Source organism: Cimex lectularius, unplaced genomic scaffold (assembly GCF_000648675.2).
Source record: "Cimex lectularius strain Harlan isolate CLEC.00 unplaced genomic scaffold, Clec_2.1 scaffold5, whole genome shotgun sequence".
Lineage (NCBI taxonomy): Eukaryota > Metazoa > Arthropoda > Insecta > Hemiptera > Cimicidae > Cimex > Cimex lectularius.
Window position 1 is genome coordinate 1,205,451 of NW_019392993.1, and position 62,565 is coordinate 1,268,015.

A 62,565-nucleotide genomic window follows, 5' to 3' on the forward strand; every position below is an offset into this window, starting at 1 on the left:
CTTGGGAGAGTGAACCATGGTGTAAGAACCGAATCTCATCCAAAATCGAGCACTCCGCCAAAAAGTGAAACACAGTCTCGACGGAATATACCCGATATAAGCTAATCAAGCTAATCAAGATGAGAGTTGATTGACAAGGATACGCAGATGACTCAGTCATAACTAGAGCTCGGTTATATGTGCAATAAAAATCCTCATTTCCTGCTTATCTCCATCACCAAAAATTGTCCTTTAGTTTGTCAAATATTACTCATGAAAATTTTTTAATTTACTCTTTTTATGTAAGGTCTTAGTTGAGATGAAAATGTTAGTGTCAAGAGTGGGATTTGAACCCACGACCTTTGGCTCAATGTGCAACTGCTCTACCACTTGAGCTATTGTGACTTCGATCCTCTCAGACACCACTTCTCCATCACCAAAAATTGTCCTTTAGTTTGTCAAAAATATTACTCATGAACATTTTTTAATTTACTCTTTTTATGTAAGGTCTTGGTTGAGATGAAAATGTTAGTGTCAAGAGTGGGATTTGAACCCATGACGTTTGGCTCAATATGCAGCTGCTCTACCACTTGACCCACAGTGACTTCGATCCTCTCGGATACCAACTCTCCATCACAACCTACAACCTTTCACATTTTACCTCTCTTTGCCATTTTTCAAATGTTGTGTAATCAGGATGCCATTCTTAGCAACTTATGAAAATGTCCATGGTGAGCTGTTAGTGAAGTGATTACTTCTTTACTATGTTAATCTATTTATGTTCAGTGTTCTAATTGATCATATTAATTATTTCAATTAATTATTATTTTTATGTGAGGTCTTGGTTGAGATGAAAATGTTAGTGTCAAAAGCGGGATTCGGCTCAATATGCAGCAGCTCTAACCACTTGAGCTATCATGACTTCAATCTACTCGGAGACACCAAGGTTGAGATGGGGAATTGGTGCATTGGTATGAATGTATTTATTTGTGCGACTGTATTACAGAATTAGGAATATTTTGTACGTGTTGGGGCTGAAATGACCTAGATATTGAGAAAGTCCTTGTTGGAGCCTAACCCCCAATCTTCTGGGCATCTGGCTTAAGGGGAATACTAGTGACCCAGCAGCACAATGGGGTAGGTGAAATCCTGAGGTATATCCCCTAGGGTCATAACATCAAGAAGTGACAACCCTTCATAGTGAAATTACAACAAAACAAAAACCAATTATTTTGATGATATTATCATCATTTGGAAATTTAAATATGGAGTTTTCAACATTTATCTGTAAATCTTCTCCAATAATACCACTATACAAACAGAATTTCATTTATAACAGCAATTTGTCAACCTTCAAGTGATTGCACTAAGATAATTTTATTTAGTTATTTTAAAGGTACAAATAGGGCTTTATGCCCCCTTACATGTACTTATATTAGAAATAAATTAAATTTTACAAACATACTAAAATTAGAACAACAGCAACAACAATAATAATAAAACATATAATACAATATACAAAACAATAATGACAATAATGTATTTTTAATATTAATTATTTATAATCAAATGGTGGAACTACATTATGAAAGAAGAGCAGAAAGAAAAAAAAGGAAACAGGAAAAAGAAAAGGAAGAGGGAAGAAAATGAGATGATTCATGTTGGTTTTAAAAACTCAGATGCCGTGGACCTGAAACAAGCCAGCGAGGAAGCACAACATACTTCCCGGGGAAGCAAATTTCATAGGATAAGGCTAAAGGTTCAGAGGAGTGTTGAAGGCTGGGATATGATTGGTGTGGGATAAGAGTTCTCAAAACTGAACTCCCAGTTCTATTACAGAACTAAAGATACGTTTATATCTGACAGTTATTGCATGATATTTATGTCAAACTGATGTAAATTGTGGCTAATGTAAACAGTGAAGAATTTATATCGGGGATACATTTTTCAACCTCTTTGGCTATTTGTCTCTTTTCAAACTGGCTTCAAAAAATTTCATAGATGTGAAACAGATCTTCTCAAAATCTCATATGATAGCCTAGACATTGATGATAAGTGTACTATTATTGTTCTATATGATTTTTCCAAGGCATTCGGCTCCATAAATCATAATTTGCTTTGGAAAATGACGCTACTAATTTCATGTCTTCCTATCTGTCAAACAGAACTCAGAGAGTTAAAGTTTTGCATTCTAACTCTTCTTCTCTATCAATTTCAGCAATTCGATACATTCATGGTAACAGAGTTGGCCAAAGTTATACATCTTTATCCTACACTGGAGAAGAAATTTGTTTACATGCTTATTTAAGCGCAAAGAGATATTTTTTTCTCAGTTCTCCATTGCAAAACAAAACAAATTTAAAAATTCTAGCCAGTAGATATTCAACACAGCTTATACAATACATAGCTTTTGATTGTTTAATTAGCAATAGTTAATTATGTCTATCTCTAATCGAAAAAACTGCAAGAATCTCTTTCTTTTTTCTTTCAGATCAGCCTTTTCAGCCAGAACTTCCAATACATAAAACATATCCATCAAAATGAGCTATTATCGAAACAACTCCAGCCAGAATCTCTTTCTTTATGACATTGAGAAAAAATGATCAGGATCAAAATTGTCATATGGCAACTTTCAGCCTTTTTTAATTTTAGGTTAAAGTCAATTATTGACATATAAATAAAATCTTCATTTTTGAAAAAAAAAAAAAAAATCACTATGTTCATGCCTTTATAAAGGACTGTTGAGTGTAAATATAAGAAAATTTACAGTTGTATTTCTGTTTTTGTTAATGCAAAACTAATAAACTGATTTTTCAGTGCATTCAGAACTAACAGATTTACATAGAAATAATCATAAACACCAATAAAAGTTAGTAGATTAGTAAAAGTTTAGATTTTTTATGGTAGTTATCTTTGTGATTTGGCTTTTTCAGGGCTGACATTACAATTACGCTTATTTATTCAAGAATATTAATAATTTAGTTTTATTATTAATGTTTGGATCGATTTATATTTGGCAAAGTACGTCGAGCAAAAATTCTGAGTTCACCATGAGTTGGTTGACGTTGAGAACCTTTCTCTCTAAGTACCGCCCTTGAGCACCGTTGGGCCATATGGAAGTGACAGCTGGGAAGATACGTAAAGTGACACGAGTCTGTAATGGCCCACTAATTTCGAAAAAAGGTAGAATTTTATTGAAAATAAACAAAAAGTTATTTATTAGTACGTATGCAACAACAAATAATGAATCTCAGCGGGAGCAGTGTCCTAGTTCGGTGTAACGATCAGCAGGGAGAGAAAGTCAGAAGAGTCGGGAGTGTTCAAGCTGTTGGACCTTGTTAGCAAATGTCGTTTTTAGTTTTTTATAAATCCCTGCATCACCGAAATGGATGGTGTATCCTCGAATGAAGGGAATGCGTCGAACGACGAACTCGAGGTAAGGTCTGCGATAAAGGTACAGGTTGATTTAAGGCATGATCCAAGGTTGGTTTTCAGCTACTCGATGAGCTCGATGAACCCTGGACGTCGGAGAAGACTTCTCCGACACCTTGGTCTGACGTCGGTCCACTTTCTGAAGAACTCCGAAGGCTCGACGAAGAACTGAAGCAACAGAACGATGAAGCACGGTACTATAGTCGGTTCGAATCGTTATTGATGAATATAATAAACTGTTTTTATTTTTAGAGCATGGCTCGAGGAGGAATGTGCGGCAGATGAGATTCTCAGGAGCGAGATAAATGAACTGCAAATAGCAAGGCAGAAGACGCAGAATCTGGTATCCCATTACAATAATTGCTGTAAAAAAAGGCTTATGTATTTCATGCCATGATAAAAAATTGTCAAGTTGAGATCCATAAAATTAAATTCTCATCTCATACTCAGAAAGTGCCAACCTCTTGGTTTGTCAAAGACTACTCTATCATTGGTTCGATTCCCATCATAACACCTGGACTTTTTTAAATTCTTCATCCACACCTTTATATAACCTGTACATAAATGAATAGGGATATTTGTAATTTATTCTTATTCTATTAATTTTAATTAAATTAACCGATATATTTTTGTTATTTGGATAAAACAAAATAGAAAATACAAACCAAAAACAAACAATTTGTAAATCCTCATTTTAATAAGGGATTTACGTAAGAATAGTAAATATGAGGATTACTCATTTTGTAAACAAACACTTTTTCTATTTTAATCCAGTTGCATTCTCTTTAAAGACATCAACTTGAACCAGAAGTGTGTGATGATTAGTGACCGTTAGTCAAGATTATTCAGAAATCGTGAGGTGCGGTCTGGTGTGATATAGGTTTCAGAAAAACATTTTCTTTATCGTGCCAACGTTTCGGTCTTTATTGGGATCATCTTCAGTGTCTGGGGTTTATAAACATTGTTTAAGTTTAACAAATACATGTAGGATGTGGAAAAAAGTGAAACAATCCAAAAATTATTACCCACAGTACAAAACAAATATAAACGTAATTTCTTAGAAATGGTTTATATCAACCGAGATAAACACAGCATCAATTATAGAACAGATACATGTAAACTCAGTCACAGCTACACCAATATCATTAATCAAATTCAATATTGATAACATACATATATCATCACATCACACAAAACGTATAATATAACAGTTAATTAAGGTTTTTAGTTGAGATGAAAAAAAGCAAATGGCACGAGAGGGATTCGAACCCACGACCTTCGGCTAGATACGCCGCTGACCTGAGCTATCGTGACCTCGATCCACTCGGACATCAACTCCCCATCTCAACCCCACCTTATGAGTTTTCCCTCCTTTTGCCATTTTTCAAATGTCGTGTAATCGGTTTGGATTCTCGACGACAATTGAAATGGCGATGGAGAGCTTTAGTGAAGTGTACTTCAGTTAATTCATTAAATTCATCGTGGGTTCGAATCCCTCTCATGCCATTTGCTTTTTTTCATCTCAACTAAAAACCTTAATTAATTGTAATGTTTAATTGGTCAAGCGGACCACGAAATTAGTGAATATAATATAACATATAAAACATTCATCACATTCCACATAGCAAACATGTTTACATAGTCTAATTTTTGAACAATTTAGCTTTCCTTTTCTTATTATAGGTCTATATAATCCTGAAAGGATAATCTGGCCAAACCATTACCAATGTTTTTTCCCATCGCCGGTTCTTTTTACCTCAAAGAAGCCGACTCCTTATACAAAAATGTCTTTCTATACCGACTTTCTTCCCCACCCCTTTAAAATCCAATGTATATAAACATAAAACAGCAATATCTCACTAGCTCTCTCAAAACGACACGCAAGAATGGCACACTTATACAGAAAACAACAGAGTTAGTAGAAATACTTTGAAATTCACTTTTTTCCACATCCTACATGTATTTGTTAAATTTAAACAATGTTTGTAAATCCCAGGCCCTGAAGATGATCTCAATAAAGATCGAAATGTTGGAACGATAAAGAAAATGTTTTTCTGAAACCTACGTCACACCAGACCGCACCTCACAATTTCTGAATAATCATTGTACCAGAAGTTTGCAATATTATTGAGTGTGGCAGTTGCATCTCTCAGAGTGTGTTCTCCCTTGCTTTAGCCTGATTCCGAGAGACTGGAAATGCCGATACGAAGCCTGGTAGTGGACCTCAGTGCATTACGACGCTAAGGGAGGACGGAAATATTGTCATTGGTGCAAGATCCCTTTCCATAGTGGCCGCCAGATCCTAAATGAAGTATAAGATGTTTTGGCAAGCCTTTATCAACACCAACGATTCGTGGAAGTTGGCCTTATGCCCCTTTGAGACGACCTGTAGCAACAGTCCTCCACCATCAAGTCAGGAGAATATGGTGCAACGAGCACCTAGAAGCGTTCACCAATTGGAATGCTGTTATTTTTACTGATGAGTCATGTTTCTGTCTGTATAGTGATAGCAGAATAAATTGAAACTTTACACAGAACAGCCCTCACACTTTTTGGTCAATGACAGCACATTGACATGGCCCAAAGTTCGCTAAAAACATAGAAATGTAGTTTAATTCACCAGGTGCAAAATAATCAAAAAAATTAGTCAACATCTCGACTAGGAAAATAAAATTCTCCCTCTATCTCAGCAGGGAAGAATTAAGTATATCAGGCCTTTATACTGGCCATTGTCCATTCAATTATCATTTCAAAAAATGGACAAAACTGTGACAGAAATCTGCTGATTTTCTCATAAAAAAATCAGACATTGTAACATGTTCTTTGTGACTGCAAAGCATTGGCCCGGAAACAGTACAGCCTCTTTTGAAAGATGATAACACCTAAAGAAATAAGAGAATACAAACCCAACTAAACTACCTGGTAGTGCACTTTTTGAGGTTTGGAAATAAAAAAAAGGTAATTTCACATTAGATCTTTTAGGTCATGGTGGAAGATAGGGAGACTAGTTACCAGTGACCCTGAAGAATGAAAAAAAGTCTACCTCAATTAATAGAGAGATATTAAAGAAACTCAATTTGCCAGGCTTTCTTCTTTAAAATTATACCTAAAACATTATCCTTGGAATAGATCTGGTTTGGTCACAATGACACACAAGTTATAAAATCACCTTTCTGGTTCCAATTTATAATTAACATTTTAATCACTTGTACAGGAATAAATTATTATTTATTGTTTTTACAGCTTACATTAGAACTTAATATTCCTCCAGAGGTCAAGGATAAGATCAACAATCTTGAAGTCCAAGTTCGCACTCTTCAGGTGATTTGAAACAGCTTTGAAGGTTCGTCCACATTCTACTTACACATTATGAATTTCAGGATCAACTTCAAGAAAAAAGTGACAAGTTGGCCGAAAGCTATGAGGTCTACTCCGAGGTCCTTTCGAAGCTGAACGAAACGAACGAAAGAGTCATTGCGAATGACAACAAGTTCAAACAGTCGTTGCTCAAGGTCAAAGAGGAGTATTCGGAAGTGGAGTCCATATTGAGAAAAAACTTGGATACTTACAAATCCCTAAATAAAGAATTACAACTGCAGTAAGTCTGTTTTATTTTATTTTTTGTTTTGGCGAATAATTTAAGTCGATCGTTTCTTTGAAGGTTAAATGAAAAGGAGTCTGAACTTGCCGAATTTAAAGAGTCCAAGGGAAATGTCAATGATTTAGAAAATACTGTGAAAGAGCTCGAAGGGAAGTTGGAGGAATTGAAAGCATCGAATGATAATTTAAACAAGGTCAATTTAAAATTGAAGGCTCATTTAAAGAAAATTAAAGAAAGTGAAAAAGAAACACTTGGAAAGGTAAATTAAATAAATATTATTATTTTATATAATATCAATAAAAAAAATTTATTTAAACAGGAAAAGCAATCAATAGATCTTATAGAAAACTTGCAAAAATCCATAGTTCAACTACAGGAGGAAAATGTAAAGCTAAAAGAGGTAAGTTTAATGTAAATAAATTTGAAAATATGTTTATTAAATTTTTCATGCTCATTTTTTAAATTTTTTAAAGCAGTGTTCGGTCAATGAGGAGATTGAAACGCTTAAAAACCAGATAGTACTTCTGGAGGAGGAAAAAGGTAACCTTCAGTTGCAACTCGTAGATCTAGATGAAATTAAAGGTAAAAAGTGTTCAGTACCATTCAACATGGCTTGTTCAACCTTAAAAACTGGTGGTTTGGCTGAGAATCTAGGTGTTAGATGGTTTTAGGAGTAATTTTAATTTATTATTTATGAAACGCTTTTCTAACGTATGCTGAGGGAATTGGAATTTAAACCAAACCCTAGTTGAGTCTGTTATTTGATCATTACTGATTTATCTTGGTCTCCTATTCTCGCTGGATTGGTCTGTCAGACATGTTTCGCCATTTCGCCATCTTCAGTGTGCCTGTTTTTGGCAAAGCCAAGTGTTTTGCTTAAAACAACGCTTAAACACAGTGAAAATAATATTTCAAGATGTGTTTTTGAATAAATACTGACGGTCTGGCGGCAGACTAACCCGACGAGGATAGGAAGACCAAATTAAATGAGAAAAGACTGCACAACTCTTATTTGTACATAATGATTTAAACAAACAGATAAAGATAAAATTTTGAAAACGGAAAAATGAATAGCCATTGTTGTGACTTAATTATTGGACACCTGTAAGTTAATTTTTTATTCACATTTTCTGCTTTTAGCACTGGTGGCAGACAAAAGATGTTGCATGATTCCTTTTGCAATATTTTTTTTAAAAAACGGTCAGAAAATAATATCAGATTTGATATAAATTCTTTATACAAAATGTGACAAAGTTTATTTTATTTTATTTTTTTATTTTTTTTTTTTTGTCATTGTTAAGAGAAATGATGTAAATTTGATTTTTGTCATCTGTCAAGTTTTATTTTCATTATTTCAAATTATTTAGTATTCAAATGATTTTTATTATTATTTCAAATGACATTTACGTTGCAAACAAAAATATCATTAATTTTTTTTTTTAAATAAAAACCATTGACATGACTGCGGGAGACACCTCCTTTGCATTTCAAAGGCTCCCTAATTCATGCTCATGAAGCTCTGCAGACAATGGTGTTAAGAATGAAATACAATGTAATGGTAATAAGATAATTGCTAATATATAAACAAACAAAAATCTTAATAATTAACAAATTTAAGACTAATCTGTTGTTATTTTTTCTGGCTGGCCCAATAAGTTAGATCAACAATGCCCAAAGAAATATCATAATCAAACCATGATTTTTAAGGTTCATAATAGCATTTTGTACAGTCATTAATATATCGGGTTGTAAAATAAGTCTTTAGCATTTTTCAATAATTTGATTTTCCCCTCTTTTATTTTGAAACAATGTTTAGTTAGTCATTATTGTTTACAAACTCTGAAAAGGGATTAGTTATGGTGTTTTTATTTGTTAGTTTCATTCACAAGCTCATATTTTAACAAGGTGTTTTGCTAAATTAAAATTGAGGAAAAATGGTGTATTTTTGTCGTTTAGAAATAGAAGTAGAAATATATTTATCAAAAAATATTTTCACAAACTTGCCACCTTTATAGTGAGTAGACAAATATAAAATAATTAAATAACAAAAAGGTTACAAAATATAATGCAAGGAAAAAATAATTATACAAAAAAAAATTGTATGAATATAACATATTTATAATATATAAATATGAATGAAGGAGAGAAGTAGGCATAAAGGAAAAGTATAAAAGAGAATAACAACAAGATCATATTGAGTTAGTTTGATCAAATCAAGGATTGTTTGCAAAAAAGTTGAAAGCTTCACGCCTGAAAGCACGAAGGAAGGGGGTGGGCTGACCTAATATGCCGCGGAAGAGAATTCCACAGACGTGCCCCAGCAACTCTAAAAAGAATCATTCTTATATTCAGATCCATGATACAAGCTTTTTATAGTATTTAAACTACAGGGAGAATTAAAATTGAATATAATGAATAAGTATGATGGGCAGAGCTTATTTTTAATAAATAAGTGATTGGAGTTGAAGGTAATCAAATAAATTATTACCCAGAATGAACTTGTCATGTGTTGAGATGTGCTCTCTTCTTTGTAAACTTAATACAAATCATGTGCAATTATTAAAAAGTATTCTTATTTTTTTTAGTAGAAATGTGATTAAGTGAAAATCTGAGATAGTACTGCAACAAGTAAACAAAGAACTAGTCTAAGTTTTAGTTTCGGTGAGATAAATTTATATGTTCAAAGTGAATTTAAAGTCCCATTCACCCTTCTAGCAACAAAGCTTAAATAATCATCCTATGATAATATGGTATTAAAAGTCATACCGAGGTTTTTACCTATAGAAGGGTATTAAGATTATTCATTAAGATTTAATGGTTTTTTTGTTTCTACAAAGGTAAAAACCGAGGCTCATACTGCTAGGAACATTTGTGATTTGTATGGTAATGACATTTTAGTAGAAAGAACTCATCGCAAGTGGTTTGCTTAGTTCAGATGTGAAATGATTTGGAAGAGCAAAAGTCCTTAAACTGTTGTTGATGGTGAAATTCTTATTTTTTTCTCAGACAACACGATATTTCTCGTACCAGTGTTCAATGCATTTGAGTGCAGCTGAATAGGTTTATCGGAGCGATATGTGTGTTCCTCACATGTTGACAGAATTTATTGGACAGAAAAATGACCCATTTGTAGAAAAGATAACTGGTCATAAAAAATGGGTTCTTTACAATGGTCAAGAGGAAAACTCCTTGGGAAAACACAGTGACCCACTGTTAATGACTCCAAAAACAAGGATTACATCCCAAGAAAGTTTGTGCGTTCGGTGGGATTGGAAGAGTGCTATATTTTGATCTCACACACAACCAAACCTTTAGTACTACTCTATACTGCACAAAATTGGAGTGATTATTCAGAAATTAACCAAAAATGACCAGCATTGAATAATCGCAAGAGTTGTTTTCCTCTAAGATGACTCTCGCACCACTGTAAAATTATTAGTGATAGACACTGCTTCACTTAAGGACTGCAGAAAACACATTGAAGAGTTAAGAGAGGATGAAATTACAAAATTACATAGTAGTGGAACTAAATGGTTCATTTATTGATTAAATTAAACAACCACCTGAAATTTTCCTTGAATTTCTTATTAAAAAATGCTATGGATTTATCTTACAATTTGTTATATTAATAACATAATATTAACAAATTTTTAACAAAATTTATTCCTAAAAGAAATGTATGTTAAAAAATATTACAATTAATTAAGGGTTTTAGTTGAGATATAAAAGTCAATGGCACGAGCGGGATTCGAACCCACGATCTTCGGCTAGATACGCCGCTGCTCTACCACTTGAGCTATTGTGACCTTGATCCACTCAGACACTAACTTCCCATCTCAACCCCACCCTTTGAATTTTCCCTCCTTTTTGCATTTTTCAAATGTCGTGTAATCTATTTGATTCTCAGCGACAAATGAAATAGCCACGGAGAGCTTTAGTGAAGTATACTTCATTTTAAATCATTAAATTCACTAATTTCGTGGTCCGCTTAACTAATTAATATATTACAATTAATTAAGGTTTTTAGTTGAGATAAAAAAGTCAAAAGTTATAGCTCAAGTAGTAGAGCAGCAGTGTATCTAGCCGAAGATTGTGGGTTCGAATCCTGCTCGTGCCATTGACTTTTTTATCTCAACAAAAACCTTAATTAATTGTAATATATCAATTGGTTAAGCGGACCACGAAATTAGTGAAGTTAAAAAATATTTTGGAAATTTAGTGTACTTTTGTTAAAAGTTTGTTAAAAAATTTATTCTTCCCACTTGCCACATTTATAAATTTTAATTGTTGCTGACTGTTAATGTTGTTTAGTATTGATCATTTAGGTCATCCTATTCTTGTTTGTTTTATCTGTATAGTGTATATCGTCATTTTGTCATATTAAGCGATATCTTACCAGTCAGGGTTATAAGCAGGGAGAGACTGACTCCTTCTATTTATGCGAGTTTTCCCCTTGTCAAATGGAAATGCAGGAGAATTCTCTTGTCCTCACCATGCTTATACCCCTGATCACAGAAGACTGCAAAATGACAAAATATCTGACAGACAAACGAATAGGAACACCAAAATGCTTAGAGAACAATAAAACTAGATAGTTTGGACCAATGACTAGAATAAAAGCCTAATGTTGTTTTTAGAAGCAGCAGATTCCACTTTTGCTAAGTTCAATAAATTAGAAAAGGACAAAGAAAGCCTGGAGAAAAAACTTGAAGATGTCGAGGATGAAAATAAAAATCTGATTCTAAGTAAGTTATACTGAAGTACCTGTTATCTATTTTATTTGTGAAAAAAAAGTTAGAATGAACGGAGGGATTTTTATATACCATTACATTTCTACCATGATAATTTTTTTTTTTTTAAGTTCTTTATTTAAGTAAGTCTATTCTTCTAACTACCCTAGAATTATTTATTTTTTCAAAATTAAGATGTTGATAAAACAAACATTAGTGGAGTTAGTTAGGTCAATAAAAAATTGAGCTGCTTGGAAAGAAAACATTGAACAAACTTGCAAACACAACACAAAAATAATATACTCAAGAAAAAGCGCAATTCATAAAATTTAAAACACATACACACAAAATAAAATAGTAAAATAAACTAAACATATTATTTAACTTAACAGCAAACACACACATTAACACAGAGCTACTGGCAGAAGACGGTGTAGAGCTGAAATGCATGCAAACCATGTTTATTAACAACTTACACTAGTAATTATCCTTATAATTTTTAAGATAATGAAGAATTAAAGAAGAAACTTCAGGATTTGGATGAAACCATCGCCAAGCTTAGGGAGGCGTTACAAGGCCTCACCGAAGAAAAGATATCGGCTGTAATGAAATCTGTAGAAATTGAAGAGCAATTCTGTATAAAAGAACGTGAACTGGTGCAAATCAAGGAACAGCTCGTTTCCCTTCAAGAGTTTCAAGCTTTAAAAGGAGAGACTGATTTTAAGACTGAATGCACCCCTTCACAGAAAGAGCACTTAGAAGGCCAATTGGCAAACGTCACGAAGGAGCTTTCTTCCCAGACTGACTTCGTACAGGCACTTCAAAACAATGTTTCTTCACTGCAGAGTGAAATTGAATATTACAAAACTCAGCACTGTTCGATTTTAGCTGAAGTCGATGAACTGAGAAGGTACAATTCTGATATCGACGCACAGCTTAAAGAGGCGCTGGCTAAAAAAGAAAAAGCGAAACAAGACCTAGTCGGAATTGCTCATCCTGCTTCCTCTGATAATAAAGACTTGACGCAAAAGTATAAACAGCTCGTCTTGAGTTTTAAAAAGAAGAAACAAATGTGTTTAGATTTTGAAGCCAATGTTGAAAAATTAAATAAAGAAATTGCCACGTTTAACGATGAAAAAGCGAGTCTTGTTCAACAACTAAACGACTCACAAAACCAGATAAAACAACTAGAAGATGAATTGAATGTTTCTAAAATGGAATCTGCCAATTTAATAGCTTCTATGCAGAATGCAGACCTTCAAATTCCAACTCTGCTTGAAAATGTAAACCAGTCTCGTGCAATAATCAAAGAGAAGGAAGAAATAATCGCTGATCTGGATGTGGAAAGAAATAAGCTATCAGATGTTGTCAAAGGGTACGAAATGGAATTAGAAATGTTAAGAGAACTTTATGAAAAGGAATCGAAAAAGAATGAAGGTTATTATTCAGATTTAATGAATTTAGAAAAAGAAATGAACGAAAGTAAGAGCGAACTGTTAAACCGGCTCGAACAAGTCACCACCAATTATGATAAAGCCTTAGAAACTTTACAAGAAAAGGACAATTATGTCGTGTTCTGTGAAGAGGAAGTTGAAAGATTGAGATCGAAAGTGATTAGCCTGGAAACTGAATTAGACCAAAAAGAGTCATTCTTTCAAAATAAAATTACCGCATTGGCTGAAAGACTGCAGAAAGCTGAAAACTTGACGCAGACCATGATTAAAGAATACAAACAAAAGGTTGAGAATAAACTGGAGATTTTTCAAAGAAATGAAGAGCTACTAAAAAATAAACTTGTAAATCTTGAAGTAGAATATGAAGACACAAAAGAAATTGCAGATGCCACTAAATTAAGGAATTCAGTTCTTGAAAAAGAGTTGAGCGAGGCCAAGGTGACGGTTGATGGGTTGTCTTTAGAATTGGAAACTCTTCATAGCATTAGAGATGCTTATAACACAGCATTGGGTAAAGTAGAAGTTTTAGACGCAGAACTAAAAGCTAATGTTGAAGCTTATGAAAAAACAAATGAAAAATGTGTTAATTTAGAACAAGAAAGAAATACTCTTTTACTGAAGATAAACACTCTAGAAGCAACATGTAATGATTTAGAAAACAAACTGAAAGACGCAGGTGTCTCCATCGATAGATTAGTAGATGATGTAAAATCGAGGGACAATGTTTTAGCAGAATCTAAACAAACAGTTACCAATCTTCAAATGCAACTGGAACAATCAGTCCGGTCAGAAGAGTTACAAAACCAGATGAGACAACTGTCCGAAGATTATCAGAGGCAAATCAATGAAAGCCACGCGAATAAACAATTTATTGAACAGCTGCAAAGGTTGTTAAATGAAAGAGTAAATGAAATAATGTACATTCAGAATTCTTATCAAAACCTTGAACTTCAATTAGCAAACATCAAAGAAACGTCAGAAAAAGAAATTGAACATCTTAAAAACGAAAAGACACTCTTAGAAACTCAATCTACACAATTGGCAAAAGACTTGGAAAATTTAAAAGTACAATTTGAAGAACTTCAAAAGAAACAGAGTAACAAGGAGTTATATGATTCGAACAAATTGGCAAATCTGTTTGAAAGGTCCGTCTCAGAGGAGGTAGATAAAGTAGTCACAGAGGCTGAAGAAGCAGTCTCTCAGGCCAAAAACGAAGAAGCAAAAGAAGAGTTAAGTTTATTCAATTGGTCAGACCATGGCCATGCTTCTGGAGATAACCCATTTGGTGAATTAAAAGACGAAGAGGATGGTTGGGGCTGGATGGGCAGTGATTCTCAGGTTACCGAAGTCGAGACTAAAACCGACTTGCCTAAGGTTGTAGAATTGCAGAATAAACTTCGCAAACTGCAAGAAGATTATGATTTGGTTTCATCAGAGTTGGAATCAAATAAAATCAAGTGTCAAAAGTACATAAAGAAGCTTAAAGAAATGAAGATCCAAATAGATAACCTCGAGAGGGCGAAAAGTGCCCCTAAAGCCAATTTTAATGATTTAGATTTTGCTATTCAAGAAGAACTTAGAAGTGAAAATGATAAACTCACCCTTAAAGTAAATGAGCTCACAACTCAGATGTCTTCTTTAAAACTTGAAAGAGAATCTTTGTTAAAACGTGTCGATACCCTTACCTCGGCTAATGAACAGTTAGTCAATATGAAAGAGAGGCAAGACATTGAAGTGCAGATGTGGCAGCGAAGGAGCAATGAGCTTTCGAACCAAATGCAAGGCTTGCAGTGGTTGTCCGAAGGCCATTCCGGAGGAGTGCCAAAAGACCTAGATCTCGCTGGAAAGTTACTAACAGCGTCAAAAGAATTGAAAACGACTAAAAAGAAGTTGGAAGAAGTATTGAAGGAAAAATACGAAGTTGAAAATAGACTCTTCAGCATAGAAACGCCCGATCAGAATCTAAATGAAGAACTCGAAATGAAATGTAGTCACCTCTCTGAAGAAAATGAAAAATTAAAGGCAGATTTAGTTCTTAAAAACAAAGAAATAGAAAACCTAATGAAAAGAAAGGAAGAATTAGAAAATAAAGTCAAACTTTTAGAACTTTCATCACTTGAGAAAGTATCAAAGTCAGAAGTCACAGCACAACTTGCCTCTCCTAAAATTTTCCAAGGGTTTTCAGATGACAGTGATGACTTTTTCTCAGGCCTTGCCCAACCGTCTTTACGACCAAATCCGGAAATTGATCGACTCAAATCTGAATTGAACGAGAGTTTACAACGTGTTTCAGTATTGACTGAGCGCAATGTGAACCTCGAGAAAGAAATTGAAACTTTAAATGAACAATACAATCAACTATTAGCAGAAAATGGTGATTTGAATAAAAACATCCAAGTGCTTACCGGCGAACTCAAACAAAACGCTGACAGCTTGGAATTTTGGAAACAAAAGAGTGAACAGTTGACAAATGAAGTTACCATCAAAGAGTCATCATACCATGAAAGGGTGAAAGAAATTGAGGATTATTACCAACAGGCGATATTAACAAAAGAAGAGGAAAATTCCCACTTGATCTGTACCGTTTCAGGAAGGGAAAAATCTCTTGCAGAAGCTCAGAAAGAGCTAGAACGACTTAAAGACAACCTCTGCGAAGTCGAGGAAATTAAAACTAAACTCCATGATGTTACCAGCGAGAATGAAAAACTTAAACTCGATTTGGAAAATTTGAAACAGCTTGCGAATTCAGAAACACCCACATCTGAAAATAATACTGTCGATGTACAAATCCACCATCTTGTAGGACAAGTAGAGTTCTTGGAGAAACAGGTTCTCCAGTTGCAACACGATCTAAATTTTAAACAAAGTGAAATACAAAGGTTGACAGTCCTGTGTAATGAATATCTCCTGCACGTACAAGAAAAAGACAAAGAACTGATCAGCAAGAATAATGAGTTACTCGCTCTTCAGAGTTGTGCCTCATCAATGAAAAATACACAAGTGGAAAGCAGTTCGAATGAAGAGATTGAAAGGCTATCGCAGCTGGTTTCAGAATCTCAAATAAGATTGCAAATACAAACTGAGCAGCTCGAAGAGAAAAAAAGAGCCTTGTCTGAAGCACAAGAACAAATGGCTGTTTTACGAGATTCTGCTGATTTGAAGAACTCGAGGGATTACACAGAACTCAGAGAAGCGTTGGCTTTTCTCGAACAAGAAAAGACGAGATTGGAAAATCTTGTCCAAGAGAAACTTTCTGTCGCAGATCAATTGGAGAGGGAAATAGCAATGTACAAGGGTAAATCGAATGTTGATAAAGAAGAGAAAAATATAACTACATATGCAAATTTGATAAAAGAGAAAGACTTGGAAATCGCCCGGCTTTCGGACATTTTGACAGACACGAGGGAAAAACTTGTCCAAAAAGTCCAGACCGAAGAAGCTAGGATGTCGCCTTACATAAGGACTATACAGAACAAGCTGGACCAAGCTTTGTACACCTTACATGTAAGGGACGTCAAATGTGAAGAACTCACTCAAGAGATTCTTCAGGTATATCAATTAATGCTACAATTCGTTTTTGGTTTTATTATAAACAATATAAAATTAATTGCGATTTCAGCTTCTTGAAGAAAGAGATACACTTCAAATTAAGCTGTCGGAATCCATGAGGGCTTATGATGATTTAAAAAAGAATCTAGACAATTCCAAAAGTGTTGAATCCGTCCCAGCCGTTATACCTACATCTTCTCGGTGAGTTTTTTTTTTTGTATAAGAAATTTATCATACAGGGTGAGTTTAACTAACTTGTTTTTTTTTTTATTTGTTTTTTTATTTATTGGGGTGTCTTTAGGAAAAACGCATTAATTTTCATTTTTTAGTTTCTCATGAACAAAAAAAAAAGTTGATTTAACACTCCAGGATAACAGGATGCGAATAGAAGCTTAACTTTTTCAAATGCTTCATATGTACTCATCAATGTAATTTTCTGAAAAGTTTTTTGGTGGTGAATTCAACTGTGCAAACAGTTTTTAATTGGAACTGTTCTCAAGTTATTAGTAAAAAACTATTTACAAACTTTTTTTTATGACAGATCGCAACAGCGGAGGTCATATAAATCCTCAGGGTGTCGGTGTTTTTGAATAAAAGACTACTGGGTCCGAATGCCCCCCCTTTCAAACATTGTGTTTTGAAAAACAAATTCTTTTCCAACTTTACCCAAAAACTAATTAATTTATTTTTCATTTTAATTGGTAGTAAATTAATTGCTCATGGTACTGAAAGAAAAAATTTCAACAAATGATCTATTCTGTTCTATTCTTAGTCGATGTTATTAAATTGTTGCAAAATGTTCTGTTGTTCCAGCACCATTAGTAATTAGTTTACGATCATTAAAAAGATAGATAAATAAATTGATGAATAAAAATTACTTGAGTACGGCGCTCCAAATTAAAAACTGCTTGTGCTGTTGAATTAACCGTAAAAAAAACTTCAAAAGTTGCATTTTGATGTGTATCTTGCCATTTGAAATAGTTAATACGTTTGGTGCTGGTGATTTGTACAAAGGCCACACTGGCCCAACACGCCAGATGGATGTCCTGCAATCTGAAGTGTAATATTTCCAGGAATAAAAACTTTTTGCCATTCAGGAGGGGAAAAATTAAAATACAAGGACACACTGAATGAGTGTCTTATTTGTATCCCGCCATCCTGGAAAGTTAGATCAAAGGTTTTTGACTCTTGAGAAACTGGACATAATAAAAGTTTTAATGTGTCGGAGATTTTCCAAATAATGCCCCAATTAAAAAAAAGAGGCTCAAATATTTTTAAATGTTTATTGATCCCACGTTTTTGTAAATGTTTTATGTATAAAATAAATATAATGCTCGACATGTCTTCAACCTTTGTATATTCACTTTGTAATATTATTGACAAATTATTTTTTTTTTAAATTTATTTATGTATTTTTTATTTTTTGAGGCTTGCTCTAAAACTCTGCGTATAACCACCTGTCACCCTATCCATTTCTTCCTTATTTTTTATTTTTGTAATAGAACTGGGGGTTCAGTTTTGCGAAGTCTGCAAGGCAGATAAAAAAAAATTTCCTCTGGGGTACGAAACTATCCCATTGCGACCACTCGAATTTCCAAATGACGATAATTTCATCAAAGTAATTCGCTTTTGCTTTGTTGGACTTTCACCCCAAGGGTGGGAGGGGCATGAAACAATTTCTTAAGGAGTGGAATTTATCCCCCAGACATAGGCAATAGAAAGAGTTTGTTAAGGTGATCAAACCAGCAGAATCAAAATGGCTAATCTCTATCTCAAGGAAGGGAATTAGAAGGCTGATAGGTATCCTGAAGGGCCACTGCCCACTGAGAAGACACCTCTCCATAATGGCTTTTCTACCAGATCCCTTTTGCCGTTTTTGTGAAATAAAAGAAAAAACGGCAAGGCACTACCTTGCAGAGTGTGATAAGTACGCTAGGTCTAGATTCGAAACTTTTGAAGGAGAGGAGATAAAATGGTCCAAAATCTTGGGGTTTGTGAACAAGTCCAAGAGGTTTATGCAGGACACGTGAGCCGACCAAGTCCCGGATCTTTTAGGGATGGAGTACGAGTCTACCCAGGCATTTAAGCCCTCAGGTCTTGGTCCACCCTGTGTAATATATACATACTACTCTTCAGTGTGCTGACCCTAGGGGATATACCTCAGGAGTTAATCTATCCCGTTATGCTGCAGGGCTGCTAGTATCCCCCTTAAGCCAGATGCCCAGGAGATCGTCACTTCCCGACCAGTCAGGTTAGGCTCCAATGGGGGCTTGTAGACAGCTAGGTCATCTCAACCCCCAACCCATACAAAATATAATCTAGCCTAATTCTATAATACAGTCGCCCTGTATTCAATGGAGTACAAGTTATTCCTCCATTGACCTCCACACAGTATTAATAGTGATTATTTGGAGATCGTGAGATGCGTTCTGGTGTAACTTAGGTTTAGAAAAACATTTTCTTTATTGTACCAACGTTTCGATCTTTATTGAGATCATCTTCAGGGACTGGGATTTATAATATATAAATTGGCACGATAAAGAAAATGTTTTTCTAAACCCACATCACACCACATCTCACGATTCCAAATAATCATTAATTAACTTTCTCTGCATAAGGGGCATCAGCACAGGCTTTGACCTAGGAGCAAGTGCCAGTGTGTGAACTGCGTATGACCTGTTCTTGATTGAGTAAGGACAATTCCTCATTTCCGGCTCACATGCAAGAGCCTTTCAGACAACCCCGCTTGCTGACGCTGGCAGCTTTGTTTTATCATGTTCTTTACCACTCGCTTAGTGTGAGGGACTGATCACGCTTGTCCAGTCGGGAGAGATGGACTGCCTTGTCCGCACTCTTTTGCTTTGTTATCCACTATGTTTTTGTTCTATGACTCACTGTATTAATTTATGACCAGGAATAAGATTTTGTTTCAATTTGACAACTTCTGTTCATACACTTCCAAAAATTCAAAGCAGAAACTTTATAAAATGGATGTTCATCCTCCTTGATTGGACCGTGCTCCTTCACACCACATTTTTATAGCAATTGTCCACTTCCTTAAGGGTTTTATTATTGTTATTATTATTAAATTAATTAGATTTTGTGGTCCGATTGACCAAATAACATCTTTCAATTAATTAATTTTTATGTAAGGTATATTAAGGTTTATGTAAGGTTGAGATAAAAAAGTCAGTGTCACGAGTGGGATTTGAACCCACACCCTTCGGCTAAATACTCCGCTGTTCTACCACTTGAGCTGTCTTGACTTCGATTCACTTGGACACCAACTTCCCATCTCAAAAAATGGCAAAATGGAAGGAAAATTCGAAAGGTTGGGTTGAGATGGGAAGTTGGTGTTCGAGTGGATCGAAGTGACGATAGCTCAAGTGGTTAGAGCACCGGTGTATCTAGCCGAAGTTTGTGGGTTCGAATCCCACTCGTGACACTGACTTTTTTTCTCAGCCAATACCTTACATAAAGATTAATTATTATTATTATTATTTTTTTTTTATTAGGTTACTTTTATGTTTGTTGCAGGATTAATGAGCTCCATGTTGGCTATGGAAAAGATCCAGTTATACAGAAAGAGAGGGAAAGTCGGCATATTGAACATATGCAGCTTTACCAAGACAATGGTTAGTTAAATTATAAATTTTTCAAAATTTATTTAATTTTACATTTATACATTTTTTTTGTAATTTTGTTTCTAGCACAAACAGATGTCGCGAATACTTCATTGGATTATGGAATATTCAATTGGTTCTTCGGAGGAAGGTAGGATGTGTGAATTTCTTTTACACGCATTGTAAATTCTAATTATTTGAATTTTTTAAAAGTATTATTTTTAATTTTTGATTTTAAATTGTACCAGTTTAACCATTTTGTTTTGCTTGTCTAGCCCACAACCCCAAGGAAGTAACAACACCGAGGTGTCCAGTTGATAATCCAGATTGAGTGGGTTCACCGTTAGAATTACACTGATAAATATATATATGTTATCTAATTAAATGTAATTAAAAGTTTATACATGTTTGAACATTTGAAAATGTAAATATTTGAAATATATAATTTGTATAGAATTTAAAAAATCTTTTCCTTTGTGCCATGGGACTGTACAGCCCACTAAGGTAAAAACAATAAACAACAGGCATCTTCCTGTCATTGATCAGCTTTAGCTAATAGGTTTTATGATTTATACATTTTTCGATCAACATGTCAAATCCTGTTAAATCATCAGTTTTTCTGTTGGCCAAATCAAGTAAGGATAAATTTGTCTTCGGATTTTTTTTTTTTAGAAACAAAGCTGTGAAGTATAGTTAAATATATAGAGGGTGGTGAATTTTTCAACACATTAAAGGAAGTAATTTTCTTAACTTAAATATTTGTAATGTTCAGGGAAAAATGCTTAATGTTATTATTATGAATGGTGTCAAATGAGGTGTTGAAGTCTTATCCTTCAGCCGCCAAGCAGTAGTTAATTCTGTCATACAATTCCCGTTGGACATTTCTCATCCCAACATGTTTGTATAGAATGCTGCAGTTAACTTTTGTCTTGAAAGCTGGTAGGTTTGTTGTAAATTTTAGTTGATATGGACCTCAAAAAAGTGACCACTTGAAGGATGTCCCAAGGGTTTCACTACTTCCAATAACTAAGAAGAATAAAAATAACTTTATTCTGGGACTGTGTCCCCTAAGAATAATTTACATGAAATAAATAAAGGAAATTCCTTCTATGAAGTTAAAAGTAAAAAAAAAGATAGAAATCTTGGCACAATGTATACCAATAAGGCAGGACAGAAGAAAAAATTATGAGAATATTAAACAAAAATAAGAAATGTTAACTTGAGGCCTCTGCTTGGAGGGAGAGGAGGTGATTATACAGCTGGGATTTAAGGGAGGAAAAGGAGGCAGCGTGACGGATAGAAAGGGGAAGAAGGGAGTTCCAGAGTTTAGGGGCTCGGATCAGAAAGGATCTTTCGAAGGTATGGGTTGTATGTTGCGGAAGAATAAGGTCGATTGGGGATGAGCAGGTCTTACGAGTGAGATGTGAGAAGTTGAATTGGAGGGATTGGATGATGTAAGGAGAACGACGATGTGGATGGACTGGAAAAGAAAGCAACTAGGAAATACTGTGCACGGAAGGATGGGAATAGCCAGGAAAGTTGGGAATAAACCGCGACACCCGGGATCCCCGTGGGGTGCCATAAACAAATCTTATGCAACAATTCATAGTACGCTTCAATCGCGCGTTCTCCCCCTCCGAGAGACCACCGTATGCCACACAGCTATAATCGAAGAAGGGAAGTATAAGGGAAGATGCAAGGAGTTTGAGGGTGGAGAAAGGTAAGAGAAGCCAGGACCGACGAAACAGGCTGAGGGAGGCAATGGGAAATTTGGGAAATGTAAGAATGCCAGGAAAGTTTTGGTCAAAGACTACTCCTAGGTTTTTAACCGAAGAGCAGAAGGGGATGGGATGGTTATTTAGCATGAAAGGTGGGATGCTGGGGAGGGAATTGAGGAGTTGCCTGGACCTGATAATTATGGCTGTGGATTTGGACGGATTGAGGACTAGGGAATTTTTATGGGCCCATTCGTTGATGGAGTTTAGGTCTGTTTGGATCTTGAGAGTGGCCGAATGAAGATCGGAAGGGTGGAAGATGTGAAAGGTGGAAGTAACTAAGCTTCAAAAAACATGTTATTTGATGATGGTCTGTAATTATATGCTAGATACCCACCATGTTGAAAATGAACATTTTGAATATTTTCAATGAATCGAATATTCTTGGATAAATATCATTTTACAACATAAAATATATTATTAAAATAGCTATATATATATATATATACTACACTAGTCCTAAAAAATGATCAATTAATACATAAATTAAACCCCAGCCCCGGTCGCTGATGATTTTACAGCCTGCTCACATGCAGCGGATACACAGATCTGGTCACCAACTGCCTGAAAACCAGGAGACTGGGTGGCTGTACGATTCAAGTAGCCCAATACCTACAACGACACATTTTGAGTAGCTACCAAGTTGCTTGCGATTTTTAAAATTAATTAATTTAAATTGGCTGTTGGTGAAGTATGTATCCAATTCTCTTTGTTGTGGAAAATAGTATATATATATGTATACAATATCTAGTGTTTCTAATAGTGATGTACCGCTGGTACAGAACAAGAAAAATGATTGTTATTTATATCCTTTGTGCCATGCTTTCTCTGTACATCCTTCTTTGAATACCTTTCAATTTTAACTGTATAATACTGGAAATATGTCCGTCCACTTTGTCACAAATTTTAAATTTGTGTGTGTGTGTACAGCTTATTGTACTTTATGAGCCCTGGTGTTCTTCCATCGAAGAAACTCATTTTTGAGGGGGTTGGGACCAAATTCAGGGTCGCTGAGATCTGATTCCGCTCCTTCCATTGCCAATGGTATGAATGCAACTGAGAGACTGGAAGTGGAAGACTTGGAGACTGACATGTCAGGTGGTCCCCTTGTATCCATGTGGCTCTGAAGTACCTCTGTGTGAGTGATGTTACCTAAATACACCTGACAGTATCTTGGTCGCCAAGTATCTCAGTTGCTCAGAGACTGTGATTAGGGCCTTGGTCTACATTTCTTCCACTGTGACGCAAAAGATGTATTGTGGAATTGACCCTTCTTTATTTCCATACTTCCTGAAGGTAGTTGAGAACTTTCCACGGTTCCTCTCTGCTAATAACCCTAGGTATTTGTATCACCTTTCCAAGTAGGATGTACTGTTTCCAGGCTAATGCTCTGCACTCGGGACTTGTTTCAATGACAGCTTTTTCATAACAGAGTCGGCAGGTTTCTGTCTCGGTTTTCCCATTTTTTGAGATATTTGAATTAGCAATGGCCAGTATGAAGGACTATTTGAACTCTTGCCTGCTGGGGTGAGGTAGATTTTTGGATGTGGAATCTCATGGATGCACGGATCTCTGAAAAATTGTGTGGGGCCTAGAGGCTTTGCTAGCTCAAAATTTAGTGGCTTTGACACCTGGGGTATTCCACATTCTATTTGTATAGCACAAAAGCTGCTCTATTAGTTTCAGGGTTTTTATTTGCTCAAACAACCCTTGTTGTTTTTATATGGAAAGAACTGTCATTTTAATTTCATTTTTGTAGCTATCTTGTTTATTTTCATCCTTTCTGGGATTTAATGATGGCTATTTCTCAGGACAGGTTTTCATTCTGTTTGCACATTTGTAGCCATCCTCTGGATGTATGCAACGGCAAATCAAATTTCACGCCACCTATAAGATTTTCCAGAAAAGTTTTATTTTTGTAAAATACAAAAAAAGAAAAAGGATTTTGGTTCAAAAGGGCTTAATTTAAAAACAATATTGAAAAGAAAACGTTTTTATTTTTTTTACAAAACAGGAATAATCAAGGTACTTGAAAAAGAAACTAACTAAAAGCGCTCTTATATAAAATCAGACTATTGTTTAACATAAAGATTACATAATATATTTTCTTGTATTGTCCTTCCTAAGGCCAATTGAGGTAATTATTTTACAAATCATTTGGTTAACTTAAGAGCCGATCGAAAATCGCCGTGAATTTCTGCTTCGTATATATTAATAGAAATTATTTTAAGGTTTAAGGAAAAAAAAAGTATTTACTCTTTGAGCAAACTGGAAAAAATTCCAATCTTTCGATCAGAATTCCTCTCCCCGAAATTGCAGGTTAACTAATTAAATTTGGGGGATTTAAGTACCGTTGCCTTCCATTTGAAAAATATGCTTCAAACGTGTAGTATGGACAATTTTCGACGGCCTTTGAAAGATAAATTTCTCATAAATAGCTTTTTTTTTTTAAATCTTCGTTATAATAAAAATAAAAATAATAAAAAAAATAAAATAAAACAAACGAAAGTTTGTACATAAAAAGAAATCATGCTACAAACTACGATTCGATGTAACATTTTTTAATATAGTTTTTTTGTAATTTTTACAAAACTTTTTTAATAGTTTTTATATAGGTTTTTAAATCACTATGATCAATTTATATACAATAAAACATAATATATATTTAAGCGGGGCTAAGTAATTACTAATTTTAGTGATTATTTTGTATATAATCAAAAATCTTGGTAAATCGACAGTTGTGTGGCTTTTATGTAGGCACTTATGTCTTTAAGAACTTCCTAGTTTCTTTTACAGTCTAAGACACACAACTGAAATGGCATACAACTTACTTAATAATTTGCCCTTAGCTCTTTTCTTTGTACACTTTAACGTCTCCAAATAAAATCTAATATAAATTCAAGCTAAATACAAAACAACTACTTTCTTTTTTTTAAATTGTAGTAAAACAAGTCAAGTATAAATATTTTCTTTTAGAAACAAGATACAAGCTCATTTCAAAACACGTTCAAATAAACATAAAAAAAATATATATAGAAAATAATGTGATAAAGGTACATAACCGGGTGCTTGAACCCCTCATCATCAGAGTCAATTTAATAGAAAATACTCTTTTTTTCTAACTATTTCCTTACTAATACTTTTGTTTAAAAAAAAAATCGTTATTTGCGAGGGGAGACATGATGACTGAATGACGCACTTTCAGTCAAACTAAGTTTCGACAAGACCACAGGAACAATAATCAATTTTTATTTCTTACTCATAAAAAATAATAATAAATTGGTAGGACCACTTTAGTGAAGGTCTCAAAAACTCTCCCTTCTCTATACTTATAACTAAAAGCGAAAAAATGACTTAAAATGACTATTAATTCTTTTTATTTTTAAGGACTTGCACATCGAATGGCAACTCAGAATCGAAGGTTTAATGTTTTTTTTGTTATAATCAAAGATACATATCTACAAAAAGTTTTTGTTCGCGTGACTTAAACTCTACAACGGGAAATCAAGCGTATATTATTGCCTTCCCCAATTTTTTAAAAAATTATTATTATACTGAATTACTGTAATGCGGGTTATTCGAAAGGTAAAAAAATACTCAACAGAAAAAGAAAATTATCACAACAAATGGGGATTCCAGGGAAAAGGAAGTAGCATCATTCCAAAACCTACCAAACTAAATCGATTTAAAAGGAACTCGAAAAAAAAAAAAAAAAAATCGGGTTTGGAACCCGCCTGCAAAATTCAAATGGGTTTCTCATTTTTGTCAGATTCGTCGTTGTGCGTTAGGCTTGGAAACGGTGCCACCATCGCCCTTGCTGGTGGTTGCCTCGTTGGTCCGTTTTGCCGAGAGCTAGAAATCTATATCTTGAACATCAGTAGGAGTTCCGGCTTTGGTCAATTCAGCTTTTTGCATATGTGCAGCGGCTTCAGTCAATGTGTCAGTCAGCATTTCTTCCAACTGTGCAAGGCATGAGCACAAGTACTCCTGCAACAAACGAAACAAGGTCAAAATTTAATAAGAAATAAAACAAAATTTAAATATACAGTGCTGGGTTGACATTTTGGAATTGACTTTATTTATTTGGTGCTTCTCATCTTCTTTAGTTTGGGGGGGGGGGTCTGTGGCCCAAACTAGCAAGCAATAATGTATCTGACAGCTGGTACCTTTTGTTGGTCCACTGAATTGCGAAATTATCACCAACTAATAATTTGATAATGCACCAAGAACACAAACTTCAGGCGGATCTAAAGATGAATGTTGATATTTTTTTAGCAGTTTTAGAAGAATGAAATATCACGGGATCACATGGCCAAGAAGACAAGGTGACATTGTTGGTAAAGGATCGATGTAGTGCAGTGCAGATTCTATACTAAGACAATTTGAAATAATTGAAATTTATTGAAAAAAAAAAATACGATCATATCTCTTGACAACCGAGTGCCAATACCTAATTGATTTTTGTGACCTTATCGACTAGTGCGATCCTTTGTGACTTCAAGGGCGAAAGGAAGTCGATAAACATTCGACTTTTCAATAAGGCAAAACCCGACCTGGTTAACTTGTGACTCGTTAACAATGGGAAACGAATCTGGCCCGTATAAATATATTACAGTGTCGGGAAGGCGAAAAAAAAGCGAACCTTCCGCCAAGTTCAGAAGCACCCCAGAGTCGAGACGCCGTCCTTGGCGAGAAACGAGCCTTTGTCGCAAGAACCCTTTTACTCTCAGCCGAGCCTTGTACTGTCACAGGTACCACCGGCCTTTCCCTGAATTTACACCACCACGAAGATCCGAAAGGGGTTGAAATGAATATGAGCCGCCCGGATCTTCGGGCCTTCATCCACCTATTCACGATTTCCGGTGCGAGTTCCCACGATTGAAATAAGAAAGGGTCTCATGTCATCATCGGTGAAAACAACCGAGGTCGGCAATTACGAGCAATGACCATATTGGCCCTTATAAAAAAAATCGACAAAAATTAAAAAATGAAAGAGAAACCCGTGTGGATAATGTGGCAACTGCTTATGACAATGGGCTTTATTGTTCCCCCCACGTATTCAGCGGCTAGATTAAAAACCTTGAGAAGACAAAAATGAAAACAGTTCGGATATGTACCTTTTCGACGGAGAGCATCACGGTGAGGGTGTCCATGAGTTGGTTTAAGGTCCAACCACCCCTCGCATTCCAATGGAGGCCGTTCAGAGCCGCCGCGATGCTAGCACCGGCGATTATGCTCGGCGTGTACATACTAAATTTAAAATCTGAAACACAAAAGAAAAAAAAAATCGTTAAAAAGTGGTGAAATACAGCCTTTTCAGCTTTAGCATTAAGAAAAATGTCATGTTTTGACCAAAAATGGAGGACTCTTCTGTTTATAGTTTGGTCGTTTTCTTTCATATTATATTGTGTATCCTATCATCAGGTTCATCACCCCGTAGACTTGGATAAGACATTTCGCCATCTTTCCGTTTGTTACAAGTCCAACCCTTCGGCATATCAAGAGAACTAAGTTTACCGAACACTTGGTTTCGTTCAGACCTTTACTCGAATGAACGAGCAAAGGGATCAAGTTAAAAGACGCAATGTTCTTTCAAGGGTAGAACAAAACGAATAAAAAAAAATCCATTCCGATCTGAAGGAAACCTTCAAGGAGCTCACTTTTCTCAACCCCCGAGGGACAACCCCTTTATAACATTCATTAGGGAGATGAATGGCACCGACGGTGATAATAACAAGGATCCCACGGTGAAAATAAATAGGGGTCGACCTTGCCTTCGGCGGTGCTCCGATTGGGCGGCCGTTTTCAAGGCAGGCGGGGTTTAAATTAAAATAAGTAAACCTCACCCGCGCCGGTCACGAGGAGATGGTATCTGCTGGTTGGCAAGGCGACGGGTAAACAGCCTGGTTAGCGACCGCTACACAAGGCGCCTCCTTGTGAGGTATATCCTAGGTACACACGTGAGGTATGGTCGTTTTTTCTCCTCCTACCAAAGGACCGGCCTCGGCCAGACCTGTTCCCCAGGAATCCCGGAGTGTGGGAATCCGACCCCCTCCTACCCTCTGCCGTGTACACAATACGAAATTTCCATAAATTCTGGTCTTATTTTATTTTGACATACTGAGTCGGTTCCTTTTGAACGACTATTTTCGTAGGAAATTTCTTATCGCCGCGTCGAGAGGATCAAAACATAGGAATTTCAGCTGATCGCGGGATGTCGAAGAGACAAGAAAGGCAAAACTGCCTCAGTCATTATCTTTTCTTTACAATAATTCCAATAAAGTCTGGCATAGTAACATTGTCCCGATTTTTTCCTTATTGGTAAATCCACCATGTCAACCAACTGCAACATTCTAATAAACAATAAAACGAAAATTGAAGAATCCATAATCTAATATTTAAGGCTACACAATAAAATAAGACGCAAATTGTTCAGATTTGCACCAACCTTTGAGATAGACTTGATGGAAACAGTTCCAACAATAATTCACTTAAAATTATAATTCTTCGTGTGCAGAATCCATGGGACTCGCAATGTTCTCTAATAGAAGAAACTTTAAGGGAGAGAAAAACTAAGCGAGAATAGAACTCGTGAAATAACAAAACAAAAAAGTTCTGATGAAGGGGTGAGAAGAACGAACAACGGGTCAAAGCGAGTACTGTGAGCTATTTGATGACTAAACTTTGTACAGTATTGAATTAAAATAATGTATTCTCAAAATATTAGGTTATAGCTTGTCAGGCAGTTTTTGTTTAGATTTATAATCTGTACTTTTGTTGAGGGTGGGTGTGTATTGAGGGTGAAAAAGAGGTGAAGTGTGTATAATCTAATTGTAAAATTATTGGTCGCTTTTTAATCAGAACAAAAAAAAAGAAAAATAAGCTATCGCGGTTTATAAGTATGGGTGGGGATCGTCGTAGAAAAAATTGCTTTCAGGCACTGGTGTTGACGGGGTCCGCCCGGTCCGGCCGCTTTCCTTTCGTCGAACGGATTTTCCTTCCCGACAAACTAAAAATCAATTATCAATATAAAAAAACAACAAAGGGGGCTCGCTGATAAGAGAAAGGATAAGATGCGCTTAATAAGGTCGCACAGCTGAGGCCCCTTTTCTCCCCGGGAGTGCTTTGCCCTCGCAATGGGACCTTGGGAGCCGGACCTGGGGCCCAATGCGGGAGCAATATTTCGGGCCCATAAACCCATGCCTGGAACGTCTGTCGCCACATCGAAAGATTATCGCTCTTTTCGCCGCCGAATGGCTCACGATAAGGCGTGGATGGCACTTGAGCTGAAAAATATCGATTGGGCGTGAAAGCCGGAGATAGAGAAAACATCGGGAATCTTGTTTTTTTAAAAAACACAGACAAATATCAGAAATGGCTTCTTTTTCTCCTGGCTCGACCGAATTTCCAGGTTAATCCAGAACGATACAAGTTTGACAGGGGGAAGAAAAAAGATAGACCATAGGGGATGATCCATAACACTTCTACCTAGAAACTGCGTCAAAACGTCTTTTATTCTTCTTGCAGGTTTTTTGGTAGTTTAGGAGAACAAAAATCCAACTTTGTAAGAACAATTTGATAAAGGAATTTACAAGCCTTATTTCCCTTGAAAAACTCAGCATTTTCTTCCTAAAGAACAACCTTTAAAGGTGAAAGAAATTAGGTAAAACAACACCAAGGGAACTTTTTATACTCTTCTAATAGCAAAATGGCGCAAATGTGGGGCAGGATCAATAAAGCGTGGAGAGAGAAAAAAAAGAGGAATCTTCACATTTCACGCCCATTGGACCGAAACCCACATTGCATCTACGCGATCGGGGGGGATGGGAAATGGCTGCGAGCACACCTGAGGAAACAATTACCACGTAAATCCACCCCGTGTCCCGCGATGTAGGAAGTGGCGGACGTGCAATTATACAATGGGCGGGGGTTGGAGAAAGCCACCCGGCCGAATATCCGTTCAGGGGGTGCCAAGACGGTCATTAGTCCGTTAGGGGATGGTGGAAAGGCAAAGCCGTCGGACTTGATGATTTGCGAGATTTCTTTTCGAAGTCTGCGGGGTGACGAACCTGCAGTTTAGATCATTTTGGCCTACTATCATTTGCTGTTTACTCAAGATAATCGTGACATACCAAAACTGCTAGAATACGAACATCACAATAATCAGAAACGACCTAGCAACAAACTTTTGGTTTTGTTTTATACATACTATAATATTTTGTTCCTATCAGTGTTTTTCTTCGAGAAAATCAATAATTAAAGGTTAAAAAAAGTGACAGTATAGTTATAGTTGTTAGGAAGACAAGGGTTGAAATATTGTCTCGTATAATCCGAGTTAAGACTCTCCCTATTTCACTCCCTCTGTACAATCTAATCCAATCTAATAAAAACCCACCATCGCATATACATTTCAAATTTTTGTCAAATATTGTTAAAAAGAAAGAAAACAGTCACCAAGGACGACCGCGGTGCGGTGTAAACGACCCGGACGATTCTCCCGTTTTGTAGGTATGTTTCTATCGCAAAATCTCGGTGCCGCCCGTCTTTAAGATAACGAATGTTACATGACTGTACATTTGTTCACCTCGTGTTTGTATTTTAAATTCTTCCTTATTCCACCCCCCTCGTCGCCAAGGGTCACGGAAGCTTCCTGTCAGAACTCCTGAAATAGACTCGTTGACGTCCATAGTTAATGAAGGATTAACACGTAAATAGATTTGATCACAAAGGCAAAATTTAAATTGTTTTGGTAATATAAGAGGTATGTTAGGCAAATTGTGATAAAGACGAAAATTTTTATGATACGAGTGTCCTATTATTTCAGAACACTAGATGGTAACAGCTGTTTAACAGTGCTTCTTCGTACATTTTTTTGAATGTCCTGCTTTAGTTCACTTAAAGTTAGTGGTGGTGAACACGTTGAAGTGATTGTTTTGCTTGTTGGTCCGTCTATTCTCGCTGATTTAGTCACAAATTCGAAAATCTACCTTCTTGAACAATTTACACAGGACAGTTGAAAATTGCGAAAAATAGCACAGTTGTAAAAAACTACGGCTGCTTAAATGAATACTTTAATAATCTTTGTATAAATTGCCGTTTTACTGGAACATGCAATAAGGACACCAAAAAACCAAATGAGTGAAGAGTCTGAGACAATCAAACTGCTTGTAAAAGTATGGCACATAAGGTGGCATGAAAATAGAAAAATATCGCATTCTGTTTTTACCAAGGTGTGATTCCGAGTCATTAAACCGCCTTGGTGTCACCGTCATCACCTGTCTACCGCACAACACCCCAAAAAGTTCGGATTACGTGTGACCGTTTAAAAAGGTTTGCCAGTTTTTTTCCCCTCTTCACCAGTCCCTTTTGTCCTGTCTGCCAGACGCTCATTATACCCTACCTTTTTCTTCCGTTGATGACAATAGGTTAATAGATTATAAACAGAACGGAGTCAGTTGAACCGACTCGTATCCCGATAACAATTTTGCTTTTGCATAACAGGTTAATACTAATCCCCCCACGCCACGGGTCCTATTGTTGAAAAAGAAGTCGTCTAGCCTGCCGTCTCCCCTTAGGCGAGACGTCTACAATGTTTAAATGTTGAAAGGGGTAAAAAAGGGGACTAGTTGGCAAATGGTCCAGATGTCGGGTGTAAAAATCATTTCAATAAAAACCGGTCGTTGCAGACCCCCTTGTGATTTCCCAACCGAGACACCTTTGTATCAAAAACCCCCCCTCCTCTTAATTTACAGTCGAACAGGAAACCCTTTTAGATAAGACCGTGTGAAAGGGAAAGGTTGGCTTATCAAAGGGGATGGTGAAGGCGCCCACCGACTATTTGCTCACCACCGAACGGACCCTTTCCATTCAAAGGGGCTTTTTTCCCTCTGCTCAAGTCACCTCGGTAGAACAGGGGAGTAACGGAACCAACCGTCTAGGACGAATGTGTACCGAAGGAGAAAAAATTTATAATGTTAAAACCACCGGCGAGTCGAGTAAAAAGGGGGCCCCGTTTTACACCCGAAAATAAGCCCCGTTCAAATTGAAAAGGATCCGAACGACTCCTTTAGAAACGGGCCGTTACCCTAGGGTAATCTCAAAACCATAAATTAATTCATGGCACAAAACGAAAAATTATACTGACCTAGGGAACGGTAAAATTAATACGTTTCGTCGGGGGATTTACAAATACTTCATTGGGTATACCGTACTTGACAATGGCTTAAATTTATCGAGCTATACACAAAGATTATTATTATTATTTACTCATATAAAACATAATTTTAAGTTTAAAAACATCCATGGCTGTCTGAGAATCCTTTCCAAATCAGAATATATTTTATTTATTTAAATGTCAATACAACGGCATGATTTTTGATTTTGTCAATGGAAAATTCAAGTTAATTAAATTATGCAAAACATCATCTAAATATGGCGGTCTTATTATTTTTTTACGATGGTTCGCAACAGCAGAGGTCATTGCCTCCCTCAGGTTGTCATGTTTTCCAAAAAAATTAATTTTATTTGTAAGTCCAGTTCAAATGCAGGGTGCTTACAATGATGAGAGGAGTGTCAACTCCACAACCGATGCGGCCACCGAGGTAAATTATTTTTAGTTAACCTACCTTACTTAATTTTATTAATAAATTAATAAATAATTACTTTTATTTTTATATTTGTTAAGCTAAAATTAAACAGAGAGAAATATAAAAAGACTCCATCTGTTTCTGTGACCATGATGTTTAATCTTTAACAATATTTATGAAAAAATTGTAAATTTTTTTATACAAATAAAAACTTTTCATGTTGTTTTTATTTGGAACATGGAATATTATTAAGACTAATTTGTCTTATTTATTTTTTATGTGTATTTATTTAATATTTTGTAATATATTTAATGTAAATAAGTAATGTTTTTATAAACACACGTGGAAATGTTTTCTAACAAAAACCAAACATTTTACCCAATTAGTGGGGGGAGAGAAGAAGAAAAAAAAAACCGTCGGCACAGTACAAACTTAAAAATTTAAGCCTTTTTGACAAGAACTTAATATGATATAATTATATGAGACGAATCATACAGGTTATTCTAATTATCGAACAGTCGCCACGTCCCGAATAATAAAAATGATTCAATGTCTTAAATCAACTATTTTGTTTAAATAGTGTGGATTAAGAAAAAAAAAATGAGTAAAAAAGACAAAAACAGACAAATGAAGGAAGTAGTGAACTCTACCTTCATTTGTCAAATTAATTAGTTATTGTTTCTCGCAATTGGTTAGCAGCATAGTTCAATTTTTTTTTTTCGGTTTGATCGATGTTTTTCTTTGGCAAAAAATTTGGCCAATGACCGAAAATCGTCGAGCGTGGACCTCGTCTCGCTAAACGGCGTTAACAGCTCGACTAATTAGTCGGGGTCTTTGATGAAAAGGCGAGGGGTTATCGTCACTACAAGTCGAGACATTGTTTAACAATTACAAACAGAAGTGTTTATAAAAGAGGTTTGGTTTTTAAACCATAACCAATATATGTTAAATTTGTTTTAATTAAATTGCTTTAATAAAAAAAAAGACGTTTGTTTTTCAAGTGCTTAGAAAATTATAGGAAGATTTGTATTATTATTATTTTTTTTTTAATTTTAAGAAATTAGAAAGCAATAGGGAAATGTTGAACCCGTTCGCGATACCAGGACGGGGGCAAGCCAGGGGGAAAAGATACGCGTGAAAGAGAAATATGTGAATAAGGACCTCGCCCCCACTCGAAGTCAGGTTTTCATTCATAAACTCACAAATGTGTGGAGGGGGCTGGAGAAGTGGGAGCCGAGGATCCACAATTCTCACCCGGTGTGGGTCATCAGTCGTGACTGGGTGGCTAGGGGGTCCGCACGTCCTCCCTCCTACTGCCCGTTCGACGTCTACGCAACGGGTTCGACTTTCCGACCGAAAGGACCGGTTCGACTAAAAAACTATTTATGTGTTTCTACATGCAATAAAACAAGGGTTGATGACATCCCATGGGGGGGGGGATATTTGTATAATGGTTTCATATGACGTGACCAGTATGATGAAAGTAGCCTAATGCACAAAGCTCAATATGATCATTCATTTACATGTATACAGATAGTTTTAAACAGGTTTATTAAACAAAAATCTGGAATTCATGCTAAAATCGTATTGTCAGCATAAAGAATCAACACACGAGTTTTTTAAAAACTTAGCAAATTGTTAAGATAGATTAAAGAATTGCCCTCTGGATTGAGGAAAATGCATGGAAATAAAAAATTTAACGATCAAAATTATGCTGTGCATGAAAGGCTTCAATCACAAAAATCCAGTAGGTTTTTGGGTTTAACAAGAAATCCATGTAGAAACCCCAGGACATGTGTTCTGAATAATAATAAGTAATTTATTGAAGTTTTCTATTTTATTAAGATTTATGTAAGAAAATATATTTACCGCAAGCTGCTAGGCTAATAAAGGTACTGGCGTGCCTCCTTGTCATCTCTTCAGTCGTCCTGTCGAGTGGAATCCTGTAGAGGATGTGAGCAATGAAGTCCTGTGCGGTAACTGCTGCTAGGTCCCATTTCAATCTGTCGGCGATGACCAGCTCCCACGGCTGCGAAAAGAAACCATTACGGATCAAGACATGAAACACATGCACATATGCACCCGATGATTTAATAATTGGCCGGTTATAATGTTAAAAGGTATTTCTCAAATGACGAGGAGGGGGGCACCAGATCAACGCCCCGGCTCAAGGCTTTCAAGACCTTGTGGCTTGCTTTTGGCAAATACGTGTCGCATGGCAACAGTCGCAGGACGGTACGAGCGCGCGCGCGCCCCCGATAGGTTACGCGTGATCGGGATGAAAGCTCGTGTCCGCTTAAGCCACCAGAAAAGCGTAAACCGCCTCACTGAGATTTCGGTCTCAGGACTATACTTATTACACTGTTATTAGTACTTCTCTTAATAGATGGTCATTATCAAAACCGAGCGGTACTCATCCAATTTGGATTTGCTCCGTGACGTTTGAACCAAACAGGCCTTTATTCTGTACCAACACTTTTACGCAATTCTCTAATATAATGAGAAACTGGAAAGAATATTTAAACGAATTAAAAATTCTGAAAATTTGGTTTTACCTACAAGGTTTCACGCTGGTTAGGATCGTTTATCTATGAACTTACCTGGGTTAGACTAAAACATTAGGGAATGAACACCTAAAGTCACTTCAACCAATAAATATTAACAATAATTTGCGCAATAAACTAAGAAGTGCTCAAATACATAAAAAAAGAATCCGTACTAGGATTTATTTTCGTTAACTGCAAGTTTTCAACTATTATCTTAATTATGATACCTGCAAAAATCGTTGATAAATTAGAACAATCAACCAACCCAGCCTATCCAGGTTCTAACTTAAGCCTCCATTTTCAAATAGTGATTTTATTATGTTAAAAACTCGTTCAATCAAGTTTTTTCTAACTCTTACCGTAACCTTTGAAAAGAAAACAAGGTTAAAATTCTCTTCGGTGCCTTTTAAAAGTAAATCCCACTCGATAAACACGAAACACAATTGGAACCTAGCAAAACGAGATCGAGAGTTGATCGAGAGGTCAATGATCTTTGTTGGGAAAAAGGTGAACGTGAAATATTATAATCGCTCGTTGATAAATTGCGAAGAATCGTCTGATTTCCCACCTAGTCAGTGTGGGTTCGGGAAAAATTATAAGAATTGTTTTTATCGCACAGGACTCATTAGAACAGAGAACACGTGATGATGCGAAAGAAAACTGGTTCAAAATGATTTAGCATAAATGCCGTCAAATGTGAGATCTTATGAACAAGTTCCTTTTTAAACCGTAAAGAGTGTGGTGCAAATAAGTTGTAGTTACACTTTCAAATCGTCAAAAGTACGATACAGAAAAAAGTAACTTCTTATATCTGCAAATGTGTGATCCTGCTATTAAATCGTAACTCTGAAGAAATCCAAGTGTAATACTGTAAAAAAATTTACTTTTTCTATTGTCAAAGGTATGATCCTTTGAATAAGTAGCAAGTTTTAAAGCAATCAAGTGTTATATATTACGAAAAAACTTCTCGATCGTCAAAAGTGCGACATTTCAACGAAATAACTTCTCATATCGTCAAAAGTGTGATCTCGCGAATAAATCGTGATTCTCAAGTAGGCGAATGTGGTTATTGCCAAAAGTAACTTAATGAAATTTCAAACATATGTTTTAGGGAATAAGTGATCAATTTTCTAATTGTTAAAAGTGAATAAGTTAAATAAGTAACTTTTTATATCTTATATCGTCAAAAGTGTGATCCTGCGTATAAGTTCTAACTATCTTTTCAAATAGTCCATCTATTCTATTAACTTCTTATAACTTTGAAGAAATCCGATGTGATATTGTAAAAAGAAAGTATTTTTCAATAGTCAAAAATGATATTTTCATGCCGTCAAAAGTTACTAAGGTACAAAAAAATTCTAATCGTCAAAAATGCGATTTAAACGAGGTAACTTTTTATATCGTCAAGTGCGTGATACTACGAATAAGCAACATATTTTAAAGCAATAAAAGTTAGATTTAACGAACAAAAAACTTTTTGATCGTCTAAAGTGCGATATTGTATCGAAGTAACTTCTTATATCGTCAAAAGTGCGAACCTTCTAACAAATCGTAATTCCCAAGTCGACAAAACTGAATATTGCGAAAAATAACTTATTGGGCCTTCAAAAGTTTTTTCCATGAAATAAGAGGTCAATTTTCTAATTGTCAAAATTGCGGTTATGTTAACAAATAACTTCTTATTTCATCAAAAGTACATTGTAAGTCCTGAGTGTAATTTAAAACTGTCTTTTTTAAAAGACATAGTCAAAAGTGCGATACCGAAAAAAAGTAACTTAGTAAAAACGGCAAATGTGATTCTGCGAATAAATCGTAACTGTGAAAAAATCCAAAGTGTGATTGCAAAAAGGAGTCAGTGTAATTTTCAACCAGTCAAAAGTGCGACATTAAACAAACTTAACTTTTACTTTAACTTTTTATATCGACAAAGGCGTGATTGTCCGTATAATTGTAACTTGAACTTCTTATAAAGGCAAATGTGCGATAAAAGTCACTTTTTGAATCGCAAAGAAATATTATCCTGTGAATATGCGGTATATTTTCAAACAGCCAAAATAATATTTCTGCGAATAAGCGGTACATTTTGTCAACTCAAAAGTGCGATATTTTAAATAAATTATCAAGTAGACAAAAACGAATACTGCAAAAAGTTTGTGCCATTGTGCCTTCAAAAGTACATTCCAGAGAATAAGCTGTCAATTTTGAAATAGTCAAAAGTGTGATATTGTTAGCTCGTTAACTTTTTATATTGCTAAAAGTGTGATCCGGCGAATAATTGTAACTATCTTTTCAAATAGTCTAAAGTGCGATATATACGTATACAATTAACTTCTTATAAAGGCAACTAACTGCACGATCCTGCTAAAAAAATAGTAATTCTGGAGAAATCTAAAGTGAGATGTTCCAAAAAAAAACTGACTTTGAATCGTTAAAAATATGATCTTGTGAATAAGTGATAAATTTTCAAATAGTCAAAATTTATTTTAGGAAAATAACATTTTCATCGTATGAAGTACGATATTGCAACGAAATAACTTCTTATATCATAAAAAGTGTGGATCTTGCGAATAAATCGTGTTTCTCAAGAAGGCGAAAGTGGTTTTGCGAAAAGTAACATAATGAAACTTCAAACATACACGTTCCACGAAATAAGCTGTCAATTTTCTAATTGTCAAAGGTGCTATACCCTATACAATTAACTTCTTATAAAGGCAAATGCGTGATCCTGCGATTAAATCGTAACTCTGAAAAAATCCTAAGTTGATATTGCAAAAAAGTTACTTTTTGTCAAAAATATGGTCCTGTGAATAAGTAGCATGTTTTAAATCAGTCAAAAGTGCCATATTACAACGAAATAACTTCTTATATCGTCAAGTATGAACCTTAGAATAAATCCTGATTTTCAAGTAGACAAAACTAAATACTGCGAAAAGTAACTTATTAGTCCTTCAAAAGGATATTCCGAGAAATAAGGTTCAATTTTCTAATTCTGATTCTGCAAATAAATCGCAATTTTCAAGTAGACAAAAACGGATGTTCCGAAAAGTAAGTCAAGTGCCTTCAAAAGTATGATTCAGGGAATAAGCGGTCACTTTTTAATTGTCAAAAGTGCGATATTTTAAAAAAGTTTTTTTTTTCATCGTTGTTAACAGCAGTTTTTTTACATCGTAAAAAGTGAGATCCTGCGAATAAATCGTAATTGACAAATGTGAGTTGTTAGGGCCACGTTTCTAATATTCAAGTATAGAAAAGTAAAGGATCTCGAAAGTCAAATATGAGGAATTGGGACCAACTAATTTTTTGAGACGTCGAAAATGTTATATTGTGAATTAGTCTTCTTGAGTTGTCAAAAATACGTTTCGGCGAAGAAATGGTATATTTTTAAGTAGTCAAATGTGTGATCCTGCGATTAAGTTGTACATTCTCGGCCGGTCAAATGTGCGATACTGCTATGAAGTAACATCATAATGATCGACAGTGCCCGGCAAAGAAGTGGTATCTCCTTAACAACTTCAGTACGCAGTTAATCACGTCGTCTGATAAAAACGTTCCGAATAAATCAGCCGTCGGGACCCCTGGGGTACATTCTCACGGTGGGTTACCCCCGGAGGGCATACCACTCTTCCCGGGCACGGGCGAGAATTCCGTCGGCCTTGCTAATTCGCCCTTGACTCTTCACATTTTGTACGAAGGTTCCGACGAACGACTTGAAATTGGTGGGGGTTGTACAAGAAAAGAGAAGGGGCGTCTATCCGCCATTTTACTCCTCCATCAAACACAAAAAACTCAATACAACAAAAACAAAAAAAAGTAAAATAGAATGAAAAAGAAATCGTCCGGCGAGGTTTTTTTTTATCGAAAATTTCACACCCTTTTTCCTTTGATTAGACAAACCGCAAAGGAAGCTCGCCCACGCTGGATAGATTCGTCCTCAACGAACTTTCCTCCTTCTGACTGCTGATTAACTTTACAGAACTTAGAACTTCACAGCATAGGTCAAAAATACGCTCAACACAGTCCTGTACACAGAAATCCTAATTAAAAACACGCTACTCGGAAAAAAGAAAAAAATTTAACCCAAACACGAAAAGGATCGCCTGCGAGGAGAAAATTGAAAAATTGAGCAGAGACGGTCTTTTTTTTTAAATAAAACAGCAGGCGAAAAGTAAGTTTTACGGGTTTAAAGTGCTGATTGTGAATATTGTCACGATTAATCAACCCCCCCGGTTAAGCAATTACTCGACCGAAATGCGGAAACAACGCATTTGGATGGTCGCTGATTGCGGTTAGTCGTAGCACGTGCTAAAGATTTGCGCTCTCATTTCGACTTTAACAATACCAGGATTGAACTTAAACTTATAAAACTTATTCCCCGAAAATAGCTCTTAAAGCTCTCAAGACGATTGCTGAGGGTTTTTTACGGAAAAGTTAACTTTTCAGCTATTCTTACAGGAACAAAGTTGAAAGAAAACCAATTTGAAAATTACGAAACTTAACTTTAAATTATTACTTTCGTATGAAGTATGTTTAAACTGCGAATGGAGTTTGTTATAAACTTATAATCAATCTGTGATCTAAATGAAAACTGAAACTTGTTTCGGTAGAATTGCGATGTTTTTGTACGGGAAGGAATCAAAATTGAAAAACTAACCTCGGAGAAAAATCGTATCCGATCGTACTTTGTAAAAACCCCTAAAACCTTTAAGGAGCGAGTATGGAAAAGGGTCCTTTTCCCCCTAAACTACCTGACTCTTTCCAATTTACTTAAATTAATGGACACCTGAGGGGTGGAATGTGGTCGCCCTCACAACGGGGGTCAGCCCTTCCAGGGTTTCAGGTGAAAAAAAAAGAAGATATTCCCAGTCCGAGAGGCCACCCTCGGTTTTTCGACTTTGATGTGTTATTGATATCGTAATATTTACACGATACCGTCCATTCCGAGATGGGGAGGAATGCACAAAACGCGGCCGGTACGCAACCTGCCGTTATTTACGTTGTGGAGCCGCCGGAGCGGAACACGACAGACCGATTAAAGACGCCGGAAACCACTATAAAAAAAACAGTGGAAACACCGGTAACATGAAACGAGCGGTGGTCATGCTCGAAAAACAGCCGGTACACCTTCCGCATAACCCAAATTTATAAATCATGTAACATAAAGCAGATTGATTTATACAGATGACGTTCGCGAAAAAATCCGAATCCGTTTGCGGGGCCTTTGACATTATCAACTTTTCTACGAGATAACGGAGTTTATTTACCTCTGGGGAAACACGTCACGAGAATCTTTTTTTATTATCGGTTTTCGCGAAATCCCTCCCCCCTGTGTAAAGTGTAAATAGATCGGTAAGTCAGGAAACAGCTGACGTGGTCCCCTACGTCTCCGACACGTTCTTCGCCTGGAAATAATGGAACTTGTACAGAAAAATCGCACTTACCGAAAACTGATCGAGCCTGGTGCTGAAGTCGGTGAAGTAGACGAGGATTTTCGCCGTTAAAGGACGTGGTTCGCGGAGTTTACTAGCTAAAAGGAGGCAGACGGCTCCTACGGTCTGAAGAAGACTTTTCGACAGGGGCGATTGGGACAGAAACCTGTCCATGTAATTCATCGCCAAGGGGAAAACACCCTCCTGGCACCTCTGCTGCTCGCAGACCTAAAACCAATTCAATTAGAGGATTAATTTCGGTCGATTGAAAAATTAAGCACACCACTGTTTTGACTACGGTTTTTCAAATTGTTGATAAATAACCGCGATAAAATTAAGATTAAGCTGTGTTGATAAAAGAAATTTATAATCCTTCCGAAGCGGAGTGACTCAAACAAAAACAATTTCAACCGTGGGAAAGTTTTCACCTCAAATTACGAAAGGGGGGTCGTTTTAAAAATCTGTCACGTCGGCTTACCTCGAGCATCCATTCGGCGACGATCTTCCTCATCTGCGGTGTGATCTCTTTCTGAACGCATTGGAAATAGGAACTATTCGACGTGTACGTCTCTTCAGTCTTGAGTAGGTTCTGGAGCACCCTCGGGTCCCCCAGGAGTCGCGGATCGGGATACGCAGCACACTCACCCGAACGTTCGGTGCAAAGTAAATCCATTTTTTTAGGTCGGCTAGTCGGTGTGGCTTTAAGAACTTGGAGGAACTTGAGGAAATTCGAGACGGTTACAAAATAAAAAATAAAATTAACGATAAAGGTAAATGTTCGCGTAGTCTAAAGTAGGAGGAATGACTTGGGCCCGAACTTAACGTGTCTGACGGACAGGCGGGTCTCAACTAGTGGTGGACGTGGGGGGAGCTGGTCCTTTATAAAGGTGCCCTTCTCCCTCCAGTAAATTGGAGCCCCCCTCTCGACCATCCACCACCACCGGGATCAGCTGGCTTCGTTCATGCCTTGATTTGTTTACGTTTCACCCCCTTTCTTTCCTTTCCCCTTCCCTGCAATCATTCACTTTCCTCTCACACCCTCTCACTCTCGCTGCAAATCTTTCGCATTATCAACTTTTCCCACCTCCAGCCCCCCTTCTCAGGCTTCCTTTTGTTTATTCTCGTCTCTTGCGACTTTTCAAATTATTCTTTATTTTTATCTTGCCGAATCTGGTTTTATATCGCGTTTTTAATCAAATAATGAGGCAACAATGTAGTCACGCTTGTAATTTTTTTCTCTCTCTGTAAATGCGCTTCTTAACATTATGTTTCTTCTTAAATCAACAGAGTATGCTAACAGAAAACTTAGACAGTCGTGGAGCAACGAGGCCGTGTCAATAATCCATCTTAAAGTTTATTACTGTAACCGAAGAACCGTCAATCGGAGGACAACAACCGCCTGCATCAAAACATCAAATTAAACCTAGGGATGCGGACAAAGTATCGAAATTTTACCGATAGTGAAAACTCTTGCCAAGCGACATTCAATGATTGTGTTGATGATTATTTTCTTCTTCAAAAAGACTTGAATCGCTTAAATGACTGGTCCTAATACTTCCAAGCATTAGCGATAGTGCAAGGTGGGGTATTTTCAGCAAAGAAATAACTAGATGTTTTGTTTTGTTTTATTCTTGACATACACGATGTTTCGGAACAATTTGTTCCTTTTTCAGTGAACCAAAATTAAGGTGATTTTTCGTAAAAATCTCGATATACGAACATTGTATCCAGTTCATCAGTGGTCCAGGAGGTTATTACAAGTCAAATTGGTCTAAAATGTCTGAATTCTCAATCTCTCACCAATGGAACGTGCATTAAAAACCCTGCGGGATTAATTTTTTTGTAATCTAAAAGAAATCGAATACCAAAGTAATTATTCTTCTAATTATTTATAGCTAATAATTAATTGAGTATTTATCTTCTTTGTAATTTGGCATTTGATTTCCTTTAGGATTCATTTCTTTTTAACCTTAAGGAAATAAAATATCAAATCACATAGAAAATAAACTTTAACGAGTTTCCGAAGTTCTTCTCTAAAGTTTAAGTAAAATATTCTTGGTGTCCCGTGAAAAAAAAGTCAATACTTCAGGTGGTTATCGTAATAAAATATAAAATTACATAGAAGATAAACTTTAACGAGTAAATGACTGGTTCTTTTACATCCAAACCTTAAGTAAAGTTAGTAAAGAAAAAAAATGAATTCTTTTCTCACTTTTATGCCCTTTACCTACACGACGTTTCGGAACGTTTTGTCCCTTTTTCAGTGTCCCAGAAGCATAAGTACTTCAGGAGGTACTACACGACAAATTGGATTAAAAAGTCTCAATTGTCCAAAGTCTGATTTCTCAATTGTATTCGAGTAATTACTTTTCAGATTCCTTCTATCTTCCACAACTTTATGTCATAAAGTACGCTTTTCTCATAAAATTTTAAACCTACTGTAAATTTGTTTATACCAATGAAAAGAGCATTGAAAGCTCTATGAAATTCAATTGGGTTTTTATTGTTATCTTAAACAAATAAAATGCAAAATCACATTGAATAAAAGCTTTAACAAGTTTCGTACAAAAATTGGCAAATTGGCTTTGACACTAGATGCTTTTTAGTCCAATTTGACATGTAGGATAATCTCCTGTATTGGCGTTTATTAATGAGACACCCTGTATATAAAAAAAGACCAGGGATAAGGCAAATTTGGAGGGCAGACCTCAGTTCCTTGTCAACCTTTCGTGGAATAAATCCTTGAACTTTGAAACCATTTTTTTACCAAAAGGTAAAAAATTCGAACATAAACCTGAATACAACATCTTAAGGTTTCAAATATAATGAAACCTGTACCATCGGGACAAAACTGGGTCAAATTTTGGCAAAATTAGATAATTTCATATTCCACTTAATTAAAAAAAGTTTTTACTAGAACAACTACGTTCGATTTAATGAAATGTGACCAAAAAAAAGTTAGTACAAAAACTGAATTTTACTGTCAAAAATTAAAGGTTTGAATTTTAAAATCGCAATCCTGACAGTTGAATTTTTTCATTTAGCTAGTTTTGCCCCTAGGGTGTAAAATGAATGGAGGAAATTGTTTGAATCTTTATACATACTTATTAGTGTTAAATTAGTATTTTTACGGTAGTCGAAGATTGTTCCTCCTAGGAAGACAGTCGTTCACATCCGAAAGTGATCACTAATGACACTGATGCCATTTCACCAAACCACCAAATAATGTTAGTGTGCTAAAACGGTAGGGATTCTTCAAACAAATTAGACAAAAACATGAATTTAAAATTCAAAAAAACTTCAAACATTCCCATACTTATCCGATAACAATCAAATTAATTAGGTCATTACTAGAGGGGGATCAAATTTTTTGTTTCGATATTTTTCATTTATCGATATTTTTTACTCATCGCCTTCAACAACTCGTGACGTCGCCGTAACATGTGTCATCCTTGACCCTTCACAGAGGGCGTGCTGGTATGCTTACTTCCTTGGAAGGTAAAATAATTTATTTTTGCATTGTTATGAAACAAGTTTTAATTGGTATGATATTTCATTTTACAACCTCCTATTATTTTGGTAAAGAAATCGCTTGTGTAAATATTCTGATTTTATTGTCGAATCAAATATAAATTACATGAGCTAGTCTAATTAGCAGTAGGTACAATATTGTTAATTGTTCATAAAAACCAACTAGCTATAATAAATTATTGATCAACTTAAAAAAAAAATATTTTGATCTTTTACGTTCTTTACATTTTTGCCTCAGATTCTGGCCTTGGGGTTTTTGCTTTTGTTTTTATAAGGACCTATTTCTCTTCACCGGTACGCCAATGGCAACTCGCCATAATTAAAGCCAATTGAAAATATATAATTATTTAAAATAAAACTCGCTTTTTATTCTATCAACGACACCGATTAATAGTTTATGTAAGATGAAAGTTCAACGCTGTCGCGTTCACCCAGTTAACTTCAAAGTTATTGTTTTGTATCATATACAATTTCATGTCGTCATAAATTTCTACTTAAGTTTTTTTCATAAATGGTGGTTACGATACGGTTTAAATTCCTTATGCAGGGAAAAAACTAGTTTTCACAGGTAAATATCTGATGTGGTGTCGCTGAAAATAGAAAAATAAGAGCATATAAAATAGAAAAGTCATCATAGTTTATATAAACAATGATCAGAGATAATAATTTATAAAGCATTTTGTTTGGATGCATCAACAATTTAATCAAATACAACTTGTTCGGTATGTATATTTTTTTATTAAATTGTTCTGATTATTAAAATGACATTTCCTCTTTTATCACAGAATGGCAGTGGACTTGGAGAAAAAAAAATAGTAATCTTCTGAGTGCTGTCTGGTTGAGCGGGTGCAGTGTTTTTGTTGGAAATATCTCAAGGCGGTTTGGCCACTGCAAAAGAGAGGAACCGACAAAGTCTTGGCAGCGATCTGCTCAAATCTGGTTTCTTGACATATTTATTTGCCTTTTTGCACGACTTTTAGCTACAAAAGATGCAAATGTTCCGTTCATATTATTGTTCACGAAAGTGCACCTTATATTTCTGACCGTTTCTCCCTTTTTATGAATCGTCCTATTTCCTTTCCCCTCTCCGTCTTGATTTATTTTATTGTATTTTTTTATTCTTCTCCTCATTAGAGTCGAATATCGACATTCTAAGGACGGCGAAAAGAGCCGAACCGATGAGCTGATCACCTGAAATCCGAATATATATTTTTTCTCCTGTCCGCGTTGCTAATGCAATTCAGCACATTTTTCAAGTAAGAATATTAAAGTATTTAGCCGCTTATCTTCCAAGCAGTTTTTTCCCCTCTGGGGTTAGATAGTTGATCGGAACGTCTCGTCACATTCTTGGTTTGTTGCTATGTGAGAAAATAGTGAATAGTTGTTCTTTTATCGGCGGACTGATAATTTTATTGATAAATAGCCTACCGAATCCCCCTCCTAACATATATATTTATAAATATTTTTTTTGCTTATCTAACTATTTTTTGTTAAGCTGTAAAAAAAAGTAATTTACATTGCACTCTCCTTCGTGTTTTTATAGGAAAAAATGTACATTCCTCAAATCTGTCACACATGCAGTCAAATCGCGACAAATTGGTTTTTTAAATATATTTAATGTGAGATTATATATGTAAGCTCGTATTAAAAGTGAATCTTCGTTAAAACTTAACCATTGTCATATTAACGGTCCTAAACTTAAATAAAAACGACAGGTTATTAATTAATACGAGAATGTTTAAATATTTGAATGAGTATGTGAACAGAAAGAGATAAGGGCTATTCCCAAACTGATAACTTATTTGCTATTCTGTCTCTGCTATTTACATGCTATATGTTGCTCCATATTGCTCAATATTTAGTTTCACACTGAGTTTATGTTATTATTAACTATTGACACAACAAATAAACATTTCCTACTTTGTATGTTTGAGAAATATTTGTCCAATCCGTTTACAAAGAGTAGCCAATGAGAACACATAAAACACTGGATATATTTTCGGATTTGCCAGTTGAGGCTTTCAGTATTTTATTTCATTCTCTGCTATCTTTATTTGTTTTAGTTTTCCGAGCCAATAAAACAAATTAATAAATTTCCCTTAAGCCCTAGTCGCACGGTACTTGCAAAATTTTTTCACCTCAAATAAAAATGTAATTTTTTTTTCACATTTATCTATTTATGTGGGCAGTAGGTGCATGGACCCCCATGGTTCCCTAGGGTCGTAAAGAATTGAAATTTGAAGTTCAAATAGACCAAAAATTTTTATTTCATTATATTTTAATAAAGCTATTAATGTAATGATTAGAAAATTAATGTTATTCAGCTAAATAGTAAAAAGGGTTTGAAAATTTTAGCGGATTAAGCAAATGGTCGTTGCAGCATCCCCGATAATACAGATCTTGTCAGTATGTGCAGTGAAGTCAAATATCAAGACAGTACACCGATACTTTTTCTGCACTTTGAGTTCATTTCTCCTGCTCGTTGATCCGTTTTTTTGGTCATATGACAAATTTTTGTAGTAACTACAAAAAACAGTAGTGCGCACTTACACTTTTGGAGCAGAATCATTGTCATCGATACTGCCTTCTGTTCTCAGATTTTCTGCAAATATTGTTGACTTCCTATAAACCCTGGTCTATGTTTTGTTTGGATACCTCACACTTTTACCTCACCAAAAGTATCGATAATTTATCCCCATCGATACCTGTCGAGTGGTTTTTACCACGGAGGTTGAGGGTAAATTGTCTTAACATTGCATAAGGATGGATCGGGATGATGGTCTTGTTACGTATGGTTTGTCTAAAACCACCTACATATTTATTTATTATAACTCCAACAGAAAGAATCTACAAGAGGAGTAGTCAAAAAAAGGCACAATAACAAAAAGAAGAAATGAACAATTAAGTAATAATAACAAAAACACAAGGCTTAATGATTCAAGGCAAGTAAACAGTTTAATTTAACTTTAAATGAATTCAAGGAATCGCGAAATACATCTATTTCATTAGAATAATAATTCAGCAATCTCATTATCCTCGGTAGGGGTGAATTTAGTCCATATTCTGTTTTGTAGTGGGAACAAAGAACAAATTATGGTTCCTAAGTGGTCGTTGAGGCACACATAGCGATAAATGTAAGTTCAGGATATCAATGGCCCCATTCCACAATTTCCAACCCCAAATGAGATCGGCAAAATACGGCGGGAGCTAAGCGACTCGAGATCAAGCCAGTTCAGTCTTTCCAAGTAATTCAGGTGTGCAAGACCAAATCTGAAGGCCATTATCCTGGTTGCTTTCTTTTGTACTTTCTCCAAGTCGCTAATCTCACCAACGTAGTAAGGGGACCACAGGACACTTGCATATTCCAGAAGGCTACGAACGAGGGATTGATATAGTATTTTAACTGCCAAGATGTTTTTAAAATCTCTAGAAAACCTAGTAATAAAGCCAAGATTGAGTAAAGCCTTACCCCGAATCTGTATGATATGGTCACTGAAATCTCCCTTTCTGCTGAAAACGATACCAAGGTCGGAGATAGTGTCAACCTCTTCCAATCTCTGCCCATCAACGAACTAGTCAAAACAATCAAAGTCACGAGGTCGGATATTTTTAGAAAAATGGTGGTTTCTGACGTACCATATATCGTTAGGAGGTGTTTGCCTACTGAGTCGTATGCTGGAGACCGTATAGAGCCCATATAAATACGGGCATATGGGTATTAATAAGCAATTCTGAATTAGCAGAACTTGTATTACATTCAAGGTACAATAAGCCAGAAGGCTGCAGTGCCTGGGGAGCGCAAACCCCGCTTCTGGGGGTCGTCGGTGGCCGCAACGGTTTAGGCGTTGACACGGCGCTCATCAATGTAAGGTAAAGGTCCCGGGTTCGAATCCCGCGTTCCTGCATTCGAACCCGACATACTTAAAAATGGGCTTTTTTCAAAAACACCTACACCCCGAGGGTTGATATGACCTCTGCTGTTGCGCACCCTGGGGGGGAAACCCGCTTCCTAGTATCCTTTTTATCATCCTTTTATATTACATTCAAAACAAAATAAACCCACATCTATATGCGGACTCTGCACGTCATGTTTCACACCATTTTTACTCTATAGTTGCTGTATGTCTAGGGTTGGGAAATAATATTCTTGTATTTTCCTACATTCTTGCCAGATTAGCGGAATAACTATTAGGTAAATCAGTTGTTTGGCATGGAAGGGGATGGTTTTGTTAACGTTACGTTTCAAATAGTATTAGGTAGATTATATTGAGTGAAGTATAAGTGTTAACACCTTATGTCTGTCTCGGACGCACATGGTGTTTCACGAAGTCTTAAAGAATTCATGTGCGTAACACGTGGAAAGTATTAACCGCTAAGCATCTTTCAAACGATTCACGGCTTCACCCAAGGGAGATATGGCATTCGTTGTGCCAATCGATGTACATTTATGTGGGAACGGAATTGAAAATAGAGACGAATCTCACTTTATTATTATTCATAAGGAGCGCTTCCCATAACACTGGTGGCATAAGGCGGTATCGGACAAATAATTAGCCAAGGAGGAACACCGGCAGATGCGCGTCCGTTCAACAGGTGGGGACACGCTCCAAAGAACACTGGAACATACTCTGGAAAAAAAGGAAAGAGAAAAACTACTCTAAGTACTGATCCGAGTAGGGGACAAGGTTAATTTAATTTCACGATAGACGGCTTGTTCGAACTAGTGACACGGAACCTTTATTCTATGGGAATTGGAACGGACTTAAGAAAAGTGCCAAGTGCGAGGACGACATATTATTTTCAAAGGGAGAGTTTTTGTCATATGCCCTTCAACTCTTGCCCTTCAAAGGTCGACATGTGGCCCTCGGTACAATCAATGAATGATGGACTTCTTGCTACCACTTGCTAATTTTGCAGCAGTGAAAAAAACCCTGAGCTGTTTGAGTGAGAGTGCAGGGTGTACAAAAAAATTCAAACTGATGTAGGATTAGTAATGTGCGAATGAAAAAAAATCAAAGTTCAAAGACATAACCCTTAAAATCAATGAACTCTGGGAAAGCATGTTGTTCAACAGTTTATTCCAAGGAGATATCCATCATTTCAAGCCAATATAAAAATTGCCAGGCAAATTTTAACAATCGAACTTTTTTAAATTGAGAATTGTGTAATTGAGCAATACGGCACTAAGTTGCCCTTCAAAATTTTTGATCCACGACACATAAAAATTGGAAAAATCCTCCTTTTTGCGAAACTACGAGGTACAGGGTCTTAACATGTCTTAACCTTACATGTTTAAAAAATGAACATTAATTAGGAAATTCACTAGTCTTCGTGGTCCGCTTGACCAATGAATATCTTTCAATTAATTAAGATTTGTAGTTGAGGTAATAAAGTCAGTGTCACGAGCGGGATTCGAACCCACGACCTTCGGCTAGATACGCCGCAGCTCTACCACTTGAGCTATCGTGATTTCGATCAACTATTACACCAACTTCCCATCTCAACCCCACGGAGTGCTTTAGTGACACTGACTTTTTTAACTCAACTAAAAACCTTAATTAACTGAAAGATATTCATTGGTCAAGAGGACCACGAAAACAAGTGAATTTAATAAGTTAAAATGAAGTATATCTTCACTAAAGCTTTCCCTGGCCATCTAATTTGTCGCCGAGAATCAAATAGATTACACGACATTTGAAAAATGGCAAAAAAGAGGGAAAATTCAAAAGGTGGGGTTGAGAACGGAAGTTATTGTCCGAGTGGATCGAAGTCAAGATAGCTCAAGTGGTAGAGTAGCGGCGTATCTAGCCGAGGACGTGGGTTCGAATCCCGCTCGTGACACTGACTTTTTTTATCTCTACTAAAAACCTTAATTAATGGAAAATTAATTATGAAATTTCTCTTCCGGCTGAAACGTTAAAACACCCAATGAAGTTAAATAATCGCAACGGGGACAAACTGTTTACAAATATTTAAATACTCACAGACCAAGTACCAAAAGTCCAAATTTTTATCAACCAATGTATCAGTTGAATACTTAATGTGGAAATCAATAAAGGGTTGTTGTTGAACTTTGTATGACATCACTAGATATTTTAAGGAGGTTCAAAGCGCTGAACATAATCATTTATGCATTTTAGACGTACACTTATAAATACATTCACAATAAGGTTAGATTATACAAAAATAGTTGTTAATTATGAGTTACTTTCAGTTTTAGCATTATTAATAAATCATTTGAACAAGTAAAGAAGTACACTTGAGCAATATTTTCTCCTCTTCCTCACCGACCTCTTTCTGTCCCTCGCTCTCACCAGAAGTAAATGAACATACCTTTCACGCAAACATTTTACTTACTTCTCATATCTTTTTTTAGATTGTAGATCTTTCTCGCTCCTTATCCATCTCTTTCTCTCTCACACCTCTCATCCATCTGTTTCTCTTTTTATCTCCTACATAGACACTCTCATTCCTGTATCTGTCTCTCTCTCCTCCCTCATCCTACCTCCCTCTATTTCTCGCTCTCTCTATCCGTCGGCCTCTTTCCACACTCATTCTCCCATTCAATCTTTCTATCTCACACGCATCATTCCTCTGTCTTTTTGACTTTCTTCTCCCTCATTCTCCCACTCACTCTCTTTTATCCTTCTTCCAATTTCTTTCTCATTCTCTACCTGTTGGTCTCTCTCCACACTCATTCTTCCACTAATTGCTTTTCTCTCGCACACCCTTTATTTGTTTGCCTGACCTGGCACTCCTCTTCCATATTCTCTAACTCTCTCTATATCTTTCTGACTATCCTCTCTCATTCTCCCACACACTCACTTTCTTTCTATATCTGTCTTTCTCTACCTCCTCTCTGCTATCTGTTACAATGTCTCTGTCGCTGTCTGTCTGTGTATGTTTCTCTCTCTCTCTCTCTCTCTCTCTCTCTCTCTCTCTCTCTCTCTCTCTCTCTCTCTCTCTCTGTGTGTGTGTGTATGACCTGATTCCTTTCTCCCAAATTCACCAACATACACAAATTCATACACATACACTCTTTTCTCTCTTCCTCTCCCCCTCTTTCATACTCTCTCTGTTTCTTTTCCCCTTGTCTTTCTGTTTCTCCCTCTGTTGTCACTCTGTCTGTCTGTCTCTCGCCCTCTGTCCCTGTCTTTCTCTCTCTCGTTCTCCCTCTGTTTTCTTCCTCTCTTCAATTTAAATTAGCTTAACCAGAGACAACTCAAGAAAATGACATATATGCAAAATTAATAAATTTTTTATAACAATGATGATTGTTCATTTCATTCATTGTTAATTTAATAACAATGGTTAACTTTATTTATATTTATTCAGAAATCGTGAGATGCGGTCTGGTGTGACTTAGGTTTCAGAAAAACATTTTCTTTATCGTGCCAACGTTTCGATCTTTATTGAGATCATCTTCAGGGCTCAAAGTGTTTGTCTTCTGTGTAATTGTGCCATTCTTGCGTGTCGTGTTGAGAGTCGTTTATTTATATTGTGCGAGATGTACATGTAAGTTTTACATTTAGCTTATATTTAATTTTTACAAACGTTAACCATTTGTTATGTGTTCTATTAAACAATTGGAACTTGTTTTCTAAAATTGTTGGATTGAGATAAACAATGGATTGTTATCGTCCATAGCGCATTTTATTCTGTAAGTTAAAATATTTCGTTTTTCGATGAGTAAGTTGATTTTTCAGTCGAGTTGAATTATATTGTGTCGGCTCCTTTTTCTTGGAAGGATATTTTCATCCCGGATCGTGGATGAGTGGAATTCCACAAAATCACAACAACGCTCGGTAAATAATCAGCCGCATAAACGCCACACCGGCCGGCCGATTATACATATGCATGATTTGTCAAAGTGGAAAATTTGCCGGATTATGAATTATGAAACGGCCGAGTTGATTTTAGCCGTAATATTAATTCAGATAACAAATGGGGTTAATGGTTTTTTGCTTTCCGGTCCAGTCATTCACTCCGGGACATCACATGTGCCCAAGGTCAATACCAAACATGTGGGGGCAAATTTTTCATGCCCGGTATCCTACGGCATATTAAAAATCCAGGTTTTACTCACACTATTGAAGACATTTTATTGATTGTAGAGTGCAAGGTAAGATATCTCGGTTGTAGCGAAAGAAAATATTAAAATTTTCCGGCTTCGTGTTGACGGTTTGAGACGTCATAAGGAAAAAAACTATTCTATTTTTATTGACTTGTCAGGTGAACATCCTGAGTTGGCTCGTCGGAGTTTAACACCGTCGCTAATTACAAAATCACGGCATGCCATCAAGGACAATAGAATAAGAACGGAATAGAATGGAGTGTGAATGACGTTGGGATACCTTAACTGCTGTAGATAGGTCAGATTTAAAAATAGTCACGTCTTCCATTAATTTCACACGAGAAAAAAACACTCTGCAGCTTTTATGTTATCAAACATAAATTAATTTAAAAACTTAATCGGTTGAGAACCTGAAGAAAATATACAAAGATAATATACAAAGATAATATACGAACCTGATTAAATTGCTCACAAATGTTCAATAACTCTCAATCCATCAATTTCTATGAAATCCAGCAAAGGCGATTTTTCTGTAACTTACTGCTTAGGTAACTTAATATGTTGGGACAATCACTATGCCAATAGTGGATTGGAATATTTTAGCTTGGATGTGGTCCGCCATTTTGAAAAGACAACGGGTAAACGCATTAGCAGAGTGGAACTTAGGAGTGTTTTGACATTTTGTCTTGAGGATTGCAGGGTGATGAAGTATATCTTTATTTACTGCGTTTTTATTCGTATCCTTGCTGATTGGTCTATCAAATGTTCACACCTTTCTCATTAATTGTGTGTATGGTTTTTAAGATGAAATCTCTTAATAAATAAATGTTTATTTACCATTAAACCTCCTTGGTCTTCTGGCAATGGAGCATCCACCTTGGAAATTGAATATGACCACAGACCAAGACAGCATGGATAGGCAGACCAATACATCGGAATGGACCAAAGAATGTGCTAAAAGTCTTAAAGGAAGGGATGAATTTTACAAGGTGTGGGATAAAAAAGGGTCAATCCACTCTAAATCTGATTAGAACGTAATGGTCAGAAGGGTGTTAAAACATCTAGAGTCCCACAGTAGAAAAACACTCTTAAACCACAACTCAGGTTCACAATAAAAAAAAAAAAAATACAGGGGTGGTCTGAGGGAAAATGTTTTAATAGTTTCACACCCTTAACACACCATTCAAAAGACACCCCCTTCGTTCAACAGGGTTTAGCACAAAACCAAGATTAATGACGGTATAAATACTTTGATTCTTTATAAAAGTATTGAAGATCAGTGTCAGGTTAAAGTTTCCAGAGGGCTTTGTTGTGGTAAAGACTTATCAAGATTGAAAAATTGTATGTAATTAACCTACGTTTTTGACTGTATCAGCTATTAATGAAACGAGACAGGCATTTAATATACGTTTTATTTTCTTAAAAAAACAGTCGGATCAAAACATACAGGTAATGTGTGATGATTAGGATGACAAGAACGATCAGATATCAACTGTCAAACTAAAGGATAAAACTGCACAAATTAAATACTGACAAGCCCAGATAAGGTGTTTTTTTTTCAAAATAATTAACCAATCGATTACAAACTGGAACACACGTGGAATTTTAAGGAGTATTAATTGTTTAAAAACCTTGATAAACCTTGATAAAGAATTAATTGGGTCAGCGAGATGATGCGAAGATAGGGAGCGTGAGCTCTCTTTCTCCCGAGTCACAGATGTCCCGTGTAACGGGAACCAAATTATTAATAAATTGTTCCAACGACATAAGGCTGTGGAAACCCAGGCTTGACCGAATTAATCATCTTCACGGAACGGATCTCAATATGGAAAGACAAAAGGAAAACTGTATACAGTTGGCACTTGGTACAACAGACTGATGACCGATCCAAATACTAATCGGTGGATCTGTTTACAAGAAGAAGCCCGACTAAGAGGTAAACTGAAAAAAATCCTTTAATAATTGATCAATCTTAAAATAAATCTAATACAAAAGTAACATTTGGTTTAAGGCTTTCGACTGCGAAAGCTGGATGTACGAGTATAGATGCGAAAAGTTAAAAACATCTATTTCAAAAATTGTTCTGTCAAAAATTAAAAGAAAATTGTTCAGTATTTAGTGCAAGTAATTTAAAAAAATAAAAGAAAATGAACTTTGCTGTTCATAACCATTCAGGTAGTACGTCAGAAAATCTCTGGTTTGACAAACATTTATTTTGCCAAGTGTTTTTCTTAGGTCCTCTTATCTTAACCTAGCCATGATGTTCTCTGCAGAGACATAGAGGACTGTCAGTACAGATGTAGAATGGTTAAGGATGTTTTAAGTAACTGAACCAGCATCCCGAGGTTAGTATTTTTATAATGATTATTTGGAGATCGTGAGATGCGGTCTGGTGTGACGTAGGTTTTAGAAAAACATTTTCTTTATCGTGCCAACGTTTCGATCTTTATTGAGATCAGCTTCAGGGCTCATTAACTAACGGTCACTAAACACCACATATTTTTATAATTTTAAATTGATGGTAATAAATCTTTTCAACTGTGAAATTACAAAAGATGGGAGAAAGAGAGAGAGAGAGAGAGAGAGAGAGAGAGAGAGAGAGAGAGAGAGAGAGAGAGAGAGCAAAAGATCGATATAAATTGATTAATGTTCTATCCAACGACTTGTACCGACAGACAGATAGAGGATATGAATTTGTGTATATGTTTGTCAGAGAGATTGTCAATATGTAAAAGTGTGGGAGACTACCAGAAAAGAAAGGGAGACAGATAGATATTGATGGCAAGAGGTACAGAGAAGTACAGTCTTTTCAAGTAATAAAATAAATATAAAATAAAAATAATTAATACTGCATAACAAGAACATGTAAAGAAAATATTTTTACCCCAGTGTTGGTGCAACGTAAATTAACTTAAAAGGGCATCCATGAATCTCGAAAGGTTCGGTTTATTGCTTATTCAATTCAACGATTTCGTTTTTCTTACTGAAACGTGCATTTTTATTTCCATTCCATTCATTTTAAATCTTGAATAGCGAACCGTCAAATTCCATTCCTGCCATTCACCCGGCGAATAAAATTTCCATAAAAAGCACCTGACAATAGAAATGATGTTGGAAGTTACTGCCCGAAGCGTTTCAAAGTAAGATAATGCTTTATATTCATCTTGCATTTACCGCACGATAATTGACGATACTGGCCATTTAACACCAAACACATTCATCGTCCTAATAATACAGATAAACCGTAAAAGCAGAAGAAAATTGAAAGTACTAGGCAAATTTATTAAGTGTGTAGAGATTAGTGACCGTTAATCGATAGTTATTCAGATATCGTGAGATGACACCCGACCGCATCTCACGATATCTGAATAACTAAATTTATTAAGGTTTTTAGTCGAGATGAAAAAAAGTTAATGGCACGAGCGGGATTCGAACCCACGATCTTCGGCTAGATACGCCGCTGCTCTACCACTTGAGCTATTGTGACCTCGATCCACTCGGACATCAACTTCCTATCTCAACCCTCATAAACTCATAAGGTGGGGTTGAGATAGGAAGTTGATGTCCGAGTGGATCGAGGTCACGATAGCTCAAGTGGTAGAGCAGCGGCGTACCTAGCCGAAGATCGTGGGTTCGAATCCCGCTCGTGCCATTAACTTTTTTTCATCTCGACTAAAAACCTTAATAAATTGTAATGTATTAATTGGTCAAGCGGACCACGAAATTAGTGAATGTAATAGGCAAAGATGAAGAAGGAGGAAATACATTTTATTCTGGGCTTTTGGGCTTTGATTATCAAAACACAAAATTTGGCATAATTCATGTCGAAATGTTTGTATAATGTATTAGCATAAAAGTAAATGAAACGTAATAAATTAAATAAGAAGAGGAAAAATTAACAGAAAATTAATCTCTGGGGAAAGGAGATAATCAAAAATACGGGACCTAAAGGTGGAAAGGGTTGAGGCACGGCGAAGGGGGTGAGGTTGGGAAATACAGAGGTTGTTAGAACGGATAAAAAAGGATCATCTAACAGCAATGGATTTGTATGAGGTAGGTAGAGATCAGAAGGGCAGGAACGAGTGTGTATAGAATAAAATATTAACATATTAATACATGAGAGGACATGGGAAGAAATTGCTTGATAGTGCCAAGAAAGTGTAGCTTGCGATAGGAGGGGTACAGCCATTTCAAACCAAGATACAAATTAGACACATGAGATCTCTTTTGGGAGATAAATATGAACCGCAGAAAGCAGTTCATGATTCTCTTGAGTCTGTTAACAGCTCGTTGACCGTCGTAAGTCCACCGTAGACCAAACAGCCTTAATCTAAACGGGAAGCACAACGGAGGAGACCAGGTGTTTGCGGGTGCTATGGGGATTGGTTTGCGTGACGGAATTGGCGGGGATGGAGAAACAACGGAGGCATGTTTGGGATATGTGGGGATTCCAGGATAGGGTTTGATCAAGAACGAACACTAGATTTTTGAAGGATGGATAAAAGGAGTTCGGTTGATTGTATTTTGTGGAGGGATAACAGGTAAGGATTGGAGAAAAACTATATCCAAAATCTACAAATCCTGAGACTTATTGATATTGAAAGAGAGTCCATTGTCAACGGCCCAGGAGCTCATGGCATTTAGGTCCTCTTAATTCGGGTGATTAAGATTTGAAGATAATGAGGTGAAAATGAGAAATAGATTTGTAAGTCATCCAAGTAAAGGTGATAAGTGCAATATTTAAAGATATTAGGAAGACCATGGCATATTATGGTTTTAATTTTTTTTACAGATGGATTGTTTCATAAATAGCGAGCTAAATTTATAAAATTGACGTGAGTGTGTAAAAGCAAAACAGATGGCTCCTTGTTAAATTTCATCAATTTAGCGGAAAGTGTTGAAATATACACAATACTTGATTAGTAATTAAGTCCCTTCCCTTGGCGTTTAATTAATAAAACGTCTATAATAACTCAAGTATTCCAGTGTATGAAACTTTAGTCATTGCAGGTGATGTCTCGAATGTAGATTTAATTATTAAATTAATTATTTTAAAACAAGACTTTCTTCCTATTCACCAATGCCTGCTATCAGATTTCACCTTATCTGAGCACTAGTATCAGTTTGCTTCAGTCATACTGTCGCAGGGCAATTGTTTTGAAGAAAGGATTAATACTTGGATGAAACAGCATGTTTTTACGAGTTCAACTCGTGTGAAACTTTACATTTTTCACTTTCCCTAGCTTGTTTAAGTGGCGATTCACACTTAAATGTCACAAACATTTGATAATTCAAAGTTTTGTTCGGCAACAATATTGCCAGGTCCCGCTGCTCACTAAAGACTGTCTTCCTTGGCAGTCCTGAATCGGTCAATTTTTCAAATAACTTGCACAGCGACGTGAGTTTTCATCTTAAAATTCATGGAAGAAAGGAATTGACGATGGTGCATACTACGAAGTCGGGGTTTTTGTTCCCCAAACTTTGCATCCTTCTGACTTAATGTAATTTCCTAGATCTTTAGTTCAGTGCAATCAATTTCCTTCTCCTAAGGAGGAGGTTCATTGACTGTCGTTGCTACAATTCCTTTTCCTGGGTTTCTTTATATCCCAATGTCTCCATTGAGCGGTTGCTTCTCATTCGAAGATGATATGGCTGTTTGTTTCTTCCTCCTCATTGCATAACCTACAAATGGGGTTAGTATACCCATGATACGAATTTTTTTCAGATTTCAGTAACAGGAATATAGTCCTATCATCCCTCTGAGTTTAGCCCTGACAAAGTTGGCCAGTCTTGGTGAGGGTTGTCTTAGCATAAACTTACTGTGTTTAACACAACACCTCTATAGTTTATCCCCTTATCCTATGGTCTTTTTAGAATCCATTATGTGATGTTCTTCTATTTGTGGTTTTTTTGTGTACATTTTTCCACAATACCATCTTGTAGGCTAAATAACTTTTCTGTAAATATTTAAATTGTATTGCTGTAGAAAGTCGCTACGCCACTGTCGCTACACTCTATTGTTATATGTGTTGTACTGAAATCATGTAAATAAACTTCATACATTCATTCTGTGATGTATGTTGTAGTTACCCCAACAGGTTCAGGTCCTGGTTATGGTGATGGTCATTCAACTCCTTCTCTGGCCAGTGTCTGTCTTTTCTTTACCCAAAATTCCCTTGTGTCCTGGTTCCCAAGATATCATCAGGTTGATGTGTTTCCCAAGCTTTGGAACTTTGAATGTTTTAATAGCTGCACTGCTATCCGATTTTACGAGGATTTTTTTGTCAGTGTAAACTTTTTTAAAATGCTCTAAGGCACAAGCCTTGATGGCATGTATTTCAGCTTTAAAGACCGAGGGGTTTCCTAACGAGTTTGATTGCTCATATTTTGGGCTTGAGAAAACGACTGACCCGGTTCCTTCATTTGTTTCTGAGGCAATTACCATATCGTTGTACCTGATGATCTCCTGAATTCTTCTCCTTTGCAGTGTGTTCAGACTTTATAGGTTATTGTAAAGTGTGGATCAGGGATCGTGTCGTCAATGAGCAAAGGTATTTCAACAACAAAAGAAAATCGTAAAATTGGGTATTCGAAGTTTTGATGATTGGATGGATAGTAGACCTGGTCAATTTCTGTTTTGTTAGTAAGATTCCAATATACATTCTAGGTATATATGACCTTGTATACCGTAGCGTTTTGCTATTTGGCGTTACATTTTCTAATCAAGTTCATGGTTTTCTATACAACTAAAGTTATGGTTATATGTCCTAACATTGTAATATTTGTTGTTTTGTTGTAACAATTACTCAAGCCTTGAAAAAGTGTTTATATTTGTAGCTGCGATCACATCCAAAAAACTAATAGTGATTCTTGTTTGTACAAGAAATATCAGTGGAAATTTCGGTATCCTTTTTGACAGGCTTGTTTGACCAGACCGGGTCCGTAAATCTTCTTTTCTGTTTCAGTTAAATGTTTGTTCTCCCTTGACACCTTCGGTATTTGACTGCGAGGCGCTTAAGAGTGTTTGTCGAGCTTGTGTTCTTTTCTCCTAGGAACGTGATGGAATCGGCCCTAGGTCGGAAAGGGGCCAGTTTGTGATAGTCATGTGATTAAACGAGACGGATGGAAGTAGGATAGTCTGTTGGATGGTTTTTTGAACCATTAACATGTCATGTTTCCTTCCTCGACGACTTTCGAGAAGAGCGCCGGATACCGTAATTAAACTCCTCCCATTTTCTTCTTTATCTTAGCAGCAGATGGGCGAATAAGCCAGCACACGCTGGAACCCGAGCGAGTGAGCCCTGGCGGAACCTGGCCAGATGACGTTCTGAAAACGTGTGCACCGGTATAATTCTTTACACCGTAATCATCAAGGTATAATACAAGATAGAAAAATATTTACTCATATACAGTTTTGTTGTAATTTTAGAATTTTAGTCAAGGAAAAATGTAAGTATCTATCCCAAATATCTATATCATCCTCCATCGGAAAATATCAATGGTCATTTTGAGCCGTTTTCGACCAAAGCGATTCAGAAAATTCGGATAGGGTTTATTGTCATCCGAAGAAAAACCTTTATCTATAATGTCGATTTTTAATTTCTAATTACGTTCATCAAGGAGTGAAAGAAAACTGTAGTTTTCAAAACTGCAGAAAAACCAAATTTATGAAAGCTTTTCAAAAATATTTATGATGATTACAGTCCTTAATCTGTCTAATTATATTTCTCACTGCCTTTCTGTCTATATACATTAATTGTCTTTGTTACAATCTCTTTCACTAACTTTTTTTTAACAATCTCGCTTTTTCCTACTAACATGTGTACTCTCTGCCTTTCTTTTTTCCCCTTACCCAATGTCACTTTTTCCACCTATCTCCGTCTATGTCACTGTCCATCTGCATCTCACTCAATTATTATTTTGTTTTTGTCAATCAGAACTCAGGCTTTTCTGTCTTTCTTTCACTTTTCTGTATGGTCTTCTTTGACTCTAAAACAATAACACAGCATTCATCATTATTTATTCTTTCTCTCTCTGTCTCTGTCTGTGTGTCTGTCTCTCTCTCTCTCTCTCTCTCTCTCTCTGTCTCCCTCTGTCTCTGTCTCCCTCTGTCTCGCTCTCGCTCTCTCTCTCTCTCTCTCTCTATGCCATTATATGATTAACGTTTATTTAATTGATTCGACTAATATTAATTTTAATTTCCACGGTATCCACTAAGTAATGTTGTATATTTTATTGCTCGAAATATCGTTTGATCAGTTTTTGACAATACCCGGGATGGTTTTGAATTTACGACGTTGAAAGAGAAAATCAACTTTTCACTCCAGGAGAGTTGCAAACAATCAGTTGACCGTGAATTATCCCTCTTTACGCATTCCACGATTCGCCAACAGTTGAAACCGAGAATGAGCCTGGATTCTCAGACGGTCGTAAAGGATCCCGGGGTCCCACCACCAGCCGTCGGCATGAACCGAAAGCATAAACATACTAACTCAACCTGCACTTCCGCAAAAGGGCTTGTCTAATGGAAATTTCCTACAACACTTCATGACACACTGATAAAAATAATAAAACAACGCATACTTTATGTATAAAATACGTAGTTTTCAATTGGAAAACGACAGTGAAAAACATGCAGTAAATCGTTTTCTGATGATTTACGTTGAATAGACTTGCCTGAATTTACTCTTACGTAGGGATGTAAAAAAAAAAAATCAAAATTAAACTGGTATCAGGTTTTCGCTTTCTTTTTACTCCATTCTTTTCTTGGATGATTCTACTATTTTGATTTTTTTTTGTGAGGTCTCGAAATATGTAAAACACAAAGCAAATAAACTGTTGTAAAGTCTAAAGAAGGTATGCGATAAATTGTAAATTCAAACACTTTAACCCTAACTCTACCTAACCTAGCCACTTCTAACCTAATCTAATTTAACCCTTACTCCAACTACTTTTCTTTCTTTCCTTATCTTTCTCCAACTCACATAAATAAAAAACAAATCTCCCCCTCTCCCTTTCTCTCCCACACACCCCCATCTTCAATGTCATTTATGTCAAAAATTGCACATCTAATCCTACCTAACCTAACCATTCATAACCTAACTGTAAGCCTACCTAATTTAACTTAATCCCTACCTAATCTGTCTACTTAACATAACATTTTTTAACCTAAACCAACCCTAATCCTACTTAGCTTAACCTTAGCCTTATCTATTTCTAACCCTACCTAACCCAATTCCTAACCTAACACTCCCCGCTAACGCGCAACCGATACGCGCTGGTCACGGAAAAATAATATTTTATACCCAGCCCAAAAACACATCTATGTTAAAAAGAGTAAATGCATTTTAGAAGCAAAGGAGGACAGTGATTCTGTCTCAATGGTGGACGACACTTACGATTTTTAAAGCCATCAAAAAAGTTAGGCAAAAATGTTCGGTCAAAAATTAAATTAACCTTAAAAAGCCTCTTGGTGAGATTGGGCGAGTTCAGACTAACAAGATGTTGATCTGGAAAGCTGTGGTTTACATCAACTGCTTTATAATACTACCAATCGTACATGAAAGATCGCTGATGAATGAACAAATAAAATCATTTAAATCTCGTCGTCAATTTTTCTGCAATGTTTTATAAAATTGAGGAAATAGACGTCTACTACTCAATGAGTTTAAACCACATCAATTTTTGATTTGATATTAGAATGGAAAATGGAGACCTTTTGGGACAAAGCGTTAAGGGGTCAAAAACAACCCCCAGAAAAAAACATTGCCTAATGGCAATCCACTGCCGATTTTCTATCAGGTGTCCAAGCCCTTGTGGATTATCCAATACTGGGACGTGCCAGCATGACAATCGTCATATTACAGCAGCAAACTTTCAATGCACTATAGCATATTTGAAATGAAGATCTTAACTTCTATCAAGCTGGAAATAAGAAGATACAAAAAAAAAAAAAAACCCTCATCTTTAACTCATCGACAATAGCTTAAAGGCCTGGACCTGTCCACCTGGTGCCACGTCGATCACAGGGTACTTAAACTTGACAAACCCTATGACTTATTACCACTGGAGTTATTCAGTTAACAATTAATATGTTGACAAACTATTTTAATATTATATTTATCGCAATAAGTTTGTAAGTAACATATTATTAATCTATTAGACAATAGGTTTATGTGACACATTGTAATGAAGTTCTCCCTTCCCATACGTGTGTGGTATTTAGATTTCTGAACGATTTTCAAAGTTGGTGACGATTT

General features: G+C 36.1%; 2 protein-coding genes across 8 annotated transcripts; one reads left to right on the forward strand and one right to left on the reverse strand.

Moving 5' to 3' along the window:
- The first annotated feature begins 3,054 nt into the window (after nucleotides 1–3,054).
- On the forward strand, nucleotides 3,055–20,794 carry LOC106666166 (myosin-11-like). 7 transcript variants are annotated; one of them, XM_014393134.2, is made up of 15 exons: nucleotides 3,055–3,162; nucleotides 3,234–3,415; nucleotides 3,463–3,605; nucleotides 3,664–3,754; nucleotides 6,655–6,732; nucleotides 6,792–7,009; nucleotides 7,073–7,271; nucleotides 7,332–7,412; nucleotides 7,486–7,594; nucleotides 11,650–11,757; nucleotides 12,247–16,745; nucleotides 16,816–16,946; nucleotides 20,283–20,380; nucleotides 20,456–20,519; nucleotides 20,644–20,794. In XM_014393134.2, the coding sequence occupies exons 2-15, from the start codon at nucleotides 3,365–3,367 to the stop codon at nucleotides 20,684–20,686; spliced, it is 5,913 nt and encodes a 1,970-aa protein (XP_014248620.1). In that variant the 5' UTR covers nucleotides 3,055–3,162; nucleotides 3,234–3,364; the 3' UTR covers nucleotides 20,687–20,794. The 7 variants fall into 7 exon arrangements, with proteins under 7 accessions (XP_014248620.1, XP_014248623.1, XP_014248619.1 ...); XM_014393137.2 differs by having other exon boundaries at nucleotides 3,475–3,605; XM_014393133.2 differs by having other exon boundaries at nucleotides 3,088–3,415.
- A 4,778-nt stretch (nucleotides 20,795–25,572) lies between these two features.
- LOC106666256 (G1/S-specific cyclin-D2) lies at nucleotides 25,573–41,566 on the reverse strand. Its single transcript, XM_014393325.2, has 5 exons — nucleotides 41,180–41,566; nucleotides 40,714–40,929; nucleotides 34,599–34,758; nucleotides 27,261–27,406; nucleotides 25,573–26,130 (listed from the first exon to the last, which is right to left on the reverse strand). Exons 1-5 carry the CDS (start codon nucleotides 41,372–41,374, stop codon nucleotides 25,996–25,998), a joined length of 852 nt encoding a protein of 283 aa, XP_014248811.1. The 5' UTR covers nucleotides 41,375–41,566; the 3' UTR covers nucleotides 25,573–25,995.
- Between the last annotated feature and the right edge of the window lie 20,999 nt (nucleotides 41,567–62,565).

Bases quoted from the DNA above. Each gene is read 5' to 3' on its own strand.
- LOC106666166 (XM_014393134.2), top strand. From the start codon at position 3,365: ATGGATGGTGTATCCTCGAATGAAGGGAATGCGTCGAACGACGAACTC. The intron at 7,272-7,331 runs GTAAATTAAATA...TTATTTAAACAG, and splicing joins AAAAAGAAACACTTGGAAAG to GAAAAGCAATCAATAGATCT. The intron at 20,520-20,643 runs GTAGGATGTGTG...TTGCTTGTCTAG, and splicing joins AATTGGTTCTTCGGAGGAAG to CCCACAACCCCAAGGAAGTA.
- LOC106666256 (XM_014393325.2), bottom strand. From the start codon at position 41,374: ATGGATTTACTTTGCACCGAACGTTCGGGTGAGTGTGCTGCGTATCCC. The intron at 27,407-34,598 runs GTAAATATATTT...TTTGTGTTTCAG, and splicing joins TATTAGCCTAGCAGCTTGCG to ATTTTAAATTTAGTATGTAC. The intron at 26,131-27,260 runs GTACATATCCGA...CGTTTGTTGCAG, and splicing joins TGATGCTCTCCGTCGAAAAG to GAGTACTTGTGCTCATGCCT.